Here is a 72,089-nt window from a genome sequence, read left to right as displayed (position 1 = left end):
TCCAACACTCATAATAATATAGAATATTAGAATGATTTCTAAAGGATCATGTGATTGACTGATGTCACATGTGACACTGAAGACTGGAGTAATGATGCTGAAAATTCAGCTTTGCATCACAGGAATAAATTATTTTTTAAAGTATATTCAGTATATTTTAAGTTGTAATAATATTTCACAATATTACAGTTTTTTTCAGTATTTTTGATCAAATAAACGCAGCCTTGATAAGCATTAGAGACTTCGGTATCACATTATTTTACAATGTCCATGTTACATATGTTCATGTACTTACCATAGTAATAACAGTAAATTACATGCAACTAACCCTCAACCAAACCCTAATCCTACCCTAACCCTAAGTACATGTAGTTAATTAATATTACTCAGTACTTAAATATATAATTACACTGTAACAATGACACCTTAAAATAAAGTGTAACCGAGACTTCTTTCAAAAATATAAAAAAATCGTAATGTTTCCAAACTTTTGACTTGTACTGTATATATATATATATATATATATTTCATTTTTTTCAATGATAAAAGGTAGTGTGTCGATTCAATTAAAAATCCACATATCACATATTTTAAAATATAACATAATTCATTGAAGCCTGTTTGTCATGTATAATACACTGACCAATCGTCATCTGGCACAACAAGTTCAAATTTCATTGGACTAATTTAAAATTATGGTTTTCGATTTTAATACTTTTAAAAATAATTTATTTATGTGATACAAAGCATATAATATATATATATATATATATATATATATATATATATATACATATATATATGTGCCCATTTTTTACATTTGAGCCCCTGCCCCTGAGGAACTCTCTGCACGTCCCCTGCATAGATGGAGTAGATCGAGTCCATCACCCCAATTATCTTCACAGTCCTATAGCTTGTCTTGGGTCGACATTTCATTCGGTAACGTTAAGCAGTTTTGTGTGTTATTTTTGTGACACTGAAGACTGGAGTAATGATGCTGAAAATTCAGCTTTGCATCACAGGAATAAATTATTTTTTAAAGTATATTCAAATAGAAAACTATTATTTTAAGTTGTAATAATATTTCACAATATTACAGTTTTTTTCAGTATTTTTGATCAAATAAACGCAGCCTTGATAAGCATTAGAGACTTCGGTATCACATTATTTTACAATGTCCATGTTACATATGTTCATGTACTTACCATAGTAATAACAGTAAATTACATGCAACTAACCCTCAACCAAACCCTAATCCTACCCTAACCCTAAGTACATGTAGTTAATTAATATTACTCAGTACTTATTAAGCGATCTGAGTCTGTGTCTTTGAACTAATGGACTAATGAACTAATGTTAATTGACAACAAAGCACTGCACAAAACCAGCACCAAAAGTAGCATTAATGGTAAGTATATTCAAGTCACTTGCATTTAGTCTAAATTGATCCACCGTTTGCCATTTGATGAAACTATCGTTTGTTAAATGAAGCCCTGGCCTACAGGCCTATTATGTGAAGTGTAGGCTGACAACAGCAGGCGAAATGGTGACTTTATTATTTAAAAAAAAATTAATAATTTTGCAGCAATAATAGCACAGTAACATTACTACTGGTCAAAAATTTGCACACACATTATTCTTTTTAAAGAAGTCCCTTATGCACATCAAGCCTGCATTTATTTTATCAAAAATACAGAAAAAAAAATATTACAGTTTGAAATTATGGTTTTCGATTTTAATACTTTTAAAAATAATTTATTTATGTGATACAAAGCATATATATATATATATATATATATATATATATATATATATATATATATATATATATATATACATATATATATGTGCCCATTTTTTACATTTGAGCCCCTGCCCCTGAGGAACTCTCTGCACGTCCCCTGCATAGATGGAGTAGATCGAGTCCATCACCCCAATTATCTTCACAGTCCTATAGCTTGTCTTGGGTCGACATTTCATTCGGTAACGTTAAGCAGTTTTGTGTGTTATTTTACATATGCATCTGCTTATGTTAACGCTGGTTTCTGTTTCTTCACCAGTGTTTTGATCAGGGGATTCAGTGAGTAGGCTAATGAAATTATTTTCATTTTGGGGTGAACCAGAGGTCGCATTAACCGAAAAATGTTCGTCATTGACAAAAAAATTATTTTTTGCAGTGATGGAAAAATCTGAAAGACAAGACGTCCTGCTCCTGCCGATCGACTGTCCTGCACAGTTCATCTCCAACCCTAATCAAACACACCTGAAGAGTGCGCTCTTGCTGACTTTTCTGAGTTAGGCCTACATGACATTGTTTACAAGTTGTTTTATTGACAACTTTCTGCGGTTGACTGATTGAGCGATTACATGTAGTGTAACGACAAATTATTATTTTTGTTAACAACTTAGTGTTAACTAATAATTGTTGCAAACTGGTACTACCAAAAAAAATTTTGTGCATTTCTGGAGCTGGGCGTCGTTTCACTACATCTTTATGCTTCGCTTTCTGCACGTGCTTTTCCCAAACCAGTGAAGTGATGTCGATGTCCGGGTTAGCAGTAGCATGAGCCGTCAGGCAAGTGTTATTTAAATAAACTCCTGATGTACTTACAAACTTTCCAATGCCTCGTTTTATGAGTACAGAACCTATTTGTACTACCGTGTAAGTTTGGTACCATTCTGGACATTATTAGTGGGGTAATTTACTAAATACATCCTAGGATCCGTTAGCACCTGCACTAAGCCATCCGGCTGATATTTCAAAATAAGCTCTAACTTTAATAATGTTTGACCAAGGGAAAAAAGGCTTCTGGGGGGGGTGTTTGGCTCGAGGTCATGGTGCGAAGGACCCTAGGTTTCACAAAAATGTCATGGCCCCCTGTTTTATTTTAGCTTCATTCATTCTTTATTTATCAACACTTAAGTTTCATAAACAATAAAATAAAATAAAAAAACATTTTAAGCAAAAAGCTGAGAAAATCAGTTTTTGTCAAAGACTACATCAGGATCGGATTCAGAATGATGATCAAAACATAGATGGAGAAAATGGAGTCCTATAGCTCATCCTGGGTCGACATTTCATTCCATAACATTAGGCAGTTTTGATTAATCAGCTGTTTAATGTTGGTGATCACGTTACTTTACTCATGATTACATATGACATCGTTTGTTTCTGCTTCTTCTTCATCTGTGTTTCGATCCGGAGATTCTGTACTCTTTCAGAAGATGTGTCATAGCGCCCCCTACTGTATAATAACAGCGGAAACAGAAAATTACGTGTTTGGCTGGGAAGCGTTTTCTCACAAATAACTGAAAATTACCCGTTTGGTGGAGAAAGAGTAATTCCAAGTGAAACGGAATATTGAACATAGGGAAGGGTTTTACTTTAGCGCTCCTCCTCTCCATCTCTGCTCATAGCAGACTAGGCCACCAAAGCATTTTTAGCCAGCTGAAAACGCCTAGCTGTGGGCGCTTGAGAGCGTTTTGGCAGCGTTTTTTTTTCAGTTGAGACATTTGCTTATGATACGGAATATCCGCGAAAGTGTTAACGTTACTAGTAGTATCTCATTTCACACATATTTTGTTTCTGTGTTGATTCATTACAATGTCGATACAATGTAATGTATTTTCTCTGGCTCTTGTTTTAAATGATTTTGTTCCGTTATTATGCTTGTTGTTGTCATCTGTTGACGCTGTACAATCAGAATGTGGTGGTTGGTCGGTGTGGTATTAGTCCCGCCCCTCCTCCACTGTGATTGGACAGTTTGGTAAAAAGTGACAGTGATGAGCGCTGCGTTTTACCCAAAGTTGAACATTCTTCAACTCTCGACGACCTGTAAAAAACGTTGAGCGCTTCAGCGTGAAAAAAAAAACGCTCAGCGCCTCGTTTTTAAAACGCCATGAGCGTAACGAGGCGCTGAGCGTTTTTTTCACGCTGAAGCGCTCAACGTTTTTTACAGGTCGCCACTCCCATTGAAATTAATTAAAAAAATAAGCCAGGCGCGTGAAAAAAATGCTTTGGTGGACACACGGCCTAACTATTTGAGGGGAGTGGTTAAGCGTTTTCAACCCAAGCCGTCAAACTGACGTCATCAGAAAAGGAACGACCATTCCAGACCGGAAGTAACTTTTCAGATTTTGATTAAAGATTACCACAGCAAACAATTTTTCTCTGTGTATTAACTTGCACGGATTAATTGTTTACCACAAGACTAGTAATATGCGCTAACAAACTAAATAGGGTCAATTTTGATTTCATGTCGACTTTAAAGAAGTACACTTATTTTGATGTGGTGACTAACATACTAAACCACATATAGTGGAAACTTATAATTCGATTTTTGGTTTGTTATTGTTTCGGTTTTGTTTACACTGTGTTCCGTTCCTGTTTTGCCTGCCTTCCTAGTTAGGTTTCCTGGCTGTTAATTAGTTTCCACACACTGTTTCTGTTCTCCCTGATTACGTTCCCTCTGTATTTAAGCCTTGAGTTCTTTCTGTTCAGTATCATCTATGTTTAATGTCGTTGTTTAGGTTTTCTCCAGCAATCTCCTGAGTTTTAGTTTGTGGATGACATTTTTTTGGGATACTCCTTTATTGTGCTAAACTACAATATATCCTACAACCCACCGTGACAGAATACCGGACCAAGAAACAGATTTTTGCGGCATTTTTCTTTCTTTCTTTTTTTCTCTTCCCCTCACTATGGACCTACCTCGCCGTCCAACGACTCCACCTGCGAGGACCGTTCACTGGAGGACCATACAAGGAAGTTTTTAGATCTGACGTGCCTAACTCATCCGGACTATTCGCTCTGCGTGTTTTTACCACACCAGCCACAGCGAGTTGTCCAAGGTACGTCTTCCAGTGTCAAAGTATCCTGCACCCCTGCTGGTTCCGTCCAGTACGAAGTCTATTGTGTCTCCTGAATTCCTACGCAGCCTCCCTCTCCGACCTCCTCTTCAAAAATCAGCCAGTCCGTCAGCCCCACCTCCACCTCCACTGATTCCCTTCAGCCCCTCAGCTTCTCCTCTGACGTCACTCTAAAATGGTGTGGAATTGCCTCTGGTCTTCCGGTCTAAAGCTCTGCCTAGTAAAGAGGATCCCCCCGACTCTGCCTCTACCCGGTGATCATGTCACTCCATCTCAGCCTGTTTGACATGTTGGCTCCGCCTTGGCTCCTCCCTTCCTTGGCTCCACCAAAGACTATCGTTCTTACTGTTTCACCGGACTCCCTCATCCTTCCGGCTCTGCCTTGGTTAGAAGTCGGTCTGTCTGCAGCATGGACTTCCAGGTCTTCCGCTGCGCTCCATCTCTCCACCCCTTCTGCTCTGTCTGGCTTTGCCTCGGTCCTCTGGCACCACCTCGGATGCTTGTCACTACCGTCTCGGCCTCAGCCTCCAGGACTATCTGTGCTGCCCGGTCCCATCTGCTCTCAGTCTTCACCTTGGACTCCACCTCCATTGTCTCCATCTCCGTCCATCATCCTCCTTGAGTGGACAGCCAAGCCTCCACCATGGCTCCTCCCTCCCTCGACGACTCTGTGGGCCATCGTCCTGCCTGCATTCTGGGTTCCCGACTGACTCCTCCTGGCTCATACAGGTTGCACTTATGTATATTATTATGACCGCCGCTAGCATAGCTAGCGAAAGCGGTCATATAGGGATTGTCAAAGTTTTTTTGTTTTTTTTCGTCACCTTACTGAATTTTTCGTCAACGATACCAGGGACACCGAAGCACCGGGGAACATGAAATTTGGTGGGCATGTAGCCCCACTAGACTTCTAAGGAAAAATTTCGTTTGGTCCCCGGGGGCCACTCCCCCCCCACGCTGGGCCCCCCCAAACCCCCCAAAATGCAGTTTTTCCTAAATAACTACCTGAACTGTGGCACAGAGGATGAAGAAATTTTTATGGTATGTTGGTCTACTAGACTTTTACGGAAAAATTTTGTTTGGTCCCCGGGGGCCACTTCCCCCCCCGCGCTGGGGCCCCCTTAAATTTTTCGTCAACGATACCAGGGACACCGAAACACCGGGGAACATGAAATTTGGTGGGCATGTAGCCCCACTAGACTTCTAAGGAAAAATTTCGTTTGGTCCCCGGGGGCCACTCCCCCCCCGCACTGGGCCCCCCCAAACCCAAAAAAATGCAGTTTTTCCTAAATAACTACCTGAACCGTGGCACCGAGGATGAAGACATTTTTATGGTATGTTGGTCTACTAGACTTTAACGGAAAAATTTCGTTTGGTCCCCGGGGGCCACTTCCCCCCCCCCCCGCGCTGGGGCCCCCTTAAATTTTTCGTCAACGATACCAGGGACACAGAAACACCGGGGAACATGAAATTTGGTGGGCATGTAGCCCCACTAGACTTCTAAGGAAAAATTTCGTTTGGTCCCCGGGGGCCACTCCCCCCCCGCGCTGGGCCCCCCCAAACCCAAAAAAATGCAGTTTTTCCTACATAACTACCTGAATCGTGGCACCGAGGATGAAGAAATTTTTATGGTATGTTGGTCTACTACACTTTTACGGAAAAATTTTGTTTGGTCCCCGGGGGCCACTTCCCCCCCCACGCTGGGGCCCCCGTAAATTTTTCGTCAACGATACCAGGGACACCGAAACACCGGGGAACATGAAATTTGGTGGGCATGTAGCCCCACTAGACTTCTACGGAAAAATTTCGTTTGGTCCCCGGGGGCCACTCCCCTCCCTGCGCTGGGCCCCCCTTAACCCCAAAAAATGCAGTTTTTCCTAAATAACTACCTGAACCGTGGCACCGAGGATGAAGAAATTTGTATGGTATGTTCGTCTACTAGACTTTTACGGAAAAATTTCGTTTGGTCCCCGGGGGCCACTTCCCCCCCCGCGCTGGGGCCCCCGTAAATTTTTCATCAACGATACCAGGGACACCGAAGCACCGGGGAACATGAAATTTGGTGGGCATGTAGCCCCACTAGACTTCTACGGAAAAATTTCGTTTGGTCCCCGGGGGCCATCACCCCCCCCCCCCCGCGCTGGGCCCCCCCAAACCCAAAAAAATTCAGTTTTTCCTAAATAACTACCGGAACCGTGGCACCGAGGATGAAGAAATTTGTATGGTATGTTGCTCTTAAGGGCCCACATCAACCTAGCCCATAATCATCAATCAAAGCCCCTCCCATAAAAAATGAAAATGCAATATTATTCTGCTTTAATCGCCCCTATCTTCAGTGGAGATGTTCAGAACTGCACCATATTTCATGTGTATGATTAACTTGACATCCTCCGGGGGTATCCTCTGCTAAGTTTTGTAGAATTTCATCCATGGGGGGGTATAAAATAAATTCATTTATGTGCACATTTAGTGACTGTACACTCATCGGCCTGTAGATGGTGCTGTTGAGCGAAGGGTTGCTGGTTTAGGATGATACCGTCACACACACACATGCAGGGAGACAAACAAACGCAAGCATGCACACACACTGACATCCACACGCACAGACACACACCCATACAAATCCACATGCACAGACACACACACACAAACACACACGCGCACACATGTACGCACACATACATACACGCACAGACACACACACACACACACACACACACAGACACACACATACACAAACACACACACATACACACACACACACACACACACACACACAGACACACAGACAGACATGCACATACTATTACTTTTTTTAGGTATATACATAAACACGCAATACAGCCAAATTACTCCATGTCATTTATTTTTGTGGAAAGCCAGTGCAGGCCTGAGTGGCGGTCATATTTTGTTCCGCGATGCGGTACATCTAGTTTACATAAAAAGTACTCTTTTAAAATCTATGCTAAACTAAACTTCTTTTCACATGGAAAATTCTGTCATTTACTCATCCATATAGTTTGAAATTGATTTTCTTTCTTTCGTTGGACACAAAAAGAAAAGTTTAACTAAATGTTTAACTCTTACTTAACTCTTTTCCATACGCCAAAAAAAAAAAAAAAACTCACCGTAAGCTTTCAAGTTTCAAAAAAGGAATAAAAGACCATAAATGCACCCTAAACATAGTCCAAACAAATTGTGAATTGTATTCCAAGTTGTAACGGGTGCATGCAGACAGAAAGACGTAGAAACAGAAGATGAAGATTTAAATGTGTAACTTTACTTATAATAATCCGACAGGTAGCAATCCATACAAAGATTACTAACACACACCATAGTGTTAACGAGACCAGACAAAGAGTGCAGGATAAGGTGACCTATATTTACACAAACTCAAACCTATGATTAAACTAACACAGCTGACAAGGATGAACTTATAATGACTTTAACCAAGGATACAGATGAGTGATGTTAATCAGAACAAATACACATGACTAAAGAAAACAAACTGAAAGTCCATGAAAACTAAACTCAATAGAATGGTGAGTCTTCTAATCCTAAAATGTAAACACTTTTTTCCCACTTATTATTTCAAGTGTCTTTAAGTGTTTGGTCACAGTAGTCATGTCATTAAGAAACCAGTCCACATCTTTGCAAAACCCCCTTGCATTAATGTTGGCAACAAGGTTGATTTTTGCCTGGAAATGAAAGAAGAAAAGAAATGAAAAACAGTCAAAGCATCTTGAATCACTCATGGTCCACAAGAGAGTGCAAAAGGTCATGGAGTGTAATTTTGATATACAACCATAACATAAAGAAACTGATCAATTTTGATGTAGTTCCAAACTTGTATGAGTACTTTTATTCTGTTGAACACAAAAGAAGAATGAACAAACATTGGATCCCATTGACTTTCACTATTACATTCACTAAATTCTATCACTATTGTCATGATTTAGTCCACTGGAGGCAAGTTGAAGTGAGAACCTAAATGCACTTTATTAACAAAACGTGATCAAACATAAACCAAAGGCATGACGAGGCATTAAACTGGAAACTCAAAACAAGAACATCAACAGGAAACCTACAATAATCGACGAAGACACAGGGCAAACATGAGGGCTTAAATACACAGACTAATTGCAAGACAGGGAACACCGGTGAACAATGATTAGACGATAACCAATGACAAGATATCATGAACACATGACCACGCAGGATCACATGACAAGACACAGAAACATGACAATAGGTGTGTTCGTCATCGGCTGCGGCTGGATGTAACCGATCGGCGAGAGTAGCCGCGTGCAGGCGGGGAGGAGCTGGTCTGACACTTTCTGGTTCTGATTTGTGAGCTTTAGAGGAACTAAAGGTGATCGAATAAACACGAAACACACGTGATCGTTGTCATGCGGTGAATCCGGCCAATTGTGGAACAGCTGTGTCGTCATCAGAGCTCGAGCAGCCCAGTGCAGCCGCTCTTGAGAAGCTGCGCTGGCTGAGTTCTCCGGCTACTCTCAAATTGCTCTCGCGGTACTTTGATGTCATATGTCACAGTCACGTGGCGTGGGCGCTGTATCAAGTCGGACAAAATTTCTAACCGGCATGCACTGCTTCAAGTCAGCCGCCGATCGGTCTGCGCAGAGCTGCATGAAGTCGAACAAGCCTAATGACAAGAACAAGAAACAAAACCAAAAATGTGACATCCCCCCCCCCCCCCTATGGGCGGCTCCCGTGGGCGGACATGGGCCGTGGAGCGGTGCCGGCATAGCAATGGGCCAGGGCGGCGCTGACAGTACAAGGGGCCAGGGTGGCATGGCCTCTGAGGCCTTAATCTGGTACCTACTGCCCCTTCCCAAAATTTTCTGGCGGTGGCCATCTCGGGACGAGACTCGTGGGCTGGAGCTGATGTGTGTGCTGCCCACACACACAAAATGGCTGTGGCCACTATCATAAGAGCTTTATCATCCAGAGCTGACTCAGGCGCAGCAGCCATCTTGTCCCAAGACACAGGCACGACTGACCTGGCGTGAACAATCTTTGGCTCGGCAAGCATGGCGTGAAGCTCAGGCTCGGCAGGACTGACGTGAAGCTCATGTTGAGGGGATACTGTGGACTTGCTGGGCTCCTCATTCGCGAAGCCCACAGTAAATGACAAACACACAAATATTGTTTGTAATCAATTGTTGTGCCTCTGTTGGTTCTTCATATTTGATGCCCCATAAAATTTATTACAACATCATAGACTAAGATCAACCAGACAGACAATTTATCAGCCATCCAAGAGCATGTCACACTCAGTGATCCAAGGCTGCCCTAGGACAAAATAAATATTTTATAATCCCCAAAATTAGTTTCAGATGGCATAATTGCATAATAAATTTAAGTCTGTTCCTCACACAAAGCTATTGTATGGCTTCAGGCGACTTGTAATATAGAGTGTGCAGTGTACATTCATAATATATATTATGAATATAGTGTAATATACAATCAAATGGATTTTTATGGTACTTTAATGGTGCTTTTAATGCCTTTTTTTGAGTTTTAGAGTACCTGATCACTAAATGCTTGCATTGTAAAGAAAAGATCAACTTGTACTTTTTTCAAAAATTGTATACTTGATACCTTTTCTCCATGGAAAAAGTAAGTCATGTACAGTAGTGTTGTGAACAGCAAGACGGTGATAAATATAATAAAAAAATAGTGATAAATAAACAAGTGGGATTTTGCAGGGGATAGAAAGGCTGGTGTAGTGGGCCCGGAGCCATTTCAAACCAGCCAAATAGAGATCATTGGTGCTGAAGAAAGGGAAGGTTGTAAACTATTTTAAATTCCACATTGCAGACAGAGTAATTCCAACTATCTCAGAAAAAGAGAGCTAGGCAAGGTGTTTGACAGCTCTATGAGGGACACAAGATCTTTCCAGGCCACCTGCATAGAGTTGGATTGCTAGCTGAAATCAGAATATAAGTCTGGGGTGTCTGGGAAGTTACGTATCATTACGGTATTCTCCTTAGAATCCTGTGACCCCTTCTTGTAAATGCAGAAACGATTCTTAGAGAGGAAAGTTAGCAATCCTCAGTGGATGCCAAAGAGTCCAGCAGCTTTGCCATTTATGGACATCACAACAAGCTGCAATTACCCTTCAAATCATTGGAGGAGGAATTTAAAATAACAAGAACTAGAGAAGTGGTACAATACAGGGACTCAAGAGATTTGAATAGGGATGTAACGATTCACTCAACTCACGATGCGATACGCTTCACTATACTGGTTTCACAATACGATTTTTTTTTTACAAATAAGATTTAAGACAAATTCTAAATGAAAAAGTGTCCTTTTATTTCTCAGACAAAATGCTGCACATTTCTTTATAACATTTAAATATATTTGATGTAATAATAACAATAAATTGACATTTTAAACCAAATCCCAAGGAGATGGTGTTTTCTCAGGAGGTTGTTTCAGCTCAGTCTGTCTGTTTCAGGAGGATGGGCACTGGCACCTTCTTCACCCTCGTCCTGCACAGAGGAATAGCAGAAATAAAATAAAAAGACTATAAAATTTAAGTACAACAGTGACAGGGGTTTCAGATTGTTATAAAGGCAAGATTTTAATATTATTTTATTAATTATTTTAATTTGCATAACACTTGCAAGAGTTAGAAAAACAGAACACATTTAGAAAAATATTTCATAATAATCAACAAATTATTTAAAAAATCCATGAGAAAGAGATAAATACAACACCTGGTTCTGCAACAGCACAGCTTTCTCCTTCAGTCTGTGGAATACATCCTCATGCTGGTCTTTCTGTTGGTGAGCCTGGAATGCATTTATTATGACAGAAAACAGCCTTGTATCTTTTGCCATGACTCATCAAACTCGTCGCCGCGAGTGGAGCTGTAAATCCACCTGTCAGTGTGGTTTGGCCTATACATATTTTTGTTAAATGCAGACTGAGGTGACTGGAGCTTCTCACTGTGGAGATTATAAGTCTTCGGAAAGTCCAAATGCCACCACACCTCCGATTTTAATGAGTCAGCGTCAACACCTAAGCGCTTGCCGTCGCCATGTTTGCTTCTATTTGAAGCTGCGTGCACACTGGCGCAGAGCAGAGCGAGCATTTCAATTCATTCCTGGAAGTTGAGTTTGTGAGCACGCCTGAGCATGCAACTCAACTTGAGCATGCAACTCAACTTCCATAGGAATGAATTGAAAATACTCGCTGCTATTGTTCCTGTAAAGAAATACAGTAATAGCCCCTGCTGTTTAAAACGTGTATCGATTAGTTTAACATCTCAACTGACTTGAATCGTCACATATTTGTACCGATTTTCAACCGGCTCGGAGTGAATCGTTATATCCCTAGATTTGAAGGTAGCCAATGCAGGGATCCAAGTGAGGACTGGCAGAAAAGGAAGGGCAGAAGAGGCCACTCAGGAGGCAGAGGAAAGGTTGCAGCACAGCAGGCTAGTAGAAGTGGTCACATGAGGCAGAATAGGGCTATGATCCTTTCCGGCGTCACATATGAACATAGAGGTAAGGAAAGGGTCCGCCTTGTCCGGGAGAAGGGGAGAGCAACTGTGGAGGAGATTAGAGGAAAGTCACCTGGGCAGAGCTTTGGAAGACTGAATCACACTGAGTCACCAGCATGCCTACTGTACAAGCATGGAACCCTGGAGTATATCCTTGGCTGCTGTCCAGAGGCACTTGGAGATGGTTAGTGCAGATGGAGACATGATCAAGTCTTGCAGGCTATTGCTGAAGCTATCAGCGCAGGAGTTTAAGCTATTATCACACTTCTGGAGCCGACTCTGGAACTTGCCTAGTGATTTATGCAAAATATTAATATATATACAGTGGTGGTCAGAATTAATGGCACCCCTGGTACATAAGATCAAAAATGGCTGTAAAAAAAAAATCTGCATTGTTTATCCTTTTGATCTTTCATTAAAAAATCCACAAAAATCTAACCTTTCATTGTAAATCACATTATAAAATAAATGCTTTTCTCCAAAACACGCTGGCCATAATTATTGGCTCCCTGTTATTAAATACCTTTTGCCAAGATAACAGCTCTGAGTTTTCTTCTATAATGCCTGATGAGTTTGGAGAATAACTGACAAGAGATCAGAGACTATTCCTCCATACAGAATCTCTCCAGATCCTTCAGATTCACAAGTTCATGTTGGGGCTTCTTCTCTTCAGTTCACTCCACTCATTTTCTATAGGGTTCAGTTTAGGGGACTGGGACGGTCATGGCAGAAGCTTCATTTTGTGCTCAGTTACCCATTTTTGTGTTGATTTTGATGTTTGTTTTGGACCATTGTCCTGATGGAAGATCCAACCACGGCCCATTACAAGATTTCTAGCAGAGGCAGTCAGGTTTGGATTTTTTATCTGTTGGTATTTGCTAGAATCCATAATACCATGTATCTGAACAAGATGTCCAGGGCCTCCAGCAAAAAAATAGGCCCACAACATATAAGATCCAGCAGTATATTTAACCGTAGGCATGGGGTACTGTTTTTATCTGGTGGGTTTGCTGCCAAAAAGCCCTTTTTTTGTTTCATCTGACCATAGAATCCGGTCCCTTTTGAAGTTCCAGTCATGTCTGACAACTGAATTTGCTGGAGTTTATTTTTGGAGGAGCGAGGAGGATTTTTTTTTTTTTTAACCTTCCCAAACAACATGTATTTGTGTAAGGGTTGTTTGATCATTTTTTTTAGGCTTTCTGACCCCCAAGACTCAAGTAATCTCTGCAATTCTCCATCTGTGATCCTTGGAGAGTCTTTTGCCACTCAAACTCTCCTCCTCACCGTGCATTAAGACAGTATAGACACACGTCCTCTTCCTGGCAGATTCGTAACATCTTTAGTTGATTGGAACTTCTTAATTATTGCCTCATGGTCAAAATCTCTTTCAATTCTTTAGCTATTTTCTTACAGCCACTTTCTATTTTGTGATGCTCAACAATCTTTTGATGCACATCAGAACTATATTCTTCGGTTTTACTCATTGTGATGGATGATTAAAGAAATTTGGCCTTTGTGTATTCGTCATATTTAAACTCCTGTGAAACAAGAAGTCATAGATAGCTAGACAATTTCATGTTCCTAGTCACCCTGGTGTGCTAAATAAAGGTCAATATTAATGGGAATATACTTCAGAGATATTTTACTCGTAAAAAATTCTAGGGGTGCCAATAATTGTGGCCGACGTGTTTTGGAGAAAAACATTTACTTCATAATGTGATTTCCTCCCCACTTTCAATTCTTTTACTTCAATGAAAGGTTAGATTTGTGCGAATTTTTTGCACAAAAGGATAAACAATGCAAATTTATTTTTTTACAGCCATTTTTGATCATATTTACCAGGGGTGTCATTAATTCTGTCCACCACTGTACATGTTGATATATTACTTGCCTTTTACTTTCAGAGATTAAAACCTATAGTCTGTTCATTTTGCTGAAGCAAACTGGTTGGTAAGAAAGGGGGTGTTTTACCCCACCTTGGGGGGCATTTTACCCCACCGCTGGGGCAAAACGCCCCCTTTGTACAAAAATATTTTCAGTCAAAATACTAATTAACTATGAAGGCTGAGCAATTTTAATATTTGGTGAATAACTCCTGCCATAGTCACTCAAAACCGGGATGGCAATTCTAGTCATATTTATGTTTTGTTTCACTGTAATGTCACATTTTCCTTAAAGGTCCCATTGCATGGATTATTTTATTATTTTAGAATGTTTCCTGGGGTGCCCTTATTGTCAGGTTTGCGCAAACGAAGCAGACAAGATGGTAAGTTTGATATTTTAATAGCAGAATGGATCGGACACAGCGTGAAAGGTGAGTAAACAGGAAGTAGATAATCAGATGAAGCTTAACTGAATGATAACCAAGTCTCTCTCTCTCTTGCAGATGCAGATGATGAAGTTTCTCTGATGACGGAATGAAGACAGGCTGAAGAAGATCGGGATCGACGGTGAGTATGCAGGTAGGTAATGTAGAGAGTCTGTGTGTCATGAATCGACGAGATCAGACAATGACTGAATGGTGAATGCAGGTATATATGGGTGAGTGAAGATGAGCTCCAGGTGGCGGTGATTAGTAATCCGGTGATAATGAACGGGTGAATGACTGAGTAGGCGGAGTGAGGGAATGAGTGCGAAGATATGGTGATAGAATCCTGACAGTACCCCCCCCTCCCGAGGCGGCTCTTGATGTCTGGGAAGAAGAGGGATGTTGCCGGCGGCGAGGTCGACCACGACCCCTGGGAGCTGGACGGTCAGGATGGTCGGTATGGAACTGGGAGAGTAGAGCTAGGATGTCATCACGAAGTTCCCAGGAATGCTCCTCTGGTCCGTAATCCTCCCAGTCCACCAGGTACTCTAGACGGGGACCTCGCCACCGGGAGTCCATGATGGATCGGACTCTATAGATGGGCTCTTCTTCCACAGGAATGGGAGGAGGAGGTACGTCACCAGAGGTGGAATCTGTGGGAACAGGAGAGACCGGGTCAGTGAAGGGTTTGAGGAGAGAGACATGGAAAGAAGGAGAGATCCTGTACTGAGGTGGAAGGTTAAGCCTGTAGGTTACTTCTTTCAACTGCCTCTGGATGGTGAATGGTCCAATGAATCGAGGACTCAGCTTACGGCAAGGCAGGCGGAGGCGAATGTCCCGCGTCGATAACCACACCTTCTGACCAGGTTGATATTGAGGGGTATCGGCTCGCCGACGGTCCGCTTGATCCTTGTGCCTCCGCACTGCCTGTTGTAGATGCACATGAGCTGAGTCCCATACCCCCTCGCTCTGATGGAACCAGAAGTCGACAGCTGGAACCTCCGGTGGTATTCTGTGTGAGGGAATTCTGGGCGTATTCCGCCCAGGGGAGGTATCGGCTCCAGCTGTCTTGGTACTGGTGGCAGTATGTTCGCAGGTAACGTCCAATCTCCTGAATCTTCCGCTCAGTCTGGCCGTTGGTCTGCGGATGGTATCCTGATGATAGACTGACAGAGACCCCGAGAAGCTTGAAGAAGGCGTGCCACACCCGGGAGATAAATTGGGGTCCCCTGTCTGAGACGATGTCTTCGGGAATGCCGAAATTTCTGAATACATGATGAAATAGTGCTTCTGCCGTTTCTAATGCCATGGGAATACCAGGTAAAGGTATCAGTTTGCAACCTTTGGAAAATCTATCCACAATGACGAGAACACAGGTAAATCCTCCTGATCTAGGAAGGTCAGTCATGAAATCTACTCCGATGTGAGACCAAGGGCGTCTGGGTAGAGGTGGAAGAGTGGTACGAGTTTACCCTCAGGGAGCTTTCTGGGAGTGTTGGTGATGGCGCAGACTGAGCAGCCGCGGACGAACCTGGAAACATCTTCGGAGATGGACGGCCACCAGTACCGTTGACTGAGAAGCGAGAGGGTACGCATGTCTCTCGCTTAATACGCTTGCATTGTATTGTTACTGGATTAACATTTGTTCAGAACTCTGAAAGAGTCTTACCAGAATGTGAACTAAAGTTCTGAGAACATTCCCTAATTTGAACCCTTTGCATTTACATGTATCTAAGCCGTATTAATCACTTAATTGTGAATGTTGCAAGGTTAGCGTCACTTTTCTCACACTCACATTCAGGGCGGTTGAACGTTTTCAGGACACTAGATCATCAATGTGTGCTTGTTTCACCAACAACTCTAAACTTGTTGCCTCTTTCATGACAAAGACAAAAAAAGCGGGTTCTGTTGGCTTATAGCCATGAGAAATTTTGCAATTGCTTGTAAATGAATATAGCGTCAGCCAATTGCATGGACTATTTCACATGCTCATAGCCTGTCTGCAATTCTGATAACAACAGAACCTGTGATCGCTTAAACAGATTTAAACATTCATCTTTCCCAAAACCAACTTTGGCCGATTTGCTAATTAATTATGTGTTCACAGAAGAGAGAAACCCCCTGAGATAATTTCTCATATAGGGAATATTATATTTTTATGAGTAATGATGGGTACATTTTCTTTCGGTTTGCAGATTAGGTCATCCAAAAGACACACTGACACACTGGGGATAAACAATCTCTTATTTATAACCCGAACTTTCCTGTTTGAAAAACATCTGACTGACTGAGAACCATGTAGGCCTACTGAGATTTTTATTAAGAACACAATTCCATTAGGAGCAATCCAAAATCCAAGGCAAAGCAGCAATGGCGATTATCAAATGTTATTGGTAACATTTTTGACAGGACATAATTACAAAGAGCACTTTGATAACAATGTTATGAAACAAAAGGCCACTTAAGTGTACTTCAAGAAAGTATACTTTAATGACAATGTTTCTTGGCACACTTAATATTTAAAAGGTATATACAGTATATAATGCATGGAATATATATATATCAATTAACACTTTTTATGAAGTTAATTGTTTACACCGTGTACAGTCCAGAAAATCACTGTTAGAGCTGAATAAATCACAGTACATGAAGTGCGCATTAAAGTCTTATCCATAAATTCTCTCTCTCCCTACAACTCTCTCTCTCTCTCTCTCTCTCTCGTTACAACTAACAGTAAACAAATTTGTACAGACTTTATGCCTTTTCAGGGGGTGCTTAAACGGGTAAATTTTATATCCGTAAAACAACTCCTATGAACTGTAATAAAGTGCGCGCTCTCGCTTTCATTACTGCCGTTACCAGTATCGATCCGGAGAGCTGGATCACGAAGAGTTGGTACTGATCCTGTCACGGTTCTGTTAGTTTGGACTTTTTGTGCTTCATCACCCTCTTCCTGAGTTAGTTGTTTGTTGTCTTGGTTACTCAGCTGTGCACTAATTACCTCCCTCATTATCACGTGTACTTAAGTTCTATTGTTGGATCTCATCTGAGTATATGTGTTTATGCGCAGTTTATGCCTTGTTCTGTGGTTGCCTTGGATTATCTATTAAAGTCTTTACTTTGACATTCATCTTCATCGTCGTGTGCCTATCTACAACCACCGTCAGTGAAAGAAGACCGGACCACAACATGGAAAATGCAGCGAGATTCGCCGCCCTTGCCCGTGAAGGGCTTCCTCTTATGGACTTCGCCCTTCGTTTCAGTCAGCTCGCCGTGAGGACGGCATTTGACAATGAGACTTTTGAGTCTCTCTTCTGGATCAGGGCGAACTACTACCATCCTGTAGACCTCCCAGATATATATGGTCTTTGCTGGAGGGATGCTGTCATCAGGTGTCTGGAGAGTGTCTACCCTCGATCCAGATGATCACAGCCAAGCAAAAAGCCCAGCCCTTCATCCCCGCGATCGACAGCACCTGAGCCCCCCACAGACTGGAAGCTTCCGCCTGCCTCGACGAGTGAGCCCATGCCCGAGGACGGGAAAACAGCGCCCATCATCGCCCCGGAGCCGAAGGATGGAAGAAGAGAGATGGAGCATCTGACGAGGTGTGTGAGCATGCTTTCCCATCCTGCGCCGAGGGAGTATGTGCGGAGGTGGAGGGTTTGGTTAGGAGCCCCGCCCACTCTCGTCACTGCGTGTGAGTTTCTGGACTACAATTTAGATTTAACCCTTCATCTATCTGATTAGTCTATATTGAACTCACTGGTCCTCCGTCACTGCCGCCTGGGTCTTCTCCGTCACTCCTCTCCATCAGCGCTCCATCTGTCGCTCGTCTCCGTCGCCTTTGCTCGTCCCCAAGGTGGCATTTAGGCCTTCACCAACATGGCTCCTCCCTCCAGCGCCGCCGCTGTAGTCCACCATCTTGGCTGTGGCCTGGGTTACCATCTGCCTCTTCCTGCTCGCTCCTCCTTGGCTCCCATCACCGTCATCACCGCCCCTGGATTCTTCTGTTCTGTCCAGAGGGGGATCTTCCACTGGACCAGGCTCTGTGGAGTGAGAGGAGACGGGATGGTGAGGCTTGAACATTGAGACATGGAAAGTAGGATGAATACGGTAATATGAGAAAAGTTGCAACTGATACTTGACCAGGTTGACCTGCTTGAAAATGGTGAAGGGACCAATGTAGTTGAGAGTTATACCTTCTGCCCAGGGCTGGTATGTGGGCTTCTTCAGGCATCAGCATGATAGCTCACTGCTGCTGCAGATGGTGATGTGCAACGTCCCAGACCCTCTTGCTCACTCAGAACCAATTCTTTACTGCCAGACTGAAACAGGGTCAAACCAGTGGCTGGCTGTCGCAGAGAGTTTTGCGCATACTCTGCCCATGCAAGGAAGCGGTTCTAAGAGTTCTGGTGGCCATGAGAGAAGGTTCTTAGGAAGCGACCAATCTCTTTAATCTTCCTCTACATCTGCCCACCCGTCTGCTCTGATGGTGGTAACCAGAGGAGAGGCTTTTACAGTCACACCTAGAAGGGAGAAAAATGCTTTCCATACTCTGGTGATAAACTCTATCGAAACTATGTCCTCAAGTAGTCCAAAGTGTCTGTACACATGATTTAAAAGTAATACTGCCATCTCCATGGCAGTTGGGATACCTTTGAGTGGGACCAGACAACAGGCCTTGGAGTCCACTACTACGATGTGAACACAGGTACAGGTGAAGCTGACGAGGAGGGAAGGTCCGTGATGAAGTCAACTCCTAGGTGTGACCAAGGGCAACATGGAACAGGCAGCAGGAGGAGTTTGCTGGATGGAAGTTTGTTGAGATGTTTTAGCCATGGCACATTCCTGACATCCTAAGACAAACCTTCTGACACTGTTGGTCATCTGGGGCCACCAGAATCATACCTATAAAGTGCCCAATGAACAATAAGTTGACTCCATAAGTGGGACTCTTTGGGGGGTGGGCAATCAGGCAGAGCAGGCTCAGTGGTGGCACCCTTACCGATCTTATTGTCTAGGGCTCACTAGATAGAACTTATTGCAATTTCTAATGAGAGAATGGTTTCAGGGTCCTCTAGGGTTTTGTCCACCGTTAAATTCTAGATAGGGCGCCCTTTGTCATTGAGGTGGTAGAACTGCAGGTTCTGAATCTTATTTTAAGTTTTGAGGAATCCTAGAAAGGCAGCTTAACATTATAAATATTTAGTACCACATATAGGTTGCACACTGAAAACCCAAATACTTTAATATAACTATATCTAAATGGGAAATGAAAGACCGTTTGGCTGTTAATATTGTGAAATATACAGGTAGCATTTGATATCAAAGTAAATCAGTGATCTTATGTGATCTTCACAAGTCAATGATTGCACATTTTGGTGCTGAAGCATGTGTGAACAAGTCTGGAATTATGGGGCCAAGTAGAGTATTGCAAAATCCCTATCAGTTTGTAAACTGCCAATCACTTTGAGAAACCATAAACTCTGCAAGCACAAACTAGTAGCGCACAGGAAAAGCACAAGTATTGTGAAATTGTGGCCAAGTGAATTCACAAGGGGATGAAAAGAAACAGTTTGTTCTGAGGACAGTAAATCTCTGCCATGCTTTGCACGTCTAAGAAGGATTTGAAAGGATGTTTTCTCAAGGATTCTGTTGCTGAATATTCGGGAAGATATGCTGTTAGAAGAGATGTTTTTGTGAAGCGAGTCTAAGCCTTATGTGCTTAGCAATAGCAGTAAAATATTCAAAAATACAGTATGTCTGTATTGGTTGACTATGTCAATATTTTTGTTGGCTTGATAAATCTTAGAGCAGTTAATGCCGTCCAACACTTGTTTACACTGGATATCTTATTCAAATTAAGCAATTCTCGGGCTCCAGTATAAAAAAAATAAACTTTTTTAATCGGTCATTTAACTGGATTCTCCTTTGTCAAATGAATCACTATTGTACATATTTTTTATTCATTTTGTCTGATTTCACAATTTATCAGAACAAGATGTACTGGATTACACAAGAAAATAAATGACTTTTTTGATCAGATGTTGCTCAATTAAATAAATAAAAAATCACATGGGTCTTCATGTGATTTTGTAATCTTCACAGCACTTATTCTAAAGCACATTGATTTTTATCATATACCTGTTTTTGCATTCATTATACAGATGAACAATGTGTAGCTTCTTTTATTAAAACTTATACTCTTCAAAAATCCAGGTCACATTTCACATCAGAATTAAAATTAAAAAAATATATACAGGTATGTACTGCATAAAACTTATTTTACATTTGTCTGTAACATTATCTTTATGACAATAATACACACATTTCCCTAAATTCTCATTATCATAATGCAACTTTTTTTAAAATATATTTTATATAAAATAAAAAAATTCTCTGCTATTCTCAATTGTAATCCTATATTTCTATATTCCTACATAACAAATAATACACTGATGTATAATTACTTAATATATTATTTGAATAATAATTGAGAATTTGGGAGGAAAATGTACTTAATTTTCATGAAAATATACAAAAATACAATACAATGTATTTTTCATGTAGCATATGTCATTCGTGTGACATAACGTTACATGAAATGTTATGAATCATATTAGCAAAATAAAAAAAAAATTGTCATGGATATGAGCTTCAACACAAAGCTGTTAATATTAACATGCAATCATATAACAAAAAATCATGCAACGCTTGACTGTAAGTCGATAATTAAAGCTGCAAATGATGCAGAATAACAATTTCACATCTATGTCATGCCAATGAGTAATATAAGCAATTAGCAATATGAAAAGTATCTATGAATATTATTTAAAAGCTCAAAGGCATATGTGTTCAACTACAAAATTATGCCTGTAAAAACAGCGTCTTGGCAGATCTCTTCCATTCCCGTTATGAATGTGCCAAGGCTTGTTTCCCTTGTAAGGGAAAATGAAGGTGATTAATTCTATAGAATACAATGTAATCACTAATACCACAAGCTTTTTATAAAGCAGCACTCTAATTTGGCTTAACAGCTGATCAGCTATTAATCCTTTACGTCATACTTTCAGTGTAAACCCTGTCTGAGTAGCATTGCAGCTCATTTAAGAGACAGATAGTCGAGTCCATCAAATCTTTCAGGCTTTTGTAAAGCTACATGTGAACTTTGTTACATAAGGCCAAAACAGCCAGTAACCAGTTTATTGCAAACATTTACTGTGTGACACTCAGCTCAAAGCTGTGGCTATAAACATTCTCAAACATTCAACCAATCAGTGATACAAAAATATATCAAATGCCTATAACCTCTCAGTATTGGCCAAGTTTCCATTCAAATTGGCAAAATGACCACTTATGGTTCGATTGCAAAACAATGTTTAAGTACAAACATAAACGTCCTCCATTAGAATTACACGTATGATTAATCCAGTTGTGCATGCTAATTGTTCTGCTTATAAGTGTGTGAAAAGTTGTTAAATGTAAAGCACTTATTAACATAAGTCAATGAGGCTAAAAGTCTGAGACCTCTTTGAAAGGAGTGACCCTGGATCACATAACAAGTCACAAGTAGCACGGGTAGCCTATATTTGTGGCAATAACCAACATACATGGGTCAAAATGATCGATTTTTCTTTTATGCCAAAAGTCATTAGGATATTAAGTAAAGATCATGTTCCATGAAGATATTTTGTACATTTCCTAACGTAAATATATAAAACATTTATTTTTGTGAGTGAATGCAGCACAATCGCAAACATAAATGGACAACTTTAAAGGCGATTTTCTCAATGTTTAGATTTTTTTATACCCCAGATTTTCAGATAGTTGTATCTCGGCCAAATATTGTCCTATACTAACAGACCATACATCAATGGAAAGCTCATCTATTCATTTATTATAAATCTCAGTTTCAGAAAATTGACCCATGTGACTGGTTTTGTGGTCCAGGGTCACATATTGTTGTTAAACAAGTGGCATAAAACATGAATTAGAAATAATAATAAAAAAAATTACAAAGAATGTAAAACTGAAGCATTTTCACTAGTCTCAGATCTTTGGACCCCATAGATTTTCTCAAATAAAAAATAAATAAAAAAATACAACTGATTCATTCAGATTCATCCATTATAATGATTCAATCCAGTTTTTAAGCTATTCAATAAAAGATGTCATTCGTTTCGGGAATCGAGCTATGCCGCTTGCACTGTGTTATTGATGTGCCTGGAACACACCAAGCCGACGGTCGGCCATCGGGCAGTTTTTGTGCGTCGGCCGACTAAGTTTTCTCAGTGTGTTCCACACCATTGGCTGAAATTGGTCCTCGTCGGCTTTTTTTCGGCCGATTCGACATGTTGAATCGGCGTCGGGCCGACGGTGAGAGAGAGAACTCTGATTGGCTGTTCAGCTTAGTGAACGAGTCAGTGCACGAGAATAATAGCAAAACAGCGAGCTAAGAAGTCAAAACGGTACAGATAGAAGGCTGTTCTAATGTTACGTCATCTTACCTGAGTGTTCCTTGGCGAATATTTCAATATTAACACGAGCGGAGTGGAATAAAGAAAGTGTTTAGCAGGATTGATATTCAAAACGGTAAGCACGCACTGCTTTGTTTACGGTTTGTGTATCTGCAGCGTCGGTTTCCCTTTTTGAATGACAAATATAGACGAATATATCTGCAGAAATAGACAGCTGTCTCATTCACACGCAGGCGCAGAACGCGCATTCTGGCTACCAGTCGGCAGTAGTTCTCTTGGTGTGTTCAAGTGCAACTTTTTACCCCGACGCGAGGCGACAACACAGTCGGCTCTCATCAGCGCTAGATCGTCGGCGTCGGCTTGGTGTGTTCCAGGCTTTAGAGTCATTCGTTTCATCAAACAGGCTACACCAATCGCATGTATGTTTTTGATTCGCTAAAATTCTTAAGAGTAGCCTAATTTGTTTTGGGAATCAATCTACGCTGGTCACGCTGCAAGTTATTGATCCACTAAAAAGAATTTACTCATAATTGTTTGCAAAACATTGAATCTTTCATGAATCATTAAATCGTCACAGATTTAGCAGCAGGTGAGTACCAAAACACTGATAAAGGGAACCTTACAACTTGGTATATTACGAAAATATTAATAAAAGTAAAAGCTTAATCCTGGGATCAATGCTGCGTCGATAAATTTCATACATGTAAACTCATTACTTTCTGAAACATGGCATCATACGTATTACCCACACCTGGACCATTCGAATATGATTTCATTTGTCTTCATAGGACAGTACACACTGCAGAGGCATTGTGCTTAGCAGTTGCGCTGTTGGCCCAGTATTTCTTGGTACCAAAATCCTCCGGGTGCACGGCAGAATATCCCACCGCCTCCACAGTTCTCCTCTTCTGGATTCGGTGTAGCAGGATACGGTAAGTTCCTGTTATTGGGCTGCGACAGTCAGTGCAGGTGTTATTCTGCAGATGTGTGGCACTGATACCCAGCTCACTAAGGGCTGACTTTACTTCCCGTTCTTCCACGCACAGGCTCTTCGCAGGGTCAGCTAGGTAATTGGGCGTTATGCTGAAAGTGGGATAGGGTTTGGGGTATTCGATGCCCTTCATCCAGGAGCATATCATCAGCTGTGACACCGTGGTGCGGTCCACAGGTATGGGTCTCAGCATGCCTTTGATAGCCAGTTGGCAAGGGTGAGGGACGTATGGTGGGATGCTGTACGCCCCCAGCAGGATGCAGCGTTTCAGTCGGCCTAAGTTGTCGGCGTAGAAAGGCATGGTGGCGGTCACCATGAAGTAGAGCAGGACACCCAGCGCCCAGATGTCCACATAACGACCCACATAGCTTTTGTCTCTGAAGAGCTCAGGTGCCGCATACGGCGGAGAGCCGCAAAACGTGGTCAGAGTTTCCGGCGGCTCACTGACGGTGCTGAAACCGAAGTCGCCCACTTTGATGCAGTAGCATGTGGTGTAAAAAATGTTTTCTGCTTTCAGGTCGCGATGGATAATATTATTTTCATGCTGAAAAATGAAGAAATAAATAGATCCGTTAATACTGAGTCACACCAAATTAAAATAAAAAAGTTTATGTAAATGAAATGTAATAAATAAAATGAAACTAACAAACTACTAAATTACTACTGACAAAAAATATATTATCTCAACCAATTCACAGTGAATATCGCTGATCACTATTGATTAATAACATTTGTCACAAGGGGTTTCGATCTGTAGAAATTCAGTTATATTTTTCTGTATACATACAGTTTTTTTTCTGTATACATACTTATATATTTAAAGTTTAATATATAAGTTGAAAATGTTTTTTTATTCCTGTGATGGCAAAGCTGAATTTTCAGCATCATCATTATTCCAGTCCTCAGTGTCACATGATCCTTCAGAAATCGTTCTAATTTTTACTGAGATCAAGAAACATTTCTTATAATCAGTGTTTAAAACAGTTGTGCTGCTTAATATTTTTGAGGAAACCTTTTTTTTGTCTAGATTCTTTGACGAATAGAAATTTCACAAGAACAGCATTTATTTTAAAAGCATTGAAAATTTCTTAACTGTCGATATAATGCATAAAAGCATTTTCAAAATAAATCTAACTGACCCCATACTTTTGAACGGTTGTGTATTTTTAGTTAAACTTCAGTTAAAAATACAGTAACAATTCTCAATAAAAAACAAAACAAAAACAGACCAATAATATTGGAATTAAACATTGAAAATAATTATGAATTTCACCAGAATAACCTAATTTAACTGAATAAATTACCAAATTTCATATTTGGAGACATTAGAATGGTCGTTCAAATCAGATTGCAATTATTTAATTAGTGTTCTGGGTTGTTGCTGGGGCGTTGCTATGCAGTTGTTCTAGGTTTACAAGTTCAAGTAAAAAGAATCCCAATTCTTGATAATATTCTGGTCAGGCTATGTCTCTGAGTCTATATCTAGGGATTTCTTACAAATGTAATTAAAATCATAAGTTTAATTGTTTAGAAAAATAATATAACACCTCCCTTCAACAAACAATTCACAATTTGAGGTAAGAAGATATTTTGAAGAATGCAAGTAAACCAAACAGTTGTGTGGCACCATTGACTTCCTTAGTATTTTTTTTTCCATACAATCGAATTTTCTACTGCACAAGAGGCGTGATCAACGGGCGTAGTTCAAATGACTCTGTACGCAATTGGATAGTCCTTCAACCAATCAGAGCACACTCTGTACACAGTACACTCACTCCAGCGATTTGTTTTCTAAACTAAAGAAGCCATTGAGCATCGTCAAGAGGTTGAAAGGAATTGGATTGACGGTCGAGCGAGAGATGTCATTGTGTTAAACCCGCCAATAGCGCGCCAGGTGCATAAGCCAGTTTGTGATTGGTCCCCGCAGATTTGTAACGGAAGCAGGATTGAAAAATGTACAGGTTTCCAGCATGAGCTGCAGGGCGAAATCAAATCGCCGGCAGATCGACTGGGTTTACCCAGTCTAGAAGTCAATGGGTCCCATCAATTTTTTGGTTACCCATATTCTTCAAAATATCTTCTTTTGTGTTCAGCAAAAGAAAGAAATTCATAAAGGTTTGAACAAACTTGAGGGAGAGTGACAGAATGACAGAATTTTCTCCTTTTTTTTTTTTCTTTGGTGAACTATCCCTTTAAGATTAGGGTGTTGATAAAATTCCTAACACTAAGTATGAGCAATATAAATAGTGATTCTTGCTGTTGTCAGGTCAGATGAGGACACAGTCCTGCTGTTCTCACCATGTATTTGATGGCTGAGACGATCTGGGCAAATATGAGCTTGCTTTCCAGGTCTGACAGGCGCCCTCTGGTGGATATCCTGGAGAACAGGTCGCCTCCACTGCCATACTCCATAGCGATGTACAAATGCTTACTGGTCTCAAGCACCTCGTACAGACGCACAATGTTTGGATGGCTGAGTTTTTCCATACAGATGATCTCTGAGGCAAATACGTTCTGTGACTTCTTGTCGAGACGCGCCTTGTTAAGAATCTTGACTGCAACACGCTCTGTGTGTGTGAGAGAGAGATTTGTGTTAAATCAAAGTGAGTTATATTTTGGAAAATCCATGTTATACAAACTTTGTGGGGGTGCAAGTAAAATATTCAAGTGACCTTGTTATCTTAACCCTATAAAGCCTCTACTATATCATATTTAATGCGCTAATTTCTAAGGCCTCTAAATTCAAAACTACTCTGAAAAACCTGTTGTAGACAATCTACTGTACTACAGTACATGCCTTCTGTCGTCTGATTGATATTTTATGCTTGTTTATGAAGTAAAATACATTTTGGTATAATTCTAAAACCCACTTCAGGTCGTGACACATGCTTTTTTTACTGTGAAATCTGTAATGATTTTTATAAAGTAACCAAGAATAACTTTTATATTGTTACTAATACTTCTAGATGAACACTTACTGGACTGAAGCAATCTAGGTTTATTTTATTTTTATTTATAAAAAAAAAAAAATCATGTTAAAAAGCAGGGTAGATGATTTGTTATGCTGGCTGAAAGTCTCTTCACATCCTGATAGCAATCACTAAGTTAATAAGTTAATAAATGTATTTATATGTATATTTTCTGTGAAAGGCTTAGGACCATAAAGCGTTCGTCCAATCATTGCATTCGGTCCGAACCTGCCTACCTGCCTGTCAACGTATGTATTTCCATACCATAAAATTTCCGCACCTGCTCGCGCAGACATCTCACGTCATCAGTGTGTTTCATGCTATGCAGAGTTAGACAGACGTCAGTCACAGAGCGGCGCAACCGAAACTGATCCAAAACAACGAGCTTATGCTGTGTTTACGCCATAACTACTGTAATTTGTAAGAGATAAAAACCTGTGACGTTATATTCAGAGCGGTTTGTGACTCGACTTTATGCATTTCAATGGCAACACTATCAACGCCGAATGAATCTGCATTAGTCAGGTGGTGCAGCTCGGTGCACTTTAAGTTGTTGTTCATTATTATTGTAATGTTATGTGCTTTAAGAAATTGGGTAGTTTAACCTCTCTTCTCGTGACGCTTTGCAAACTCTGCTGTGTGTGTTCATGTATTTCGAAGGAGGCGTGGCTTTGGAGATGCTCTGAAGGGAGGGTGGGATCTCATGCTTTCAAAGCTAACTAGCTGCTCTGAAAATCGCCTACCTGTCACATTCACGTTAGTTTGGACTCGTTATGTTTTGTCATCACCTGCCTACGTCACTCATTTGTTGTCACGGACACTAATCACGTTCAGCTGTGCACTCATCAGTCACCATCATTAACACCTGTATATATGTTCAGTTGCTATCCGTTTGCCTTCCTGTTGGATCTTTAGAGAATAACCCTTTTGAATTGTCTTCCTCATCTGTCTGCCAGCAACCACCTGTGACACTACCCTACCTTTAAAATGTATCAAATATAACATAATCCTGCAGTTTATGAGCACCATATTTGACTATGTCATAATAAATAAGCCATAAAAGCCTATGAATATATGGAGAATAATTTTTTTTTTTGTCGTTTTATATATATATATATTGTCAATATCAAACTATACCATAATTTTTTTTTATACTATTTTTTATTTTACTATTATTTAATATATCAGGCTTAAAATCTTATTAAAGATTTTTTTTTTTTTTTTTTACATATGTGGCAAAATTCTTGAGAGGCCTCCCTGCTGTGTTGTTTTTCAAGAGGCATCTCACCAATCCTCTCAAAAATATTAAAGAGATTCACAGAGGGGGTGCTGTAAATCTGATGAGATTACATGAGCGGATCAACTCGTGGTCACTGACATGAACCCTGTTAAACTGTGCGGCCTTTTCTTCAATACTGTTGTGTACATTAGAGTGCAAAAGAAAACTTGGTTCTATTCATTGGTTGTAATTGGATTTTGAGAAGTGGGCGTTGAACTAAAAAAGAGGCAGATTAATGCAAGCTTGGGTTTAAACAGACTCAATGATTGGAGAAGTCAGGAAAACCTCACCAGAGAGAAGATTGAGTTTAAAAATTACGAGGTCAAAAAGATAAACATATGCCAATGAATCATTCACAATAAGATCAATAACATATTTAGAAAATAGATAGGGTGAATTGACCAGCACAGTCTCATGGCAATTTGTAACTATTTTGTTTTGGCAAATTAGTCAGGTGGTACAGGTCGGTGCTCTTTAAGTTGTTCAAACGAGTCTTCAGTAGTTCCAGTCTTACTTCCTGCAAACCTACGTAGGAAAAACCGACGGCATCGTTGCTGTTCGTATCACTGTGTATCAAGTGTATCAAGGAAGTCCTCTGGGACTGAAATTCAGATATGGTAATGAGTGTTTAATTTCTGACATGCACTGTTATTGTTTGACCAATCACAACAGACTGGGCCATCTGACAAATCAGAGAATAGTAGGGGTCGCAGAACGGAGGGGTTCAGAGAAACTGAATCCTTCGAATCATTTCAGACAATGTGAGAAACCAGGGGAGGTGCAATGTATATTATGAGAAAAGTTATGAGTTTTTTACTTTGGATGCATGTAAACCTATTGTAGGAGACCTCTAAAACAAAACTAAAGGAACCTTTCAAATAGCATAATAGGGGCACTTTAAGTAATTAACACACTGAAATCGATCACTGATTGTCTCACCTTTAGTCAAAGCGTGAACAGCCAGTTTGACCTGGGAGAAATTTCCTGTCCCTATTTCCCCTCTGAGTTCATAGAAAGCAATCCTGCGGCCCAGCATAACGTCATCAATGATCCGGTCATTGTGGGACATGTCATAGAGGACCCTCTCGAAGGCTGTCTGCTTCGCTCGTTGCTCAGGTGTTAGTAACGGAACCTTGCGTTTTTCTGGTTCCGTCTGTGCAGGTTGGGCCGCTGGCTCATTCTTTCCTTTTTTCCCATGTCGCTTCACCAAGACATTTAGTATTGTGGTACCTTTAATGGGACAAAAAGATTCAGGATGATTGAAAATGGCAGCAAAGTCAAATTACTCAAATTAATAATAATAAAAAAAAGGGTGAATAAAAACTAATTTATGGACCATCTGTGGTATAGGATATGAAGAATGTTTTAGGGTCATTTGGCACTCAATGACTTTACACTGAAAAAAGTTACATCTAAATTAACTGGTTTTATTAAAGTCAAAACTACTATTTATCACAGAATTGTCACATCTGGTTGAAGCAGAGAGAAATAAACATTGCAGGATTTAAACGCAGAAGTCTTCTCTTTATTGAACAGAACAAAATACTCAGAAAACTCTATCAAAATCACAGGAACAGAACAACCAAACATAATAAGACAAGAATGGACCAAGAACTGAACAAGAAACGGGGCTTAACAGAACAAACCAATCAATGAAAGAACAACAGGTATGCAAATTAAAACATGAGACAAAACCCAACCTACACAGAAATAAACACAGACTATCCATATCAAGAATCAACTTAAATTCTTAAAGAGATTCACAGAATCAACTTAAAAATTCAAAACTAATTTATATGGGTTAAACCAGGTAAAAATAGCTCAAGGGTAACAATTACAGGTTTTTACATTATAAAATTTATTTAGAGTTGCAGGAGCCTTCCTTTTAATGTAGTAACTGTTTAAAAATGATTATTATTAGATAATTAGATATTAGATAAATAATTAGATCAAGTATAAGTATTTAAATCAAGATATAATGTCATGAGAAATATAAATCAATTGTCTCCTAAAGTTTGTAAAAGTCTTGAAATGTAAAAGCAATGACCATGAGACACTTCCTCTTGATGACCTTCCATGTTGAAAGAAAGGTTTACAGAGGCTTAACCTTACAGAGTGAACAGGGATCACGACACTGATGTAGGAAATCTGCTCGTAATAGTCTACTAGACAATCGAACATCGAGGCCAATACAACATAGTAATTTTTATGCCATACAACTCTTATTATAGCTGCAACGTCTCATTATATATCCTTTAAGAAAATAAATGAGTATTGCTATTATCTTGGAGACATACAAGTGATAAGTGGCCAAAAAGGTGATAATTGACATCTTTATCCTTCATTCAAAAATGATTACAAATGTGTTAAAGATTTTGCAAGCATATTGTGTAGTTGTGCATGGAGTCAATTGTTTTATTTGTGATAATGCAATGAAACATGCCAATAATATGATACATTTTGGCCTGGCTTTCTTCATATAAAAAAAAAAAAAAAAAATCATAATAATAATAATAATTATATATATATATATATATATATATATATATATATATATATATATATATATATATATAAAACTTTAACCTCTCGAACAGTAGTGGCCAAAAGAGATGTCAGGTGGGGATATTTGTTTTTAATGACCCTACAGTGACCCCTTAAACCATCAAAATAAGAGGAAAATAGTTCGTTTTTTAGTAGTTAGAAGTTTTTAGTAGTTTTTAACTTCTAACTACTAAAAAACTAACTATTTTCCTCTTATTTTGATGGTTTAAGGGGTCACTGTAGGGTCATTAAAAACAAATATCCCCACCTGACATCTCTTTTGGCCACTACTGTACGAGAGGTTAAAGTTTAAAAATGACTGAAATGAAACTATAGAACAGCATAACCCTATACTGTATAAATACCTTTCATCAAAGACCTAAACGTAAAATGAGACGTGCATGACACCAGCATATTGAAATTAGATGTTGAACACCCTTTTGAAATATCACAAAATTGAAATGTTATTTCTGAAGAGAAATTGTTCTGATCACAAATTTAACTTGACATATTCAGTCGCCTCTCTCTAGATGTTCTTGTATAATCCTAATCCATGACTGCATGTTCTTTCTATTTTAGTTCAAATGTCCAGTGTGTCAGCGCTGGAGGCAAGATCAGCCTTGTACGTCTGAATAGGAAAGTCTTTAAGTAGGGTGGATTAGGAGTCTTTTTAAGACCATGCATCACAGGTTGCAGACTCGACATGCTTCTAAAAATACACGGAATATCCACTGAACTACTTTCAACATCAGTAATACCAAAACTACAGGAAGAAAACAAACAGTTGGGAATAAATAAGACTTAATTGAATGACACTACTTTTCATGGTTACACTTTATTTTAATGTGTCCCTGTTACAATGTAATTATACATTTAAGTACTGAGTGATATTAATGAACTACATGTACTCACTATAGGGTTAGTGTAGGATTAGAGGTTATTTTAGGTTGGTTTGGTTGCATGTAATTGTGCCTAATTTGTAGTTATTACTATACAAGTAAAATGTGTAACAAGGGCACACTGAAATAAAGTGTTACCCTTTTCATTAATGGCTTTTGCAGTTTTTAATATAATGTTATTACATTGTAATAACAAAATCAAAATCAGTGTTATAAAATTTATTTAAACAAAACTACAAAAAAAAAACTTCTTGGCCATCAAATAATATTAGGCTGCAGCTTAATGTTTATTATTGGACTCACTGTACTGTAAGACCCTTCATCATCTTTAACAAACCAATGTCTGCAGATCAAACTGTGTTTAGTGTTGAAATTAAAGATTTTATACTTAACAACATGTTATACTTCAACAGCATTACATATCAAGCACATGCACTGTATGCAAATAACAGAGGATCACATTTGTCTTGTTAGAAAAAAAAACGATATTGTTCATAATCCATGCAACCTGTCCTGACATGTGTACTACTGCACATAAAACATGTCTAACATGGCAGAGAATAATTAAAACAGTGTAGCCCTATAAGATTAAAATGCCTTTCAAAAGAACATTTCAAAATGATCTATATGATTCAGTGAATAAGATCTTATATTTGCACTCCCTTACTGGTTGATTGAAAACTCTCCATACTCTATTCCATGAAGAAATAAACTTTACCTGGTAGCTGTGGATCCTTCATGCTGGTGTCTGTATGAATGAATGTAGAGAACAGCTCTGTAACATCTCACTCCAGTCTTTAATCCTCCACCGATCGCCAGTGCTCAATCCAATTAGAAGAATGTAATAATCCAAACTGCAACACACCTCAATGAAGCTGTGCAAATGCTGCATGCAAATATCCTACTCATACAAAAAGTAATAATTGTGACAGTAACAGATGGTAATAAAAACACATACTTGATATAGGGAAGACCAGTAAATATAAAAAAAGAAAAGAAAAAGAAAAAAATATTCCAATATCATCATATAAAAGTACATTTTAGCTGAAAACCCCATTGACCGAAGAGACTGTTTAATGGCAGCTTCCCATTTTGTGACAATTTATACTCCATAAAGGTATCTTATTTCCTGGGTAATAATGGAGGCTGTGGTTTTTGAAAATATTTTATCAATGAAATTATTATTATTATTTTATTATTTATACATAAATTCCTTAAACTTGTTTCTTGGTCATATGGAAAACAAAATTATTTTTGTATACCCCAAGAATGCATATAAGGGGATCAAACTGACCCCCTATGCATCTCAGTAGGTCTTTTGGGCATAGACTGTAAAAAATTGCTTTTGGGTTAGCCAAGATGTGTCTATGCACACTGACTTTCAAAAATAAACCCACTGTACCAAACGAAACATTCACTGGCCTGTCTTCCATTGACCATGGTACTGAATAGTTACCATATATTAATCAAATACAAAATAATTCAAAGAATACCACAGTATTCTTTCATTGTACCATGGTAGCCAACTATATGATGACAAAGCAATTGAGGCATGACATGAGATTAAATGCATGAAATGATTGTATAGCCTATTTTTAAAACATTTAATTTAAGCATTTAACCAATTATTTAATGAGAGATTTCAAAGAAAGTTCCTCACCAAATCCCAATTTTTCCCTATTTTTTCTTCTACGCACATCAGCTGAGGTATGAATGGATGTAGTGGAGTTTACAAAATGTTCTGTACTTCCTCAGTTGTTGATGAACTGAAGAAATAGCATGTCATCTGTGATTAATTGAAAAAAAAAAAAAAAAACCTTCCTTAAAATAAAGTGCAATGTTAATTGTTAATTAAATAAATAAATGTTAATGTGTTAATGGACTTCAACTGACCTTTCCTGAATGGAATTAGTTGACCCTCTTAAATGACGTTGCGCTGTGACGTCTGTTCCGCCGTCCGCCTCGAGGTTGTGTTTACAGCCAGATTTGGCGGGAGAAGATTCGACTATCCGCTTTCGGTTTACAGCGCGTTCTATTAAGAGCCGCGTGCGTCAATGGCGGCGACTGTGTCAGCAGCTCCCGTGGAGTCGGATTTGGACCGCAGCGGAGCTGAAGACGAGCCCCGGGGCACCGAGCCGGAGGAGGACGGAGGGAATGGGCAAACTGGGCCCACCGCGGGCGCGCAGCAGAACCGCCTCGCCAAGTTACCGCTGTCCCGCATCAAAACACTGATGAAAGCAGATCCGGATGTGAGTCTGGCGAGTCAAGAGTCCGTGTTCATCATAGCTAAAGCCACGGTGAGACATATAGTTACACACAGACACAGCTCTATCTTCAGCCAGACAGTCTTTATTTCTGTATGTCTGTTTGCATACTCTCTCTGTCTGCAGAGTTCAGCTGTAAGAATGTATTTTCTGCCAGCCCAGTATGTCATGTTTTTATTGGCCCTGCCAACATTTTCTCTAGCCTTCGTTCTATACATGCTTGCATCTACAGTACTGGTCAAAAGTTTGAAAACATTACTATTTGTAATGCTTTTGAAAGAAGTCTCTTACGCTCATCAAGCCTGCATTTATTTGATCAAAAATACAGAAAAAGTAATATTGTGAAATATTATTGCAATAATATAATTTATAAAGAGGATATAGCATAATTGCTTTAAAATCTAATTTATTTCTGTGATGAAAAGCTGAATTTTCATCAGCCATTTCTCCAGTCTTCAGTGTCACATGATCCTTCAGGAATCATTCTAATATGTTGATTTGATTCTCAATGTTGGAAACAGTTGTGTTGCTTAACTTGCTTAATATTTTTATAAAATTATAGAGGCCATATATGTGTGTGTGTGTGTGTGTGTGTGTGTGTGTGTACAGTAGTCAACCTTTGAAGTGGATCAAAACCTTTCATCAAAGTTATACATGAATTTTGAACAATACCTGGTCTTGTCTTAGGACAACTTTGATGAACTTTTTTGTATATATATATAACTTGTGTGTGTATATATATATATATACATACACACACACACACACACACACACACACACACACACACACATTATATATATATATATAGGCTACACATTGTATGTATGTATGTATGTGTATATATGTGTGTGTGTGTATATATATATATATACAGTCATGGTCAAAATTGATGGCACCCCTGATAAATATGATAAAAAGTGGCTGTAAAAAATAAATCTGCATTGTTTATCCTTTTGATCTTTCATTCAAAAAATTCACAAAAATCTAACCTTTCATTGAAGTAAAAGAACTGAAAGTGGGGGGTAAATCACATTATGAAATAAATGTTTTTCTCCAAAACACGCTGGCCATAATTGTTGGCACCCTGTTATTAAATACTTTCTGCAACCTCCTTTTGCCAAGATAACAGCTCTGAGTTTTCTTATATAATGCCTGATGAGTTTGGAGAACATCTGACCAGAGATCAGAGACTATTCCTCCATACAGAATCTCTCCAGATCCTTCAGATTCACAAGTTCATGTTTGTGCTTCTTCTCTTCAGTTCACTCCACTCATCAGGTCAGGGAACTGTGACGGTCATGGCAGAAGCTTCATTTTGTGCTCAGTTACCCATTTTTGTGTTGATTTTGATGTTTGTTTTGGACCGTTGTCCTGATGGAAGATCCAACCACGGCCCATTATAAGATTTCTAGCAGAGGCTGTCAGGTTTGGATTTTTTATCTGTTTGTATTTGCTAGAATCCATAATACCATGTATCTGAACAAGATGTCCAGGACCTCCAGCAAATAAATAGGCCCACAACATATAAGATCCAGCAGTATATTTAACTGTAGACATGGGGTACTCTTCATCCCTGTTTGCACCAAACACATCTGGTGGGTTTGCTGCCAAAAAGCCCTTTTTTTTTGTTTCATCTGACCATAGAATCCGGTCCCTTTTGAAGATCCAGTCATGTCTGACAACTGAATATGCTGGAGTTTATTTCTGGAGGAGCGAGGAGGATTTTTCTTGTAACTCTCCCAAACAACATGTGGGGATGTAGGGGTTGTTTGATCTTTTTTTTTTTTTGGCTTTCTGACCCCCAAGACTCAACTAATCTCTGCAATTCTCCATCTGTGATCCTTGAAGAGTCTTTGGCCACTCAAACTCTCCTCCTCACCATCCATTAAGACAGTATAGACACACGTCCTCTTCCTGGCAGATTCGTAACATCTTTAGTTGATTATAACTTCTTAATTATTGCCCTGATGGTCAAAATGGGGATTTTCAATTCTTTAGATATTTTCTTACAGCCACTTTCTATTTTGTGATGCTCAACAATCTTTTGATGCACATCAGAACTATATTCTTCGGTTTTACTCATTGTGATGGATGATTAAGGGGATTTGGCCTTTGTGTTTCCTCATATTTAAACTCCTGTGAAACAAGAAGTCATAGCTGGACAATTTCATGTTCCTAGTCACCCTGGTGTGCTAAATTTTTTTAAATATTAATGGGAATATACTTCATAGATATTTTTCTCATAAAAAATTCTAGGGGTGCCAACAATTATGGCCAGCGTGTTTTGGAGAAAAACATTTATTTCATAATGTGATTTACCCCCCAATTTCAATTCTTTTACTTCAATGAAAGGTTAGATTTTTGCGAACTTTTTGAAGGAAAGATCAAAAGGATAAACAATGCAGATTTATTTTTTACAGCCATTTTTTATCATATTTATCAGGGGTGCCATCAATTTTGACCACCACTGTATATGTGTATATATGTGTATGTATGTGTGTGTGTATGTATATAATACACACACACACACACAAAAAGATACATATATATATATATATATATATATATATATATATATATATATATATATATATATATATATATATATATATATATATATATATATATATATATATATATATATATATATATATATAAAGTTAATCAAAGTTGTCCTAAGACAAGACCAGGTATTGTTCAAAATTCATGTATAACTTTGATGAAAGGTTTTGATCCACTTCAAATGTTGACTACTGTATACACACACACACACACACACACACACACACACACACACACACACACACACACACACACACACACACACACACACATACATACGGGGGTTAGACAATGAAACCGAAACACTGGCCAATTTTATATTATATATTTATTTAAACAATTTTTTTTTTTTTTATGTAACCCAAAATGCTGGAAATTAAGCAACCATAATACAACTCCATAAATTCATAAACGCTTTACCGATTGGTTTGTAGTTTTTACTTTCTTATTTATACATTAATGACAATCACAAGTCATTTTTGTAATTTCAATGAAACCATTTGTATGTTAGCAAGCTAGATAATGATCTTGGTGAAAATATAGAATACATCACAGAAAACCAAACAGTTAAGTCTTCAAGGCATTAAAATGGTTGTACAAGATCAGTGAATGTAAGATTTTTTTTTTCTATTTGTCTCTCTCCCTCTGCTTGACTTATCATTTAAATTTTAGATCTATCTGCCTAGTGCACACTATACAATATGTTTTTGCCAGGGTTTTCTTGTCTGTAGTTTGCAGATTGTGTGTAACATTTTATTCGTAAGACACAAAATATAGTAAGACGGTCTCAGATCACATTTAACCATTGTCCCATGAGCAAGTGTAATATAACTAAATACTAATAACTAAGCACTAATGCCGCTCGGACAATCAGTTCGAACTAACTGCTTTATAAAGTGTGGCGGTTTATGCTCAGTGAAAGCCCGTAACTGTAATTGCCTTGCATGGCAGAATTGTTGAAGATGAAGTTCTCGGTGTCAAAAAAATGTTCACAGTCCTGCTGTGTGACTGTTCCTATGACATAGCAGCTGATAAAATGTATGAAAGAGGAGAGATGATCTGTTAAAAATATTTTACTAGTTCATCTGTGGGCCTGTCATTATAACATTACATTCACGAATACAATGCTTGTCTGTCTGGATATTCTGAATTCAAACTAGGTTAGATTCTTTGATGTGTTGTAAATCTGTTGCTTGAATTCACAGGGCCCAGGACAACTTTTATGGATGTCTCCCGCCTATACACTTGGTTGGGTAAAAACATATCTCAAATCTGAGTTGACAGAATTGTTTTTCTGCCTGCAGGAGCTTTTTGTTGAAATGATTGCAAAGGACGCTCTTGTTTATGCCCAACAGGGAAAGAGAAAAACTCTTCAACGCAAAGACTTGGGTAAGTTAATACGTTAAATTTTAAAATGGTTTAAAAAAAGTGGTATTGATGAAGTAATGGTTTGTGCTTTTTCTCTTGGCAGATAATGCTATTGAAGCAATAGATGAATTTGCGTTTTTGGAAGGTAAGGGAGACATAATTCAATGTTATTTCCTGCTGGCAGTGGTTTAAAGGAGTGAGGGAGAGTTTTATGGATCATTCTGATTGCCTATATTTCTTTCCTCCCTTTAAACCTCATTTTCCAAGAACGGCAGAACTAAAACCAAACAATCTTGGTGCCTTGGTGTCAGATTATATGTGACTGCGCAGACCTTTGAGGAGGCCTATATATACACTCACATATATACACAGTCGACTCGCCTATGTTCCTCGACAGTTTTCAGTATCCCTCCACCACCCCGACTCCTCACTCTTGGCTGGTTTCCTATCACAGCCAGGAATACGGGGGGAGTGCTCTGTGTTCGGGCCAAAATACTGAGCTCGCAGCCCTCTCCTCGGACAGTACGCCAAATATGCATACTCTTTACTCCACGTGATTATTTGTAAGTGTGAACTTGTGAAATGCAGTCTGTCCTAAATCGCAGTTTTTGTCCTTAATCATTAGTTACAAAAGGGGCTTTCGTACCGGAGGAAGGTTTCCATTGTTCATGGGGGGGTTTCATATATGTGTGCAATAACATTACGATGTCCAATCAATTTAAATAATGGGTTTAATTTGTCATTAAATGAGAGCTACTAATATTGCTAGTGCCGAGAATTTTCACATGAATAAATCCATAGATCTGCACATTTTGCTTGTGTATTTTCATGATCAAGTGGTAGAACTTTTGCCAAGTGTGTCAGAGGTTCTGGGTTCTAATCCGCACATCCGTTTTTTTGTTTTTTTCATCAAACGCAAATATGTTCATCAGTGGTTGTATATTAAACAGGGACACATTTGTGTGCAGTTTGTTTTGAGATTTCACCGGAACGAATAGAGTCTCCGCAACGGCGTTAAGCGAATGATTAAAGCGCGCGTCCGTGTGAAGACTGTGCGCGAGCCACTAGAGAACACTGTATCCATGCCACTACTGATAGCAGCGGCACCGAGCACTCAGCTGCTTGATTTAAAAAACATCACATTTCAGTGCTAGAACGCCTCTTATTTAACAAACGAAATGAATGCTCTGCTAGTTAACTAGAGATGTTTTTTTATATTAGGTAGGCCTACATCCGTGCCGTGATATGTTTTAGAAAGTGGTGGGGACAATATCGACCCTGGCAAGAAGTGGTGGGGACATGTCCCACCCGTCCCACCCGCAAATTATGCCTATGCATATAACTATTGGCGGAAGTACCTGCTTTTTGCCGTGTTCGCACCGCAGGAACTGGGAACGATTTTAGTTATAGTAACGCCTTTTAGGGGGACTAAATTAGGTCCTACCTCAGAGTAGGGTCTGTTCCAGCACAATAGGAACTACCAGTGATGTAAGTGTACGTTAATTGGTCGAACACATGCCATACGAAACACCGGCACCTGCCATTTTTAAAAAGCAGTGTAAACACACAATTTACAATACATACTCCACGAACATGGAAGACTGCAATAAGACATGACATGCAGAAAGCTAATATTAACGTCATTTGTATGTCGTCTTTGTCTGCAGCGTTGGGATCTTTTCTCAGCCTCTATGTACTGTAGCACTGCAAGTTGGAGATTTCTCTTAGCCCTCCTATTAGCTCTTTCATTACTTTCGCATTACTTGTATGTCTACATTCCATCTCCATTTTCACTGAACCCACAGCATACAACAAAACGCAGCTCCGATCGCAGCATTCTCCATCCTCCAGTTGTTGAATGCTGCAATTAAAAGACATTGCTGTTGGCTGGCTTACGTCATTTCAGAGCTCCTACTGGCGGTGCGATTGTAACCTGGAAAATGGCCCTAGGGGAAAATTTTGTTCTTGGAGGACCTCTCAGGTGGCTAGTTCCTAAGCCCCAAATGATAAACAGTTGCAACTAGTACTTACAGAGTCACTTGGGTCAATGATGCAAACTTACTAAGGTTCGGAACAAAAAGTGCAATGGAACAAAAGACCTGTTGAGGGAAATTGAATTTAAACTTTAAACTCAACTCTATTTTCTGTATCACTCTTGTGTAGGTACCCTGGACTGACTGAAAAGGTGCATACATATGAATATAAAGACTGTCAACAAGTTCTGAAGGGTCCCTCTCAGATTTGTGAAATCAAAAGAGAGGCAAACTGGCTGAAAAGGTTTTTTATTATTATTGTGATGTTGGTATGCTTGGGCAGTTTGAAAATATTGTATAGTTGTCAAAGTTGTAAAATGCCAATTGTATTTTTCTCTTTTGTCCAATTCTTATTACCATGTATAGTGTTTAAATAAAGTGAAGCTCTTTTATCTGTTCCGGGTGTTGTGTTTTTCTTGTGCAAGTGGGATAAAATGATTTGTGTGAATTTATGCTTTTTTTTTGTTGTTGTTTCTTGAATTATCAGCAGAAAGTCGGAAGAGGCCTTATTACCAACCTGTGAGGAACCAGCAACAGTTTTTGTTTTTATATGCCATAAATCTGAAATTTATCGTATTACAGTGACTAGAAATGGAAAAACTCAAATGATGGCATCTCTATGAATAATTGTATAAAAAGTACATGAGAAATTGGTTGAAAATGCATGTAGACTTATGAATTTATGACAGGCCAAAATTAATTGGTACCGATTATTTCACAGGCAGAAAATATACCAGAAAATACTGCTGTGCTTTAGATTAAGATTTAATGGCACTAATATGGCAAATTTTGGCAGCCATCAGTTCTTCCTTGAATGTGCTCAAAGGCCCTTACTGCAAAAACAACTGGTTTCATCAAGGGGGTGCTTGTGGGCCACCTTCTGAAACCTAAAATGACACATGGGCCCCCTACAGTCTTGTGGACAGACCATTGAGGAAAAAGGAAAGTCCACAGCTGCCATATGTAAATAATAATAATTTTAAAAAAGCCTATAGAAACAATGGTTCCAGCAATTGTGTAAAATCAAATCTGATTGAAGCTTGCGACTTTTCAAAAGTGCTTTCCAGTTTTATTGTTCAATATGCATAAGAAGGTCAGTGAAAGGACTATGAGCAGTGTCCCATCTGCATAATCAGACTACCTGTCTACCTCAATATCCAGGATGAGATAGGCATCACTGTTTCTCTCTTAATATCTGGGGCTTTGTCTTCAGGCACAGAGCTTAAAGACAAAATTTTACATGGCAACCAATCCCAAGATTTTTATGAATCACCAGATCAGGAGGAACTGATGTTCATCTCACCATAGCATGTGTCTTTCCAGAGATTTAACTAAAGCGTGTCCCCAGGGAAAAACAGTCTGCCTTGAATGGACAGTCCTAGTGGTCTCGCAGTGTGAGAGATGCTGTCGATCCAGCAGAAATAAAAACATTGCCAAAAAAATTGAAAACCAATATTTTACGTTAGTTAAGTTGGCTTTATATCTTGATCCAGGACATAAAATTAATTAAGTTTAGATGAAGGCACGCAAGTATGTGAGTCATTACATGAGCAATTTAAGACCATGATGAAGAATGCATGCTGAGAATTCTTTGCATAGTTGTCTTCGTGTGGATGGCCTATTGTAACATGCTTCAATGACAAGTTAACAGAAGATGCTTAAGACGTCGTACTGCAATGGACTGAACCCATCACCAACAAAATCTACATCTCAAATTGTACCGCTTTTTAGAAATGGTGTGCTATCTTTCTACGATTAGGGGGGATTTACTCAAAGAAATATTTACTTCTGAAGTAGGAATGCTCTTTTTTTATTAGGGCCAGAACACCTTTGTATCCGCACAGAAACATGATGAAACACTCTGCAAAGGCATTGTCATGAGTTAAGCATTAGCAAAGACCACTCACAATTGATTTTGAAGATGAATAAATGTACTTTGACATGTTAAGTAATTTATAGAATTGTTATCTTTTATGACTCCATTCCCTGGGATGATGCAGTTGGTTTGTTAACTGACAAGGACTGCAAATCAGGCTCAAGTTACAATGGGTATAGGGTTCAACCATGCCGCCTCTCAGTGACTATCCTCGATTTTTTCCACTAGGAGTACTCAAGTAAATGAAACAAATCATTTTGTTTGTTTTGTTTTCCCAGATACTCAAGCAGATGATGCCATTTTTTAGTAATGTAAAAGCTGTGCTCATTTGTCAAAGGCCCATGAAGTTGTTCTTCATTCACAGAAGAACAGAGGTTTCTTTGAGCAGCGGCTGGCGTGTTTTGTTCAGAATGCTGTACAGCGATACTTTAATTGCCAAAGAGATATGCGGGAAAGACGATTGGCCCATGGACTCCATTAGGTCATGGGCAGGGTATGTTTTCAAATGCCTTCCACACCCACCTTGGACACGCAGATGGCATATTTTTTAATCTAATGATCCCAGGTATGCCAAAACCATAAAGTCCCAAAACAGTTTTTCCACATGACTCAAGAACTTGACATGAGGACAGGCTCTAAATGTCTGCGAGTATCCATATTGATTCCTGATGTTTTGTTCTTTCGAATGTTTTCTCACACTCCTCCCTGCAGACCCCAGGACTGTATTTTATCCAGCTCTAACATTTTTGACTGCAATAAATCATAAGTTTCCAAAAAAAAGTTAGGCATTTTAATGTAAGGTGTTTCCTTCCCTTCATCATTCATCTTCAGGTCCATATTTCATTGCAGACGGCTGTTTTTAATCGTGTTTCTTCAAATGTTTGGAAGACTTTTTTATTGATTTATTATATTTCAGAGCTTTTCAGTTGTAAATTCTAAAGCAAACAGGGATGATGGGCTCAAAACTGCAGTAATTATGCCATGCATCGCACCATCGCTTGCACTGCTCAATGTGTTAATTGAAGAGAGTTGTGCGTTTCTCAACAGTGAGGGGAGATGCTACGACTGTGAAAACAGCACACGAGGGGGGGAGCGAGGGAGATTGTGGGTGTGTTAGCGCGTGAGAGAAAAAATAGGGGAAGGGAGGGAGAGAGGAGAGAAATAAAAACAGCACAAGAGGACAGCAGACAGAACGGAGGAAAAAATCCCTCTGAGGTTCCACCATGTTCCTGCAGACTGTCTCCATCCTCTTCCTCTCGGCCGTCCTCTTCGGCTGCCTGGAAGGTAAGGTGAAACTCTCTCTCGCATCTGATTGCGATGTCGGAATGGGGCGGTTGGGACCAGATCTCGGTGGGAGGGAAAGAGGCATAATGCTATGATAGCCAGACTGGTTCAGAAGCTTCGGATGCTGGAGTTTCACGCATGTCTGAGAATATGAGGTGTGTTAAAGCATGATGGGAGGCTGTGCCTGCCACAGGAAGCTCCAAAAAGAACGAAAAGGAGTCCAAATCTGATGATGACACTCGATTTCCTCTGCAAACTGTTGAACATGCCAGTTTCTATGCGCAATTTCATCAGTTATGATACTTGACGATGGTTTCCAGGTGTGAATCTTTCTTGAATTCTGCTGCTGGTTTGTGACTTCTCTCTATGCCAGGGAAGGGTGTGCAAATGCAGCGAGATGTTCAGTGCTGCATGCAGTACTCTCACGGCAAAGTCCGGACCAAAGACGTCCTGAGGTATGAGAGGCAGACGGAGGGGCCGGATTGCAGCATAAGAGCCATCATGCAAGTATTCCAGGCATCCTGGAACAATCACAGACATGGAAAATATGCCCTATTAAAGCTCACAGGCATTGCCGTCTAAGCAGGTCAGATTTTTATTACTGAGAGCAGTAATTGTCAGGCAAGTAGAGCAAAAGAATGCACTCAGGCTGGGTGGACAATACCCAAACTGTTTCTTCACCGGGGCCAATTTGGCCTGCGCTGACTTGAAGCGTAGCAGATTAAGAGATTTGGGATTTGCTGTATGTAAAGAGAGAGGTTTTGGAGGGAGCTCTTGAAATCTTGGCGCTCATGTTCTCGATTGTTTGAATCATGACAGATTGTACACCAAAAAGGCGGTGAAGTGCGCTGATCCAAGGGACAGGAAGGTGAAGAGGTTACTACGGAAACTGAACCAGAGGCAGGGAGCCAAAGCCCACAGGACCATGTGGCCACATCGGCATATGAATCTGCCCGTCATGTCGGAGGTAAGATCTCCATGGAAGTAATGGCAGTATTGCTGTCCAAATAAAACTTGTGCTTAAAAACCATTTTCTCTTTATTGACAGGTCGCTGTTGTTAACTCCCAAAAGATGAACAAGGTAAACAAGATCTGCAGGATGCCATTTCAGTATAGAGTGCAAAAAGTTAAAATCCCATTCATTTTTTTCCATCGATATATTGATTTCTGATATCAACCTTTCATGATGGACCTACCATGAGCTCAGAGGTTAAGGTGGTATAAGTCAGTGTTATTTCAGCTTTATCTGAAACAAAACTGCATTTCATTGGTAAATCCCCAGTAAAAGAACTACATTACCAATAATCCTGAAGAGAGATCCACCAATTAGAGAAGTTGCTGTTACCATGGAAATGGAAATCGGTGCATAAAGGTTCAGCAGCGACCAACTACTCCCATGAAGAGTTGTGAATAAGAATGCACAGAAATATTGAAAGTTCTGGCCGATATGACTAAGCCAATCATTATTTTCATGTTTTGGCCAATATGTATTTTCTATGGAAGCTTGTTTCCGCCACGGAATAAAAAATGTAAAAGATTATTGCGATCTCACAATGAATGCTGACTTTTTTTTCTCATAATTGCGAGAAATAAACTCTCATTTGCAAGTTATAAAGTCAGAATTCCGGAATATAAACTCGCAATTTCAAGAAAAAAGGTCACAATCGCGAGTTTATATTCCGGAATTCTGACTTTATAACTTGCAAATGAGAGTTTATTTCTCGCAATTCTGAGAAAAAAAGTCAGTCTTTTTCCCGTCAGAATTGGACCATAATCACAATGCTGACTTTTTTTCTCAGAATTGCAAGTTTATATCTAACAATTCTGACTTTATAACTCTCGATTATGTCTTTATATTACGCAATTCTGACTTTATAACTTTTACAAGTTTATATTGCACAAGTCTGAGAAAAAAAGTCAGAATTGTGAGATAAAGTCACAATGAACTTTTTAAGTTTTTATTCAGTGGAAACAAGCTTTCATAATTTTCAATATCATCCGATACTGTAAAAAAAAAAAATATATATATATATATATAATTACAATATATATATATTATATTATAATATAGAATTATTTTTCTTTGAAGAATTAATTTTTTTAAATGGCAATGGAGAAAATAAATGTGAAAAATATTTATGTAGGTAACTGATGTGCTTTTAGTATAACATCGTTCGCTGTTGTTGTTGTTGTTGTTTGCATTAGTCTTCAATTTAAAGATACTAACCTTGGTAAACTCTAATATTAAATTAATCAGAGTTGTTGTTGTTGTTGTTGTTGTTGTTTTCTTTCAGACCAAGTGAAATTTGAGGGAAGACAGGTGATTGATGAAACTCCAGCCTTCTCGTGTGTCACTGTTTTCTTATATATGTATAAGAAAATATATGTAGACTCATAACATTCACTACCAAACAGTATGTTATCCAGATATATTGTGATATTTAGATGTCCTCTCAAATGACTGTTAATCTATATGCCAAAGTATTCTTCTCTGAGACTTGTTGAAGGTTGTTTATAATCTCTGCAGCTATGTATAGTCTCTATAACTTATACAAGCTCTTCTATAGAGTCCAGTAAGCTGGTATGACTGTTCTCAAACAATTTATAGTGCAATTACAGAATCTCTTGTGTATGTTAAACACAACTGATTTTTATATATAAAAATAAATGAAAAATATTGAAAATCATTTTGTTTTTATTGTATATAGGTCTGCACCATTTTTGCCTTTTGGATGTCTTTGTTCTTTCTGGAAATCTACACATCTTACACTACACTTTTCACACCTAATTTTGATATAGAAAAGATATTACACTATTATCTCTGCGTGGCTTGAGACACTGGGATAGGCTCCAGCATCGCTGGGACTTTACAAAGGACAAGAAGCTTGGAAAATTGATGGATGGATTACACTATCAACAACAAATAAAAAATCTAAATAATTGTGTCTTTTTAAGGCACAGTATGTAAGTTTCGCTGCTAGAGGTTGCTTATTCAAAACCATTACAAAGGCGTAGCATGATGATGCCATGAATGAGGGTGGAATCATGGGAGTTGTCGTCCACAGCCGATGGAAAGAAATCTGACAGAAATCATGTTCATGGATGGGCTAATGCGTTCAAATTTTAATGCAACGTTATTGTTGCATGAAGCAGGGCTGGGACATTTTACGTTGATGTTTTAATTAGATCCTTTAGGTAGATACTTTTACTATTTAGCACCAAAACTCTGGAACAGTCTTCCTAACATTGTCTGGGAAGCAGACACACTCTGTCAGTTCAAAGACTAAAAACACATCTCTTTGACCTAGCATACACATAACACATTATAAACTTCTATAATTCAAGGTTGAATAAAATAAAATAGGCTGCATAGTTTAGGTCAGCCGGAACCAGGAACACTTCCCATAAATCCTGATGTACTTGTTACATCATAAGAAGGATGGCGTCTACGCTAATATTAGTCTTTCTGTTTATCCCGAGGTTTACCGCAGATCCAGGCCATATCCAGATCTGATGAAGGACCTGCGCCTGGACTCGACGACAACGCAGTCCTGAAGTGTCAACTAGTCTCTCCCCTGTGAAGGCCTCCTTCCCTTTACCTCTGTACAGATAAAACTTTGTAGAAATAATTCATGGCTACGCGGAAGCGATAAATAATTCTGTATTCTAAATTTTTAAGGCCAGACAAGTAATTTGTTGAGGTCAATTTGTAAAGAAAGACTACACACCTGCACACGTATATATTCAAACACGCATACCTATAGACTAAACACGTAATACGTATGTGCACGCCTTCAGCGTTTTCACAGGTTTCCGTTTTTGAAGTTTGCGCAGAGATAACTTTTTTTTTTTTTTTAACATTTTCATTTTGGAACCTATTTCAAGGTTTGCGTTCTCGAGTCGCCAGGCAGTGTTGCTGAGCGGATGAGCGGGCCGGAGCGCGTTAAGGGTTTCTGTTAGAACGGTGTCGTATTAGAGGCCCCTATGTTAATAACTAATGTTCTTTGCAACAGAAGTGAATCAATCAAACTAACTTTAGCTGGACAATAACTTTATTCTAGAGCTGCTGTAAAGCCAAAACAATCTCTGTTAATTTCCTATTATCTCTGTAAAGCTGCTTTGAAACAATCTATATTGTTAAAAGCGCTTATATGCTGCAGTCGGCTGCTGTCGCTCCTTTTGTTTTGTTGTTTATGTTTATTTTACTATTAAAATTATGATTAAAGTTACGTTAAACTTGAACTTTCTTAGGATTATGTTTGATCACTTAAATTCATATTATTTTCAATCTAATGAAACAGCCGCAAGTACAGGTCACTTTATCTGACAAATTAAAATTGTACGGTAACGCAGTGCTGTTTTTCTAAGTCAAAACAATCATACTAAAAATGCAGTCGAGTGTGTTGAATGTTATGTTTTAATGTTCTTTTGTGCATTGGCTTGGTGGCTGATATTGTTTCACACTGCAGTAAGCTAGATCGACATCAGAATATGATTTAATTAAAGCTGTATGACTTCAGCTGCTAAATGGCATGCAATTCATTTTACAACATTATAGCCCAGTTTCACAGACAGGGCTTAGATTAAGCCAGGATTAGGCCTTAGTTCAATTAGGACATTTAAGTAGCTTTTATAAACATGCCTTAGGAAAAAAAAAACATTACTGGTTTGCTTCTTGAGACAAAACAATGGCACTGAGATATTTTAAGTCAGTGCAAGTTGTTTTCAGTAAAAATAGCTCAATAATGCATTTTAGTCTGGGACTATAGGCTACTGTAGAAAATGCTGTATTACTGTTACTAAAAATAAAGCTTTTTCTGATTATGTTAGCCACTTGAAAAAATAGTGTTGTCTGATTTAATTTTGTGGTACAAATATGTTTGTAAATCAAGAAAACAAGAGATTCAAACAATAAGCCCTAAGGGTTGAGCTATACAACAATTCGTTTTCTGTAGATAAATGTCTCCAAACAGTTGCTCATCTGTCTAATAAAACACATAATATATTAAAGCGTCTTTAGTGTTTCCGTGGTTTCTACGGAAGTAAATGACTAATTTCTTTGGAAATCGAGGGTAACGCGGATATGATGTCATTGTCAGGTGACGCAATGACACGGGGCGTCACACTGATTAAAATAGCTGTTTTCTGTGGATTTAAACATTGTCGGAATCATTTGGGATCATGAAAGTACACAAGTCAACAAAATATATAACATTGTTCTAGTGGTTTTTGGATATTTTAACCCAAAAATCTTTCATATTGTGCCTTTAAAGGAACTTATGTTTGAACAATGCGATCAAAAGGGTAAAAAAAAATAATAAAAAAAATAAAAAAATTCACTGAAGGGGACACATCAAACATCATTCTCAGACTATATAAGAAACCTGTGGTCGGTTGCATTAACGCTAAGACTAGTCTTACAAGTTAGACTTGTAATTAGACATCAGATTGTTTTCTTAAAGACTTTTTAAATGTAGATTAGCCTAATTTGATACCGAAAAGTCGGACTGCCCCTGACTAACTGCGAGTGGGTCATACTAGAACTTAAGACACTGTCTTAACATAATGGCAATGTTTATGCAACCGGCCCTCTATTATCAAAGTGACTATTTATTCATTTCTATTAACATGATATGAATGTGAAAGTAGTTTTCAAAATTCCTGAATCCTACTACTACACACCACCAGAGGATGCTGTTTTGTGAGTGTTATACACTGGCATTTGCTAACAGTGGAAAACTGTATGTGTGGTTTGCTGTGACAAGACAAACACTGTAAAATGAGAATTTTTATTCCTGAGACATTTATTAATCTTAACACTTTCCAGAATTCAAGCCAAAATATGCCCACAATATACCACTACCTCAAAATACCTTTACAAACAAAATTGTACCATATATTGTTATATAAATACTTATAAGAAATATGAAACAACATAACACCATTTTCACATTCTGTAGTTTGCATTTAATAATCTCTACTAAAAGTATAAATATACTGTTTATCAAAACCCAGTGAGGATTGTGACGTGAATCCGTAATACCAATACTGAACTGTAGAGTAAACTGTTATGAAACCTTTGGGGACTGTAGTAAAGATTCAAGTATTTCACACAGACACAGCTGCAATATGGGCAGCACAATCTGGGCATTTTTATAAAGCAGGCACACAGACTTCAAATATAAATAAAACAACCGGCGTAGCACAACACAAACTGGCCGGAGAACCAGAACACACTAAATAATCATAGATTAACAGCCACATTCCACCACAAAACAAAAATCTGATTCTTTATAAACCATCATTTACCTGCTTAAGCTATCAAGAATAGATGTTACTAAAAGCCATTCTTAAGGGGGAAATTATTTACTTCACAGTCTATCACGTAGCAGTGAGTAAAGCAAATGCTAAATCCATTAAAGAAACATTACATTATATAAATAGTTGATTACAATATCATATAAACATCAACAAAAATGACATAATTTATAAGTTAGATAACAGTAATAACATCAAAGTAACTCAAAAAGGTTCCCTTTGTCTCTACATACATCTATGAGTTTGGCATTGTGTGTATGAGGTAATGTAGCTTAAACGTCTGAAAGACATTGAGAAATAATGCTGGTTTAATGACATCAACTCTAAAACAATATTCATACAAATGACAAAGACCTCAATGTTTTTAACAGTCTCAAATTAGCATCATAAAACTAGCATAGTGTTCTTTAATTGGGTGCTACTTTGCCGTGGATGTAATTTTTTTCAAAATAAATAAAAGTACTGATGGATAAAACGTTGGACTGGCATGTTACATTCTCAACATACTCGTATGGCTGTCTTATTTCCCAAAAAATGTTCAGCCAGTTCTGATTTTCAGAAGAAAATGTTCTCTATAAGGTGTGAACTATAACCATATGAGAATTATTACATGGTGGTTTCACTGTTGCGATGCTTGAGAGAGTCATTCTCTTGACAAATCAGCTGATATGGCTTTTCATTCTCCTCAATCACAGAGTTGTTGATTTCTACATCTTGGTTCTGAAGTTCCTGTCGTGACAGATGCTCAACAATCCCAGCACCAAATGAATCTCCCAGCACATTGGTGGTGGTCCTGAGTCGATCCCTGAAAAACCACACCAGATATTTATATTAAACCCTTTTTTACACCTTTTTATATTTCCTGAAAACTGTGAGTGGTGCTTGCTGTGTAAAACTCAACACAATGCTGGAGTATTGCAGGTGTTTGTCACAGTGTTGCTAGGGTGTACCCATGTTATTTTTAGGGTGCTGCAATGCAAGAGCTAAGGTGTTCTGAGTGATTTTCATAATGTTGTTATGCAGTTCCAATAGGGTGTAGTGGGTGATTGCTAAGGCGATGCTAGGTGGTTACTTGCTGTAGTTACTGTATAGTACTTACTGTTACTGCTAAGGTGTTGTGGGTGGTTGCCAAGGTGTTGCTACGTAGTTGCTAGTGTATTTTTGGTGGTTGCCAAGGTGTTGCTAAGGTGTTGTGGTTGGTTGCCAAAGTATTTTATGTAGTTGCTGGTGTGTTGCCAGGGTTTTGTTTTGTAAATGGTAAGGTGTTTTATGTTGTTATGTAGTTTCTAGGGTGTTATGGGTGGTTTCCAAAGTGGTGTTTAGGGTGTTGCTATCCTATGTTATGCTAAGGTATTCTGAATGGTTTTTAGCATGTTGCTAGGGTGTAGGGATAGTTGACAGGATTTTGCTATGTGGGTGATAAGGTGTTCTTAGTGGTATTTGGCATGTTATGTAGTTTTTAAGGTGTTATGGGGGGGTTGCTAGGGTGTTGCTATGCAGATGCTAAAGTGTTTTGATTTTTTTTGGCATGGGTGTTGGAGTGGTTGCTAGGATGTTGCTATGCAAATGTTAAGGGATTCTGAGTGGTTTTTGGCATGATGTTAATTTTTTTTTTTTTTTTTTTTTATTAATACAGTTTAGAATTACAGGGACAATGCACATTAATAAACATTTATTTCAATGTGCCAGTTTAGCCAACTTGGCTAATTTTCAACTGTAGTCCCTGGGCAGGTGTAATGTCAGATAAAATACATTAAAACATTAATACAGTAGAACACATTTCATAAGAACACATAAAGTACATTAAAACAAGGACAGCAAAACATAAAACATAAAACAAGGCAAAGCACGCTTCAGGTGATTTGAAATAGCTACAAAGTATGGGCACACACTTGATTGTTTTTTGCCAAGCCATGTAAAATTTTATAGACAAGACAAGCATCTGTAAATGTGATGAGATTATCCCAGGTCATTAAATTATGTTTTTTTAGGCAGTAACAGAGGTGATAGGTATTTGGCTTCCTATCAAGCACCTTGGAAGCTTGATGGTAAAGTAGCTGTACAGGTTTAAGAGTTGTACTGGAGGCTTCTGCCCAGCTAGTCAGACAGTATGACAGATATGGCATGATCATGGCATTAAAATATATAGTAGCTGCCTTTGTAGTTAGACAATTTCTGATATGACGGAAATTTGACAAGTTGAATTTTACTGTATTTTTTACCATTTTAATTTGTTTTTTAAATGTTAGATTAGAAACAATTATTATACCTAGATATTTTAAATCAGATACTGTTGACAACTGTTCCCCTGCAATATAAATATTGGGTGTGGGATTTTCTGTTGACCTCTTCGTGAAAAACATACAAGCGGTTTTCTTTATATTTAAACGAAGACTGGAATTATTAAGCCATTGCGTGACATCGGCCGTATCTGCCGTGAGATTAAATGCTGCTTGCTGCCTGCTCGGTGCATGTACATAAATGACAGTATCGTCTGCATATATTTGAATCTCAGAACTCATTGCATACAGTGGGAAGATCATTTATGTACTGTATAGGCTAAACAACAGGGGCCCTAAAATTGATCCCTGAGGTACACCAATATCACAACTGATGGCCAAAGACACCTCATCATTTATCTTGACCCTCTGTTCTCTGCCTTCAAAATAGGACTGCATCCATTTAATAATATTGGGGGAGACGTTGAACATTAAGAGCTTTTTGAGTAGTACACCATGATCCACAGTGTCAAAAGCTTTCTTTAAGTCTAAGAATATGGCCCCAACAACTCCCCCTTTATCTAATTTAGATTTCACATTCTTCAGGAAAAAGCAGTTTGCAGTTTCCGTTGAATGGTTGGATCTAAAACTAAACTGCATAGGATGCAATCTGAAACGGCTGTTGTTGAGGTGGCTAGTAAGTTGTTCTACTACATATCTTTCAGTTACCTTTGACACGATAGGTACTATGCTAAACAGTTATACTGTTGCTATGGTGTTGTGGATGGTTGCCAAGATGTTACCTAGGTGGTTTCTAGGGTGATTAAGGGTAGTGCTTCAAGTCAAACAAGTCCACAACTCTATGAATCTCTGGACCTTTAGAGATGTCTTGGGTCCCTTCGTCAATGCAAGTACATAGCATTTTTTAGCCTTTTTTTTTTTGGCAACTGTAAATCATCTAATGCTTAAAAAAAAGTAATATCACACCTCTTCTCAACAAACCGCATGATTTGTGGCATCATTTATGTCCGATGCACAGGAGCCTGACTAGTTATGTGACAAAATTTAATACTTGAATCAGTCGCTGAAGAGAAACATTCAATGTTTTCAATTCAGTGTTAAGTATTATGGAAGCACAATATGAAAGTGGAATGTGTCAATGCTGCTAACACTCCTTCAGATTAGCATTCTGCATTATGTATCAATAACCTTTGAAAGAGTGCTTTCTACTGGAGCCGCATGCTTCAACGTGACATTTGAGAGAGACTCACAGGAACCAGTCCACTGCGATGATCAGTGTAATGTCCTCTGTGGGCAGTCCCACCGATGTCAATACTATCACCATAGTAACCAGCCCAGCCTGAGGGATGCCTGCTGCTCCGATGCTAGCGGCAGTCGCCGTAATACTGAAAGAAACATAAGAGCTTTTTAATTTGGAAAAAGTTGAGATTTTTGGAAAATAGCTCATAGGAGATGTTGTTGGCAAGAAGAAAATTGGCAAAGTACAAATGTTTTGCAAAATGGATGAGAAGAGATAAACACTCCTTCAGTACCTGTACATGCGCTTGCCAAAACTAACCTGATGGTGAGGATCTGGCCAAAGTTCAGGTCCATGTCATTGACCTGTGCGATAAAAATGGCCGCCACTGCCTCATACAGAGCTGTGCCATCCATGTTGATTGTGGCTCCAACTGGTAGCACAAAACGTGTCACTCGTTTGTCCACATGGTTGTTTTCTTCAAGACAACGGAAAGTGATGGGCAGGGTGGCAGAGCTGAGAAAGACAAGAAAATAATAAAACCATAGTAGCATGTGCTGTTAAAACTAAAGGTGGCAATTCAAATCTATTCAGGTGTGTATAGTTATCACAGACTATGATGACAACATTGTAAATTTAGTTCCCTTTCTGTCTGTCACTTTCGACATTGTGTTGAAATACCAACACTAGGGATCTCCCTTGAGAAGTTTATTTCAGAAAAGGCCAATGGAATTGACGTGTGGAATTTGCATGCCAGGCCACGCCAAATAAGGCGGGCCAGCTTGCACATACACTTCAGCTTTGTTCTTCGGCGCCTAAGGCAGTGACTCTTGATACTAAAGAGAAGCAATTTTCATTCACCTCTGCAAGAAACGGTTTCAGCTGGATCATCAGCATAGAACAGCGGACTCTCTCCAGTGTGCACATATAAGTGCAGAGAGCTCCCCTGGGTGCATAAGCGGTGTTCTGAAAGAGGCAATTTCCTTATTAAAAGAGCGAATTCCTCTAAAAGAGCTACACGCGGATCACGTCTTTTTAAATATGCCGTTCCGGCCGTGCTCTTCTGGTTGCGGGGGATTTCTCTTTTCCGTGTCCTTAATGGATGCTTCATGCTCTCACTGCGAGAGCATACTCATTGGGACTTATGACTTATGCGGTCATAAATCTCGTTCTTTAACAAAAAACAGAGATCCTCAGCTGATTCCCGTCTTGGTCCTGAAGGTGATCTGAGGGCTACAATGAGAGAGCTGCTGCCGGGTCAGTCCCCGTGAGCATCTCATGCTCAGTCCCCCTGGTCGAATTTCCAGATGAGTTTGGTGGCTCACCCTCAGGCAAGCTTAATTTCTCATTTGGAGCTCGAGAGGAAGATGTAGTGTCACTCACAGCATCGGAGGGCGGGCTTATGCGTTTCGACGCAGATGACTCTTCGGGCGTGAGGCTGATGCAGAGTTGGCAGCCATGCTTTCCAAGGCAGCCGTGAGCTTAAGACTTAAGTGGTCTCCACTGCCCTGTCCTGAGTGCACGCGGGTGGATGATTGGTTCCACCATGCTCCCCCCCGGTTCCATTTTCCCAGAAGTGCAAGAGGAGATCTCGAAGTCGTGGAAGGCACTTTTCTCTGTCAGAACAAGCTTCACAGGCACCTCCATCCTCACTACCTTCGATGGTGCACGGGTACTAGGACATTCCCCAGGTGGAGCGTGCAATTGCGGTGATTTTATGCCCGCAAAATGCCACCTCCTGGCGGAATTGGCTGAGGCACCGATCCAAGGTATGTAAGTTAACCTCGTCTCTCATGGCGAGGGCTTACAATGCTAATCGCCAGGCCGCCTCTGCCCTGCATGATATGGTCATCCTGCAGGTCTATCAGGCCAAGCACTTAAAGATCTGCACAAGGGTAGTCCTGACCCAGAGGTAATGCAGGAACTGCGTTCGGCCACCGACTATGAATAAGGGGATAAACATAAGTGCAGAGAGTTTCCCTGGGTGCATCAGCGGCATTCTGAAAGAGGCAATTTCTTTAGGTGGATCGCGTTTTTTTTAAAGATGCCGTTCTGGCTGTGCTCTTTCTGGCTCACGTGTCCTTCATGTATGCTTCATGCTCTCACTGCGAGAGCATGCCCATTGGGACGTTGAGGTCGCAAATCTCGTTCTTTTACAAGAAGCAGAGATCCTCAGCTGATTCCCGTCTTGGTCCTGAAGGCGATCTGAGGGCTACAATGAGAGAGCTCCTGCCGGGTCAGTCCCCGCGAGTCTTCATAAGAGGCTGTTTCCAAGCATTGAATGGCCCACTGGATTGTGGATGCCATTCTCTGGGCTTATAAGGCCCAGGATATACGGGAGTGAGGGCACACTCCACCAGGAGTATCGCAACCACATCTGCTCTAGCAAACGGTTCTTCATTAGCAGTCATATGTAGAGCTCCGGGCGGGACTACACCCAACACTATTGCAAGATTTTATAATCTATCATTGGAAACAGTTTTGTCTCGAATCTTAGGTAATAACAGGTAAAACTTTGACAAACTGGTTGGATGTAGTGCTTGCATTAGCACCTCTCCCCTCCCTGAGGTGATAACGTGCACTTTTTAGGTCCAGTCTGAGTTTCCCTTAAATGGTAAACCCTGAACCCATTTTTAGATGAGCCCTTGTAATCTGGCTAGTGCACCATATGTAGTTGTTGCCTAATGGTGACCCTATACGATGTATTCTTTCACTGTTCAATTTCCCCTTCGGTGAATCCAGTGTCTTCCCCTGGGCGGAGCTAGCTCTGTCACCAGTCGCTGTAAAGCAGGTAGTCTCTCCATCGTCAGGTGGAGCTCACCACAGAGACTCTTCCCTATGTAGTACTCCCCACTGGTGAGTCTATAGGATGTATTTTCCACATACTAACCTACTAGCCCAACTAAAATTATATTGTATATATTATCAAATTTTATACAAATATGGCTCATCTTGCACTATACAAAAAATGCTATCTATAATCTATAGAAAATCCTAAATACTACCTACATCTGATTACCAATAGATATAGCAAATATTTTATTTACACAGGTGGTTACCTGGATGAGGTGCCTAGAGCGGTGATCAGAGCCTGTAGAAGCCCAGCAATAAAAGTGAAAGGGTTCTTCTTGGTCACCACAAAGAAGAGCAGAGGCAGAACGAACAGGCCGTGGATGAGTAGCCCGACAATGACAGATACCGTGTACATCCCTAATTGTCCGCCAACCTGAGCAAGGTCTTTCATCTCTACAATCTTCCCTGCAATCAGGAAGAGGATACCCACCGGAGCGTACCTGCTCAACAGAGGTCAGATGTGACAGACATTTTACAGCAAAAATAGTAGCTTCTGCATACATGCATCAATAAATAGAGCCTTTAAATCCAAGCTGGTGTGATGAAATTTAAATCCAAATTATATTAAAGATTTCCATTTCTATATTAAAATAATTCCTCCTACTCCAGCCTATGACAAATACTTTATCTGAAAGCCGATTTCCACCACAGTTGAGTAAAAAATATGAATCTATAAGTCATAATAAAAAAGTAATCTGTAAGCCATAATAAAGTGTCTCAAAATTATGACTAAGCATCTTATTACATTGAGAAGAAATTTCTCATAATAATGATTACGTTAATAATAATGAGATCCTTTCTCAGTATGAAATGACACTTCATATGAACCTTCAAAATAAACATTATTATCAGTTAATATGTCATCATAATATTTAGAAAAAATCTCATAATGACATATAAATTATAGCATATAAATAATATATAAATAAAATTAGACATTATCATAATAATAACTTGTGTGTAATAATGAGAAGAGAGATTGTTTAATTTACAGAATCATATTTCTTAGTCAACTGTGGCAGAAAAAGAAAAAGTGGAAAAAAAGGAAATATATATATATATATATACCAAGTTCTTAGAAAGTTTAATTCAGGTGTCAGGTTTTAAAAAAAACTTTATACCATTTTAAGTTCCTTGAATATACAGTAGTGGTCAAAAGTGATGTCCGGCCTTGGAAAATTGACATCTTCACTCTTATTCAAATCTTACTACAAATGTGTTAAAGATTTTGTAAGCATATTGCATAGTTGTGCTTGGAGTCAATTGTTTAATTCGTGATAAAGCAATGAAACATGCCAAATTATGCGGACATACTTTTTGGCAGGCTGTCATAAAAAGGATTAATGAACACATTCAAAAACAAGAGAGAACCAAAGAAGAAATATTAATAACTAAATATGTAGTCAATGTATGCTTTGTATTCCTGACAAATAATTTTGTCAGAGAAATACCTTAACCATGGTTAGTGTTTAGTTCTTCCCTCATATTTAAAACATAAAAATATGAAATAATTTCCTCATATTTTGATAGTTTCATCAAACTTGTAGATACATTCAAAACAAATATAACCTCGGAACATCACATTTGGCCACAACTGTGTGTCAGTGTACACATCTTAATCATTATCTGCAAGCAAAATATATTTTTCAAGTTGAAAAAAAATTTGTTTTTACAAATATTATGAATTATCAGTTCATACCACATTACATTTTACAACCTGAACACACCTTGCCATGCCACAAAAGGGTAAAATGATCTGATAATTTAAAAGACATATTGAAATTGACACACAGTCATGAGGGTCTGCAGGGGTCCTCTCTTTTCTGCTTGTTGATTGGGCCACATCACTTTGTTGGTCACACCACATGACTTTAATTCGGTGTAAACGGTTTTCAAATATTAATAAGCAGTTTTTTTTTAATTATAATAAATGATTATACCAAATTACCTAATAAGGTTTTTTTTTTTTTTTTTTTTTGAATTTCATTCTTTTTCTTCATTATGATATTAAGATAGTTGTGAAGTAATACTGAAATTTTTATTTATGGTCCCCAAAAAATTCTAAAATAAACCATTGAAGAGGTGTATTCCAGTCATTATATCTATGAATTGCATTTTTAATGTAAAAAAAAAACAACAACAACATTTGATAGCATCATGTCATTGAATCTTAAATGACTAACTGTCTGTTGTCAGGGCCATCATAATTTATATAGGTTATCAGAACATCATAATTGGAAACTAACCAGATAATGATGGCCACCAAGCGCATTATGGCTTCGTTCAGGCAGTCAAAGAAATCCCGGAGAGCCTGGCCCTGCTGTTTCATGTTTCCAATCACTAATCCGAAGCACATGGAGAAGACCACCAACCCCAAGGCATTCACCCCATTTGAGGAACCTGAGACAGGAACCACCTCTTCCACCGTCTCCTGGATGGTCTGCAGGATTGTGCTGAAGTTGGATACTTGGCTGAGATCTGTAGAGTTGATGCTGTCTGTCGCATTGACCATGATGGTGACATTTTTTGTGAGCACCGTTTTCTTGTATAGTGTTTTGTACTGCAAGAAAAATGGGTGATTAGTAATATCTGTTACATGTAACAAATGAGTAGAGGCACTTTAATGTTATGGAAATGCATTAGGAGAGGATTTACAAACCTGTTTAAAGCAGGCTTCAACTAAATTTGGTGGAAACATATTTCTGTAGAAACAACAAGAAAAAATCTGATCCCATAACATCTAATAAATAAACAAGGATTTCAAATGTCAAACGAAACTTTCTCCCAACCTTATGAGGTCCAGAAACGCATCAGTGGCCTGCACTGGCTCAATGCTGCCACTAGAGGCCACTGGCCTATCCCTGCTGCCTTTACCCGGTCTGATAATAATCACCATGACAATACCGATGAAAACTGCTATAAACGTAGTCACCATGTAGTACAAAATGGCCCGGATTCCCATCTTCCCAGAAGCCTTGCTGTCCAAAGAGGAAATTCCTGCACGAAAACATGAAGAACCAAGACACAAAGGATCTGTGCTTGAGCATTTCTATTGAAATTACAATAAAACACCAATGTTTCTGCTCAAGAACTGGTCAATGTTAATTTTTAAATTAATTAAATATATATATAATTAGAGATATATATAGCTGTCATATACACTAACCATAAAAATAAAAAAAAAGAAGTCTCTTATGCTCTCCAAGGCTATATTTATTTAATCAAAAATACCAACAGCATTTATTTGAAATAGAAATCATCAGTAACATTATAATTGTCTTTACTGTCACTTTTGATCAAGTGTTAATTTCTTTTTTTTCCTTTTTTCTTTTTGACCTCAAACTTTTGAACAGCAGTCCATATTATATATTTTTAAACATTTGAAGATGTAGCCTATTTATTAACAATAGTTAATGTGTTATTAATGAACATAAATAAACAATGAACCTAAATTAATAAATGCTTTAAAATTGTTGTTCATTGATAGTTCATGACACCTAATGCAATAACTAATGTAAAGGAATTGAAAGTTGTCGTGAATTGTCTGCAAAGATTGAAGTGATGTGTTTTGCAGGTGCACCTGTGACAAGGCTGGAGACGATGAGGGGTAGAACAAGCATTTGAAGCATCCTCATCAGCAGCTCTCCAGGGAAAGAGAAATACTTCACCTCCCTGATGGACAGGTTATGAGGTCTCAGGGCAAAACCCAGCATCACCCCTACATACAGAAAGAAATTTAAAATGAAACGTCTGTTAACCCTTTCATACTTTACACTTACCTCCCTTTTCCCTTTTACCTAAAGCCACAGCAGCCACTGTGAAGATTACAAACGCGTTCCTTCGCAGGAATGTCTTTACGCTGTCTCGTGTGATGCACCCCATCTTTCGCCTACTTCCTGACATCTGCTTCTGTAATACTCGGCACAGACGGTGGAGCCCCTCCTCAGCACGCTGTGGCTTCTCAGAATCTTCACTCAGAAACAGGCTGGTGCTGTTTGGAGGCTTCTCATTCATAATCAGCTCTAATACATGGTCCAAGAGTGTTTCATGGGAAACTGTGGCAGAACATTGAGGAGAATTATATCATGGATAAAATTAATTTTTTGTGACTTGCAATGTTTCATGACTTATAGTTCACCATTTCTCAAAGAGTGTCTGTTCCCTGATTGCAGGAACGAGACGTTTTGGCAATCTGATGACACTAGGGGTCGCACTTGGGAGCCCCAAACAGTTAAATTTGCATGCCACTCCCCAAGACATATGGGTATAAAAGGAGGTGGCTTGTATCCATTTATTCAGGTGTGTGCAGAGGAGCCGAGATAGTGTCACGGCCATTTAAGCAGTAGTTCAGTGTTGTGGCAGGAGGGACAAAACGTCTCATTCCCTCCATCAGGGAACGAAGGTTAAAATAGAAACCAAGATGTTCCCTAACTGTCAGTCACTTCAACGTTGTGTCGATGTGATGACACTAGGGGTCCCTATAAGAAACGGCACAACTAGCTGAACTGTGTTATGAGGTTTGGCGGTGCATATGCAGGCAGGCTGCTGTGTACTACCTAATATCAGGTGCATCAGGCCACGTCGTAACTTTTCTATGCAGGAAAAAGGGCACTGCAGAGACCATATCCTGCCTGAAGGGAGGTTTACATGTAGAGAATACATACCAATAGGAAATACCACATGTGGAAAGAAGTCTCTATGGTGGGTTCTGCCTGGCAAGGGAGAAACTCCACACCCATAGCAACTAGTGACAGCACGAGGCTCAATGGAAGACACAGAGTTTATCAACAGGGAAACCGAACAGTGGAAAATACAACATATGGGATTACCAACAAGGAATCAGTGCATATGGAGCACCCAATTGAAGTACAAGGGCTCACCTAAAAGGGGGCATATCGCAAGTAATGGGCTTGGCGGCGAACTCCTCTGCCGAAATCAGCTACAGATGAGTACTGGAGAATAGGAGGGCTTCCAGGGTTCGCCAGACACAGGGAACTCTCATGGACAAAAAGCCCAAGTTATCACTTCAAGGAGGAGAAAATCGCTGTATGCAAGCAATACACACTGCCAGTAGAATTGTCAGCCCTAAGCAATTCTCTGGAGACATCACACGTGACAGCCTGGCAGTCTGTGTCAGCTCCAGAATGGGTGATTCGCACCATAATGAAGGGCTACAGACTTCAGTTTGCCAGAAAACCTCCACGTTTCAGCAGAGTTATCTTTTATCAGATAGAAGAGAGCTCCGCTCACATTCTGAAAGAAGAGATCTGTTCTGGTCGAGCAGAAAGGGGCGGTGCGAGTGGTACCTCCACATCAATGTCATCAGGGTTTTTACTCCCATTATTTCCTGATTCCAAAGAAGGGCGGTTCGCTTCGTCCTATTCTGGATCTCAGAGTGTTGAACAAACATTTGAGGAAATACAATTTGAGAATGTTAACCCACAGCGTTCTCTCTCGTGCAGTAAAACAGAACGATTGGTTCACATCGATCGATCTGAAAGATGCTTTTTTCCACATAAGCATTATCCTCCTCACAGGAAGTTTCTTCGTTACGCCTTCCAAGGCATATGTTACGAGTTCACAGTGCTTCCATTTGGGCTCGCACTCAGTCCAAGAGTGTTTTGTCTGTGTGCAGAGGCAGGGTTAGCGCCACTGAGATTAGCAGGGCTCAAAATCCTGACATACTTAGACGATTGGCTGATTATAGTCGTTTTGAGAGCCCGTGTGCTCGCTCACATCACAGCGCTCGGCTTCAGAGTAAATGTGAGCAAAAGCAATTTCACTCCCGCTCAAAAAGTTATTTTTTCTGGTTCTGGAGCTGATTTCAGTTACAATGCGCGCGTGTCTCTCACAAGAGCACATTCTCTCCGTAATGAATTGCCTCTCACAATTCAGAGAAGGAGTGAGAGTACATTATTGCGCATGTCTCAGGCTACAGGGTCTTATGGCTGCGGCTATACATGTCCTGCCTTTGGGGCTTCTGAGAATGAGGGTGTTCATGAAGTGGGTTTTATCTCTTCATCTCAGCCCTTTACGCGATCTCCGCCGCTCTGTAACAGTGTGCACAGCAGCGCTGCGCCACTGGAGGAATGTAGAGTTTTACGCACATGGGACCCCTCTCGGGGCAATTATGCTGCGGAAAGTGGTAACGACAGACGCGTCCTTAACAGCCACGAAAGAGGGCAGAACAGTGAATGGTGTGTGTCCAAGCACACTTCACTCAGCCCATATAAATCATTTAGATTTCATCACTGTGTGGAAGGCTCTGAATCATTTTCTGCCTCGCTTGCAACTTGCTCTCGTTCACAGGCTGTTAGTATGGAGAAGGCGGCACTTTCTGACATTACGGGCGACCCATGTCCCGGGTATACTAAACGGGGTGCAGACCTCTTGTCAAGGGGAAACCCTCTCTACGGGGACTGGCACCTCCATCCTCAGATAGTGGGTCTACTATGGAGGAGGTTCGGTCAGGCAACCGTAGATCTCTTCGCCTCGCGCGAAAACACCCATTGTCCTATGTTCTTCTCGCTACGGGACAAGGATTCCCTCCTCGGCATGGACGCACTGGCCCATCTGTGGCCCAACGTGCTGCTCTATGCATTTCCTCCCCTTTGCCTCATAACGTCAACTCTGGCCAGGGTGAGAGAACATTGGGGCTCCCTCCACGTGTTGTCGCCACCATTCAGTGTGCCAGAGCCTCTTCTACACTGTCCCTATAAGATTGTAAGTGGCGTGTGTTCGAAGAGTGGTGTGAAGGGCAATGGTTAACATCACATTAGTGCACTGCTCAATCACTGATATTTTATGCTTTTTGCAGGATCTTATGGATGGTGGAAGATCCTTTTCTACTATTAAGGTCTATTTAGCGGCTATCGCTGCATGTCATGTGGGGTCATCCCCTTAGTCGTAGATTTATGAAGGGCGCGCGCCGCTCTTTTCCAGTCAGCAAAAGAGCAGTTCCTGAGTGGGACCTCTCCATGGTGCTAGGAGGCATTGTCTCAACAGCTGTTTGAGCCCCAGGGAAATATTTCCCTTAAGCTTCTGTCTTTCAAGACAGCTCTGCTCCTGGCCTTGGCATCAGCCAAACGTGTCAGTGATTTGCATGCACTCTCTGTTCATTTCTTGTGCACTAAATTCTCTTTCAGTGGAGATAAGTTTTTCTCAGGCCCAACCCGGTCTTTATGCCAAAATGCTTCCCGACATTCACGTGTGAGGTGATTGAGTTTTCCGCTTTTCACCCACCTCCTTTCTCCTCCACAGAGGATCAGAGGTTGAACGCTCTGTGTCCTGTACGTGCCCTGCGGGTTTACTTAGACAGGACCAGCTTGTTTAGAAAAAACGACCAGCTTTTCATCTAGTGGGCCCTCCCACACTCAGGGAACCCCATTTCCAAGCAACACCTCTCTCATTGGCTTGTGGAAGCTATATCTTTGGCATATGAATCTAAGGGAGTGCAGCCTCAAAGCACACTCCACTAGGGGTATGGCTGCGTCTTGGGCTCTGTTTAAGGGAGTTTCCTTGCATGACATATGTGCCGCTGCAAACTGGGCCTCTCCCCATACATTTGTCAGATACTACCGGCTCGATGTCACCAGAACCCCGGTAGCGCATTCTGTCCTGGGTGTGGGCTCTTCGTAGCCTTGTGCTCTTATGCCCTCTCTTTAAGCCTGGGCTGCATAGCTGACATCACTAACCCTAAAATTTCATGAATGCATGTTACCACATGTTATTCTTTGTTGCCAGTGTGGCATCCTCACTTTGTGTGGTTTGCTATTTTGTGACGTGTCATGCACCACCTTTCCAGGTGACCGTCCTCTGGCTTTCAGGGCCTCATTGTAGTGTATTGGGCAATCTGGGAGTTGTCCATATCTCCCATAGGTGGAACTCGAGATAATGAAAGAGAACAATAGGTTACTATTCGTAACCCCGGTTCTCTGAAACACAGAGTGGAGAGATCCACCAAGCTTGCCCCACTTGCTGCACGAAAAGCGAATATGCAAGTGTTTTATACAATTGGTAAGGGGCAGGTCCCTTACCTGTCATTGAACACGTGCTTCTGTCTGTCATGCCAGACTTGGTGCAATTGGATGCTTCAGCAGAGGTCAGGTGTGAATGCCCTTCCCATAGGTGGATCTCTCCACTCAATGTTTCAGAGAACCGGGGTTAGAACAGTAACCTATTGGCTTTCATTGAAATCCCAGATGGCCAGCACTTGTCAAGGCCTTGCTTGACAGCAGAAGAACCGGGACAATGAGCAAGTGAAGTGACTTCCTGTCTAAAAAAAGAAAGTCGTGACCGGGGAGCTCTCTGCACTTAACAGTGCATTCGGAAGAGAGATCACTGTAATGCGCCATGTACACCAGCAGATTAAGGTTTCCTTCTTTTTGCAGAGGTGAATAGAATGAGCGATTGTACCTGCAACCACTCTGCTCCGAAAGAACAAACCTGAATGAATGGATGCAAGCCACCTCCTTTTATACCCATAAGTCCGGGGCAGTGGCATGCAAATTCCGCTCGTCAATTCTCATTGGCCTTTCCTGAAGTATCAGAGGTGTTTGGAGCTCCCAAGTGCGACCCCTAGTGTCATCACATCAACACGACATTTAAGTGACTGACAGACAGGGAAATTAAACCATGATGTAATATTCATGTAACCAACATGTAAGCTACTCTACATCTTGAATTGATTAATTGGCGAAATATGAATCTGCAATTACAAGGTATGAACTTATAATAATGATGCGTTACATTTATATAGCGCTTTTCTAGGTACTCAAAGCGCTTTACATAGAAGGGAGAATCTCCTTAACCACCACCAATGTGCAGCATCCATTCTGATGATGCGACGGCAGCCATATTGCGCCAGAACGCCCACCACACACCAGCTTATTGGTGGAGAGGAGACAGAGTGATAAAGCCAATCAGTATATATATATATATGGGGATGATTAGGAGGCCATGATGGACAGAGGCCAACGGGCAAATTTGGCCAGGATGCCGGGGTTAAACCTAGGGTGGCCATACGTCCGGATTTTGGCCGGACCGTTCGGATTTTAAACTCCCTGTCCGGCGCAACCTCAAGCCATCATGGCCAAAGTCTGACACTCATTTGTCCTCCTTTTTGGAGTTGTGCTAAATCGGCCTAAAAAAAACGCTCTAGAATCTTTATTGGGATGCAGCAGCATAGCGTCTAATGCCGTAAGATCTCTGGTCAAACAAATGATTGGCTGAAAGCGATGTCAAATAAATATCTGATATATCATCGGTTAAAAACATAAACAAGCCTCCACGACGTGGAGTCCATGTGCTGGCTACGTCATATTATAACGTTAACATGCCGAAACGTCAGACCTCATTTAATCCGGAATGGACAAAAGAGCACGAATTTGGCCATGATGACCCTAGAGGTGCTGTTGTCGCCTGACCTGCTGCAGAGGGTGAACTTCTTTGTTAAGAACTGAAATGTGTATTTATTTATTTTTCGCATTCATTATTTGTTTATTTATGTATTTCTGTTATTTCCAGAAGTCCAGAAATGGTATGTTTTCAGGCACTGTGCCAGATTATTTGTTTATTTATGTATTTCTTTTATTTCCAGAAGTCCAGAAATGTTATGTTTTCAGGCACTGTGCACTTTGCAAGACAGGTTCATCTCAGTGGTCAGTTTTTGAAACAGACATCACAATGTCTTGAATAAATACAAATACTGTGAACAAACACTTTTTTTGGCTCTTCTGTTACACATAGCCTAGCTCTACATCAAGATATATATCGTAGATCAAATTGTCTGACAATGAATAGAGTAGGCTATTTCAGAATCACTGTATTATGATACCATCGATATGATACAATACAAAATTGTATTGTAGTTGCGAGTACGCCAGAGTCCTGTGCAATTATTCTTGCCTCACTAAATGCCGCAAAGTGTCCTCCTTTTTGGTGTTATGAAAATGGCCACCCTAGTTAAACCCCTACTCTTTTTTCCAAAGGACATCCTGGGATTTTTAATGACCACAGAGAGTCAGGACCTCGGTTTAATGTCTCATCCGAAGGACTTACAGTATTTTAGCTACCAAACGTGAAGATTTGACGTTTTTTGGCCTCTTTTCCAAACAACAAAAGCTTATAGTGACCATAGCTGTTAAGCACTTACTTTTTTTACTATTATGCTCACTTATAGGTTCATATTTTTGTTTATGGAGTCTACTAGAGTAGGTTTATATAATTTAATGTTAAAAAAAATGTTTTCATCCTTTGTATGAACGCTCTGTTTTATGTTTAAAGGATAGAGGGAACTTCCCATACTTACCATAGTATGTAAATACTACTGTAACTACGTAAATAATTTTTGTCAGTTTTGCCATATCAGTTTGAGCCCGAGTCCGATTATGACAGTCAAGAAGAACAAACTGATCGACCTGAATCGACCTTTAATTTTTTAATTATACCTCTCTTACATTTCAGATGTGATGTTATAACTGTGACATTTCTCCGTTAACACACTGACCTGGCATCAAACTGTAAAAAAAACTATATTACACACTAAAGGAAAGGTAAAATACATATTTTTTAAAGCATAGGTCCCCTTTAAACCTATATCACAAGACATGTCACAAGACATGTGACAATATTGGTTATGGTGAGACTTACAATGGAACCGAATGGGGACAATTTTTAAGGACTTTTAAGGAAGGACGCCAATTTGGCCTCTTTTTCCTAGCTATGATCGCATCCATATTCTCCTCTGCTTCCTCCTTGTTTTCAGCGCACATAAAAACCACAGTTGCCAAAGTGGGATTGAGCTTGCCCTATTTTACCACTAACGCATGCTGATGCCATTTTATTCTTCTTTACTAACTTGCGTCGTAGCCTACGATTCAATAGGTGTCATCATCATACAGTCTACATGTCGTACCCAAGTTTATTAGATCCATGTCGTGCAGTGTAATTTGTAATAATCTTATAGGATTGCCAAAATTACAGTCTGTAGCAGGCATTAGATTTGTATACGCATCTTGGTGTTTCCATCCAGCGATTTTTAAGCAATATCCCAAAAAATGCACACAAAAATAGGTAGAATGAAACATAGTGTCACGTTTTGTCTCGGTTTGAGTTGGATCTTTAATTGGTTTTTCATTGTATTATTGTTTCCTGTTCTGTCTCCTTCATTTGCATTTGTTACTATGGCCATTCACTGTTTGATTAATGTGATCCACCTGACCTGTTTCTCTTTTCTTCGATTTGTTAACGTTGGTATATATTGAGCACGTTTTCTGTTAGTCTTGGTTCTGATTTTGTCTATGTAAGGTGGTTGTTTTGTTAGTGGTTTTGAGAATTCTGTGACGCTTGAGTATTTGATTATTTTGAGTTTGTTAATAAATGAAAGACTGCTGAGATAAGACCCTGCTCTCTTGCTGCAACCAGCCATGACACATAGCTAATGTGACTTTGTCTCTTGCAATTTTATGTCTTGTAGTTGCCTCTGTTTTTGTCACAACTGCCTTTTTTAATGTTTTACTCTGAGGCAGAAACACGTTTCAATATTTTGGACATGGTGTTAAAAATTGGAAAACCTTTACAGCAATCCTGTCAGGAATATAGCAAAGTTATGTGAAACTACTCATAAATTGTAATTCTGTTATTGTTTACTCACCTTTATGTTATTCCAAACTCATATGGTAATTTCTTTTTTCAGTGTAACACAGTATGGGATGTTTATAAGAATGTCCATGTTGCTCTTTTACAAACAATGCATGGATATTGTGGCTGTCAAGCTCAACAACAACAAAAAAAGTATAATAAAAGTGATCTACTGTATATGACTTGTGTTTTAGGCTATATTCCAAGACTTCTAATTCTGAAAATTCTTTTTGTTCCAAGGGGAAAATAAATAATGTGGGTTTGAAACATGAGTAAACAATGAAAGAATTTTCATTTTGGCAGTGCATTATTGCTTTAAAACTCTGACCCTTGTCTTTCTAGAAAAATATCCTGGACTGGCTAACAAAAAAAGAAAAGAAAAAAGAAAAAGAAAAAAGAAATCAAGCATCAAGATCATACAGACATCTGACACAAATCACTGCTTGTCTGATGTCAAAAGACGTTTGAAAAATAAAAATACACCTCATAGCACACCAAGAAGAAAAACTTTAGAAGAAGACCAATTTTAATTTTTTTTTGTAAATTGATTTAGTAAGACTGCTTAGTAAGTAAACAATCACCCAGCAATTCCACTTCAATTAAGAATATTTTCCTAACTAATCTACAGTATAAAACCTTGAGACGGGTTTACTCACCACTCATGGTTGCTCTGCAGTGGGTTAGTGCTGGAGATACTGGACTGAAGTGGCCACAGGTAAAGCTCAACTTGTGCCAAACACACATGAAACAGTTTATAATGGCCTGACTCTCTCACCCTCCTGGTGACCCCATACTGAGAGACACTAGAGGTACACAACATACCTTTTGGCCTGATCTGGGGCCAGTTTTTACTCCATTGATCCCTACTTGGTGGTCTGATCACTGATCTTAAATCAGCATAAAAATTCACATCAACAAATACCCCAGGTGAGCACTACAAAGCTGACCCACACCATAATCTTGCTCCCGTCCTTTCCACCGTCCAATAGTAAACTAAAAGATCAGCACCTGATCACACCAGAACACCACGCACTCAGGAGAAAACAGAGAACTGATGTTGTAGGCTATTTGTGAACTTAACATGCTAGGTTTTTTTATATATATATATAAAAAAATAATACTAATAAAAAAAGGAAGAAAGAAAGATATTATCTGATGCCTCATCCTAGCTCAGCTAAATAAATTTTGCTTTTTAATACAACACGACTTACCATTTCTCTGTAGCTCTTCTGTTCTCCTGGGCGCGTTGTGGTAGCGTCGCGTGCAGCTGAAGCTGGAGACTCACAATTCTGCCCTCACAACTGTCTAAAGAAGTGGAAACGGCTGAGATTTTTGCGTGGGAAGAGAAGTTACGATTTTCCCTGTGAGGACAAAAAAAAAAAACCCACTGCCCGATAGCGCGAAGAATCAACACGTTAATAAAGTCTCATTGGGGGAGGCGTTTACTAAGTGTATGCAGCGACAACACCCACTGTGCGTTACTGATAGATTCGTGTAATGACTGTGACTGTTCAATATCAGTGAAACTTTGTCATCTAATAGTATCTAAAGGTGCGAAATATAGTCTTCATTAAATGATAAATAAAGTTGTATTTTAAATGACAATGTTTTGTTGCACTGTAGTAGCCTACATGAGAAAGAGACAAATATTCAGCGTATCTCATTACCATGACAACGTGATTGCTCGCACTTTTTCAGGTCCAGCCTTCAGATCTGTGTGTGTGTGACCTTCTGCTCCGATCTACCCACTCACCACCTACACAGCGTCTTAGGTCTGTTGTACTGTATAAACTCATCTCGCTCTTTTCCTTGCTTTCCCCAAGGAACCTATAAGGAATCTACCATTTCATACAGCACACGCATTAATATGGGTTATATTAACTTTATTATTGTATTTTTGCGTCCATACTTTCATAATAAATTATGTTGTGATATGGAACAGAGTAACAGTTGTCCAATGTCGGATATAAGGTATTTTGTTTCAATTCTGTAAAAAATTATTTGTGTACAGAATACACATTTTTAGGAGCTAAGCACAAACTAAATACACCATGGAAATATAGGACAGTCTCAATTTATACCATATAGGCCTACAGTACACTGAAAAAAATACAAAAAAATGTTTCATGGTGAAGAATTTGTGCTAATAATTCCCACAAAGTAGGCTATTTTTAACTTTAGTCACCATATTTGGTTGAATGTGTAATTTATTTGCCAAAGAAAATAATTTTCAAACAATTGGAGCAAGCTTCTTTTTTCTTTCTTTTTTCAGATTGAACAGAAAATATTTTTAAGATGTCATCTTTTGAAATTATTCTGTACTCTACAAAATAGTTTGTTCAATGAACTTAAATTAATGACATAATTCCCACGCAATTAGTCTGTCCATCCAACAAGACTAAAAAAGGTTAATTTAAAACAAATAATGTTTTGTTGAACCCACTTAAGATTTAAGTTCCTGTGTTAGGGAATAACTATGCTTGTTAGCATGTTATAAAGACAAATATGTTCATTATTATTATTATTATTATTATACAGGTATGTAACATATGGGATAAGCAAGGAAGAAGAAACTAGTCTCAGTACTGGTATGAGCAAAGTTATTGCTAATTGAGTGAAGAAAGCAACACAGATCATGGTTGTGTCATGGTCATGTCTGTCCTCAATTCATTGTCTTGTGTTAAAGCTGCACTGTGTAATTTTTTAAGTTGATTCTTAGCAAAAAACACTTTTTTCTTTCAAAATGATATGTGCTCATTAATGTGTAATTACTTCTACCAACTAATCAAGTATTCTCGTAAGCGTAGAATCTGCCATTTAGAATACATATGAGCGAGTCACTCGAATGGCGGCAGCCATGTTGCGCCTCCATCTTGAAAATACATTAGCCAAAGAGGGACATACCTGGAAATTCAAGCTTCGCCTTTCGCGGTTTTACATTCAGTGGCACTGTGACGAATGCGAGGGGGAGATTACTCACGACTGCCGGCAGATTTAAATTAATACGGCCACCGTAGGAGTTAAAACGCCCTCGGAATGGGAGGGGCTAGAAAGTAATATTCAGTAGGTAGTCATAAACAATTTCACCGGTAGATGGGAGAAAATCCTACACAGTATAGCTTTAACATTTATAGTGTACGATTGTGTTCGTGTTTCTTAAAAATAGAGTGGTGCAGGTATGACATCACTTCCCAAAGTCAATGGGATTTTGATTAAATGTCTGAAATAAGTGGTGAACACAAGCTCAAGACACTTTCACATTCTATGAAATATAATACATCAGCATTACCCCATCCTTGATTTTTTTTAGCTGTTATGTTTCTTGAAAAAGGCGGTTGCTAACAAGTGGCTAAATGGGACTACAGCGGCTGTCGAGGAGATTAAACGTCACCTGAACAGGTAAGCTCAGTCTGCTTTTACAGCCTATCTATGATTAGAATTGTGCTCTCATAAAGTTGTCGGAATCTTAGTGATGGTGAAGTTGACGTCTTGATGTAGCTCATTTATAGCCTACCTTTAGCTTTTTACTTCTGGTGACTGCATTTAGGCTTCAAAATTTATAAAGTTGTGTTCATCTGTGAAAATGATCTTGATGGACAAAACGTGTAAGTATCTTAAACTTTTGTTGATCACACAGCTTGTTTTTTGCGATAATCCAAAAGCCTATGGGAAAATCCTATTGGGTTTGGGTCGAGGGAACCAGTGTGATGCTAACTCCCTATTGGCTAACAAAGTGATGTCATACCTGCACCACTCTATATCCTCATTCATTCCGCGTCACGCATTTTTCATTGGATCTTATATTCAAGTAACCCCGTGACATAACACAAGACCAAAATACTGGAATATAACGGCAAATATTTAAACATGGATATCCCCACAGTCCATCTCCTCCTGCTGGAGATCGTTCCCTTGAGGATCACATGAGGGACTTTCTCGATCTGGTGTGCCTCACTCACTATCCCAACCACTCGCTTTGTGTTTTCTACCGCACCAAAGGCAAACCTGCCCGTGGATGGTCCTCGAAGGAGCTTCACCGAATATGAGTGGGTGCTGGTTCAAAACAACTCACCATTTACAGTCTGCATCATAAATGAGGACATCACCAGCCCCACTCCAGACCCAGAGCCCAGTCAGCCAGCCATGCCCGCCGCGGAAATGCCAGAGCTCACTGCTGACTCACAGCCCGATTGGCCATGAAAATTGAGCTGGAGCGATTGACAGAGGCTAATTTCATCCCGTTGGCCGAACCCAACGCGGAGTCTGTCAAGGTGTGTGAGCGCCCGTCGTTGGGGGCATTTTAGTGGAGTTCGAGGGTATGGATTGGAGCCATGCCCACACTCTCACCACTGAGGTAAATAAATGAATCTGGGTTGCTGAGGATTTTTTATATTATGAACTGGATGTGAAACCTACATCAATCATCACAGAATATCCCCAGTTCTAAGTCATCGTTGGTTAAGCCCAGCACCAAATCTTTGTTGCCCAGCATTCTAGTCTACCTCATTGTGGATGGTCCCTCCCAGCCCTCCTCTCCA

General features: G+C 39.5%; 4 protein-coding genes across 4 annotated transcripts; 2 read left to right on the top strand and 2 right to left on the bottom strand.

Moving 5' to 3' along the window:
* Positions 1-23,620: 23,620 nt before the first annotated feature.
* LOC311282041 (serine/threonine-protein kinase NIM1) lies at positions 23,621-32,722 on the bottom strand. Its single transcript, XM_084395563.1, has 4 exons — positions 32,592-32,722; positions 29,370-29,660; positions 26,481-26,749; positions 23,621-24,726 (listed from the first exon to the last, which is right to left on the bottom strand). Exons 1-4 carry the CDS (start codon positions 32,611-32,613, stop codon positions 23,974-23,976), a joined length of 1,335 nt encoding a protein of 444 aa, XP_084251689.1. The 5' UTR covers positions 32,614-32,722; the 3' UTR covers positions 23,621-23,973.
* Positions 32,723-33,812: 1,090 nt separating this feature from the next.
* On the top strand, positions 33,813-40,499 carry pole4 (polymerase (DNA-directed), epsilon 4, accessory subunit). The gene is made up of 4 exons (XM_084395573.1): positions 33,813-34,170; positions 38,007-38,091; positions 38,174-38,215; positions 40,234-40,499. Exons 1-4 carry the CDS (start codon positions 33,928-33,930, stop codon positions 40,245-40,247), a joined length of 384 nt encoding a protein of 127 aa, XP_084251699.1. The 5' UTR covers positions 33,813-33,927; the 3' UTR covers positions 40,248-40,499.
* A 2,580-nt stretch (positions 40,500-43,079) lies between these two features.
* On the top strand, positions 43,080-45,922 carry ccl44 (chemokine (C-C motif) ligand 44). The gene is made up of 5 exons (XM_084395574.1): positions 43,080-43,263; positions 43,637-43,766; positions 44,083-44,230; positions 44,312-44,344; positions 45,558-45,922. The coding sequence occupies exons 1-5, from the start codon at positions 43,203-43,205 to the stop codon at positions 45,564-45,566; spliced, it is 381 nt and encodes a 126-aa protein (XP_084251700.1). The 5' UTR covers positions 43,080-43,202; the 3' UTR covers positions 45,567-45,922.
* A 4,177-nt stretch (positions 45,923-50,099) lies between these two features.
* Positions 50,100-68,274, bottom strand: slc1a6 (solute carrier family 1 member 6). The gene is made up of 10 exons (XM_084395558.1): positions 68,208-68,274; positions 59,709-59,966; positions 59,492-59,629; positions 58,701-58,908; positions 58,571-58,613; positions 58,158-58,471; positions 56,118-56,351; positions 53,380-53,574; positions 53,072-53,206; positions 50,100-50,386 (listed from the first exon to the last, which is right to left on the bottom strand). The coding sequence occupies exons 1-10, from the start codon at positions 68,212-68,214 to the stop codon at positions 50,188-50,190; spliced, it is 1,731 nt and encodes a 576-aa protein (XP_084251684.1). The 5' UTR covers positions 68,215-68,274; the 3' UTR covers positions 50,100-50,187.
* Between the last annotated feature and the right edge of the window lie 3,815 nt (positions 68,275-72,089).

This window comes from Rutilus rutilus, assembly GCF_951802725.1.
Source record: "Rutilus rutilus genome assembly, chromosome: 22".
Lineage (NCBI taxonomy): Eukaryota > Metazoa > Chordata > Actinopteri > Cypriniformes > Leuciscidae > Rutilus > Rutilus rutilus.
This window is presented reverse-complemented; position numbering and strand designations above follow the sequence as displayed.

Excerpts from the sequence above, each read along its gene's own strand:
- LOC311282041 (XM_084395563.1), bottom strand. The coding sequence starts at position 32,613 with ATGAAGGATCCACAGCTACCAG. Across the intron at positions 29,661-32,591 it reads GAAGGATCCACAGCTACCAG|GTACCACAATACTAAATGTC; the intron begins GTAAAGTTTATT and ends GTCCCATTAAAG. Across the intron at positions 26,750-29,369 it reads TGTTCACGCTTTGACTAAAG|AGCGTGTTGCAGTCAAGATT; the intron begins GTGAGACAATCA and ends TCACACACACAG.
- pole4 (XM_084395573.1), top strand. The coding sequence starts at position 33,928 with ATGGCGGCGACTGTGTCAGCAGCTCCCGTGGAGTCGGATTTGGACCGC. Across the intron at positions 34,171-38,006 it reads TCATCATAGCTAAAGCCACG|GAGCTTTTTGTTGAAATGAT; the intron begins GTGAGACATATA and ends TTCTGCCTGCAG. Across the intron at positions 38,092-38,173 it reads TCTTCAACGCAAAGACTTGG|ATAATGCTATTGAAGCAATA; the intron begins GTAAGTTAATAC and ends TTCTCTTGGCAG.
- ccl44 (XM_084395574.1), top strand. The coding sequence starts at position 43,203 with ATGTTCCTGCAGACTGTCTCCATCCTCTTCCTCTCGGCCGTCCTCTTC. Across the intron at positions 43,264-43,636 it reads CCTCTTCGGCTGCCTGGAAG|GGAAGGGTGTGCAAATGCAG; the intron begins GTAAGGTGAAAC and ends TCTCTATGCCAG. Across the intron at positions 43,767-44,082 it reads TGCAGCATAAGAGCCATCAT|ATTGTACACCAAAAAGGCGG; the intron begins GCAAGTATTCCA and ends GAATCATGACAG.
- slc1a6 (XM_084395558.1), bottom strand. Across the intron at positions 58,909-59,491 it reads CGTCTCCAGCCTTGTCACAG|GAATTTCCTCTTTGGACAGC; the intron begins GTGCACCTGCAA and ends GTTTTCGTGCAG. Across the intron at positions 56,352-58,157 it reads TTGGTGGCCATCATTATCTG|GTACGCTCCGGTGGGTATCC; the intron begins GTTAGTTTCCAA and ends TCTGTTGAGCAG.